This window comes from Panthera uncia, assembly GCF_023721935.1.
Source record: "Panthera uncia isolate 11264 chromosome C1 unlocalized genomic scaffold, Puncia_PCG_1.0 HiC_scaffold_4, whole genome shotgun sequence".
Lineage (NCBI taxonomy): Eukaryota > Metazoa > Chordata > Mammalia > Carnivora > Felidae > Panthera > Panthera uncia.
The window spans coordinates 10,131,726-10,203,814 of record NW_026057585.1 but is presented as its reverse complement, the minus strand read 5'-3'; the positions used below and the strand labels follow the sequence as shown (position 1 = coordinate 10,203,814).

Below are 72,089 nucleotides of genomic sequence, written 5' to 3'. Positions count from 1 at the left end.
AGAAGCTTAACCAATGGAGGGAGCAGTGATTTAAATCTGCCTAACAAGCTTTATCCTTGTTTACCCTGCTTTCCTTGCTAATCTCCCATACAGACCTCCCCCCTCTCACCTTTTTGTTCTTTTGTCTTTAGCTGAAGATGGTATTTAAGCTTCTGGTTTAGGCCACCTGCGAGGGTTAACTTGTTTTTCTCTTGTCCCAAATATACACGAGGTATACATGTGAATAAACTTGTTTTTCTCTGGCTAAACTGCCTTTTATTACAGGGGTCTCAGTCACGAACTCAGAAGTGTAGAGGAAAAATACTTTTTCCTCCCCTGCCTGGGAGACAGCTACCAGGGGCCTTAGAGGCTTCTCTGTCTCCCCCTGTCCGCCCCCCCCCACCCCATCCCCTTGGTCACTGGGCAGCTACCGCACATGAATAAGCTCTGCAGGCTGTACCCTGGCCTGGCGTCTCAGCCGGGGATTGGAGAGCATTAGGGTTGCTGGAATTAAACCCAGGGTGGGAGCCCCAGGCTAGTAGGCTGAGGCCCTGGACAGTGTCCCAGAGGAGGATGAGGAAGTCCTGAGGTTTCTCAGTGTCAGAGTAGAAGGACTGTTCCTAGGGTCCTGAAACAGGTTGGGGACAAAAGCAGGATGTTGCAGGGCCTAGGAGACCCCCTGCGGGGGAGGGGTGAATAAGGACAGAGCCTTCCAGGGCTCCCATCTATCAATCCCTGCTGTCCTGGTTCAGGCTTCTTCCCAGCAGACCTTCCCTTCCTTGGTTCTGTACACTTCGTCTCTTCCAGGAGCTTCCATTCCCAGGCCAAGCCAAACAACCATGAGAAAGATTTGAGAGAATAATCTCCTTCTGGGATATGACTACTCTAGGGAGCAGCAGGACCTAGCAGTGCACAGGAGGTCCAGGGAGCAAGGCTTAATTACCATGTAGTCATTTAGAAAAAGGCATTGGCATCAGGTTTGGGTTGGTTAAAATTCTAGTTCAGCCACCTAGTTAGCCATGTGACCCTAAATGAGCAAATTTCAGAACCTAACTGAAACTTAGTTTCATCATCTGCAAAATGGGAACAATAATCACCTTACAGAATTATGGAGATTGAGAAATTAGAAACGTAGTGTGTTCGTTCATTCCATCAATAGTAAACGCTGTTCCTGTCATGGTTTTCCAGTGCCCGGACCCCCAGAGGGTGGGTCCAGGCCTCTCACCTTTCTAAAAAGCAGGCCTCCCTTCTGGGCTCAGACAAAAGCAATCCTATAATTTGCCTGCACTACTGTGCTACTGCATTGGTAAGGAGTTAATACATTACCCAGGCAATAATGGGCTAATATCTTCCTGTTAACAGCCTCTGGGAAAATGCCTTGGTTCCAAGGAGTGAATCTATTGAATGGCAGACAGCAAGTCCTATCGGTGAATGTGCAGATGGATCTCTCCTTCCATCTGGGCCTCATGGCAGATGGAATGCAGAACTCTTTGAGGAGAAAGAGACCAGGGGTGGCTGCCTGTTCCAGTAGAGGTTGGGGCCCAAGGGCTTTGTCTAAGGCTCTGCTGATGCCCCTTGTACCCTTCTATCATAGGGGGTGAGAGGTCATGGGTCAAGACACCTCCTACACAAGGAGAGGAGGGAAGGCCTGAATGTGGGCTATGTATCCACAGCTTCTCCCTGCCCACATTCAACCTCCCATCCCTACTCCCGAGTCTCTTAGTCATCCAGTTTAAACCCCCTTAGGTGAGACAGGGAGAAGCCTCCCTGCTTCCTGGCACATAATAGCTGCTTAATAAATGTTGGTGGCATTGAATTGCATGTAGGCCATAAGGTTCACGGGAGGGAAGAGGCTTTCTGTGAACTCAGTTCAGTTCAGAGGCAGGGAGCCTGTAGGTGGGCACCACCCCAGGATCAAGTGCCAGGAGTTGGTGGGGGCCCACCCTTCTGGGTGTAGCTGGTGTTGAAACCTGGCAGCCACCCCAGGTTTCTCTCTGCTCCCACTCCCACCCCCTCCCGGTTGCTCCGCCTCCCTAAACTCCCAAAAACCTGCCTTGTCTTTTCCCTAGTCCTCCTCTCGGCAGCCATGATCTTCAGCCCAGACAGCTACAATATCATCGTTGAGATCTTTGCCCGCAGTCCTGCCCTCTCCAGCCTGCAGCACAAACTGCACTGAAGTGATATTTCAGAAACCAGAATGGTGATTCTCTCCCTGCTTAAATGCCTGCTATGGCTCCCCATTGCCCACAGGATAAACTCAAATTCTTCAAAATGATGTGGAAGCTCCTTGAGGTCTCCAGTTCCCTGCTTTCCTCTCCAATTTTGTTTCTTACCCACTGCCCTCACTCATCACTCTGTGCACTGGTCAGACTGAACTGTCCACTGGTGGAAAATGCCAAGCACCCCCCCGCATCTTCCAGGGGTTTGTAGATATACATATGCTCCCTTAAGATGGAAGTAGCATTGTGTCTCTCTCACACACACACACGCCCTTTGTTCCCTCCTGCTTAATTTGGATTTGGTTAATTTGTAGTTTTCCCTTTAAGCTTTGTATTAGACTCTGCTACTACTGGAAAGCTGGCTTTTACCATTCCGCTTCCCACCCCCAGACTGGCCCAGGTGGGCCCCCTGTGCTCTCAGCTCCGTGACCCCAGGCTTTTCGCACACACGGTTACACTGATCACTTTCCTTGATGATTCCAGTCTCTGCTGCCCCTGGAGGGCCATCGCATCTTCAGGGTCAGGCCCTGTCTTGTTTGCGGGTGTATCTCCTGGGGCCTAGCCCTGAGCTGCCACCCAGCAGCCATGTAGCCGCCTCCAGCCAGCAAGTGCTGTGTGCCTGGAGTGGTGAGCGCTCTCCAGGCTTAAAGGTGCTGGACCCTCATGGGGCTGAGGGACCTGTTCCCGCCTATTTCCTGTCCTTTGCAGGTAGAAAGCTAAATAAAGCTCCATTTCCCAAACTGCCTCCTTCCAGAGTGGTGGGTGCCTATCGTGAGCCAGCGCTGAGACCCTCATGTGGGACTTGAAGGTGGAAGGAGCCAGAGGCCGCCTTCCTGTGCCTTGGCCGCACCCTTCTGACAGGCAGTCTCGTGCAGACGCGCATCCTTTCCTGCACTGGTGTCCAGGGTGCGGTCACCCCTGGTGGGGGAGGCCCTGCCTGCTCTCCGGATCATGGCCATGTCAGCATGTCCCCTAACGCAGAGTGCCCGAGGCAAGCTCCGGACGCCCACCTGCCTTTGCTGCTCAGGCCAGGGGAGCAGATCCTCTCAAGCCTCAGCCTCCTCTCCTCTCTTCCCCCATCCAGCCACTCCAACCATCCCATGAGCACCCAACCCCCTGTATTAATCACTTTCTGCTCAAAATACCCATGGCCAGAGGGTGGGAGAGCCAGGCTCTGAACCCAGGTGTCTGAGTCTGGGGCCACCACACCCCCTTGCCTCAGTGGAAATGCTTTGAGGTGTGCCAGGTGCCCGACGTGATCAACGTGGTGCCCACACAGTTTGGCTCTCTCAGCAGCCTCCCTGCCCCACACATCCCATCTGAGTCAGCCCCAACCTCTGGGATGGTCCCCAGGAACTGGCCCCACTTGTGCTGCCTCCTCAGGACCCGCCATGGCAGTGAGCCCAGCCCATGCCTGTAAGCCCGCCCAGCCACCTCCCGTGGTTAACAGATCAGCAGTGTTGGGAGAAACACTTCAGTGATGGGTGCAACATCAAAAGAGGTGGATGGTACGGTGGAGGTGCCACCAGGCCCGTGGGTCAGGAGGCTAACATGGGTGGCACTGCCTTGGTGAACTTACAGTGCTTTGGTCTTGTCGGTATCCCAGGGTTGAATGGAGCCCGGAGCCTGATGGATGGTATATACCAGAATTCACAGGGAGAGTATGGCAGGCACTCAGATTGAATGTTCCTGCTGACGTGCTGAGTTTATCATCTCCTATCAGGTAACTAAACATATAGAGGAGGCCAAGCGAGGAGAAAAGTAAATCAAAGGAGTTGGTTGGTGCTTCGAGTATGTCAATGCTGCCGGTCTTTAGCTGACTACCTCTGAGGGCAGAGCAGGGCAGCCAGTCAGCCAGTTTCCTCTCCCTGGACAAATCCTCTGGAGTCCCCATTCATTCATTCTTTCTTTTTATATATTCAACAAATGAGTCCTATCAGATAATAAGCAAATTCAGATACTCCCTGCCTCACAGACCTTAAATTCCAGGAGAGAACACATTGTCCTGAGTTTCCTTGTTGATTAGCCCCCTTTCAACATACTGCCTTTCAGCTGGCAAGGACTATTTTCTTTTTTTTTCAACGTTTTTTTTTTTTTTTTTTTTTAATTTATTTTTGGGACAGAGAGAGACAGAGCATGAACGGGGGAGGGGCAGAGAGAGAGGGAGACACAGAATCAGAAACAGGCTCCAGGCTCCGAGCCATCAGCCCAGAGCCTGACGCGGGGCTCGAACTCACGGACTGCGAGATCGTGACCTGGCTGAAGTCGGACGCTTAACCGACTGCGCCACCCAGGCGCCCCGCAAGGACTATTTTCTATGCAATGGCTTTGTGCGCTAGTTCCCGAAGTAAGACTTTGGAAATGCTTCCGGGTTGCCCCTGCCCATAGTGAGGACTTCCATTCCCAGAGATTTGAGGGAACTCACCCTACTTCTACATTGCCACCCATCTGGCCAGAAAAGTCTGATGAAGAGCAAGAGCAGGTCTGACGATGAGTGTAGAACAGATATTTTTTCATTGATTTCTCGGAGGCTGCCCAGAGGCTCCCAGCAATCTCCTGTCTTTGGTCCTTCATCAAACCTGGGCCCAGCAATTTACTTGAGTTTCTAAAGTTTGGCTTGTGGGTTTTAGGGCCCTCCTCATACTGTGTTGTAAGCCTCGATCTCCTTTTATTGCCTGCAATGGAGTGCTTCTTGAAAACAGAGATCAGGCTTCATTCATCTGTCTTTCTAGCCTAGCCCAGGGCCTGGCATATGGTCTATGTTTAACACCTGCTTGCCAGTCATTTCTGCCATGGCCCCACACAGTGGACACTGTTCTCCAGGAGATATGTAGCCTTCCTGTCCTCTACCCAGCTCAAATGTCATCTCCAGCCCCTAAGATCAAAAAGGATCAAGGAGTTTGCATGTTGCTCCCTCTCATCTTAAGCAACTCATAGCTGGTGGGGTTTGGGTGTTTAGAAAGGCAAAAAATAGTGCAACTATTGTGGTAGGAAAAACTGTGAGGTTTTACAAATGGGCAAAGGATTCCTGGGTGTTCTCTTGATGGGATGCTGGGTGTTGTCTAGGGTTCCAGGCCACCTGGTTCTATAGGGATGTCTGCATCTGTCTTCTGCTGGGCTACATTTCAGCTCTGCAGAGATGGAAGCTAACCTGTGGAGGGCTGACAGTGGTGCAGGTGCTCCGTCTGATGTATGATGCAAATTGTTCCTGGTTCATGGCAATGCAAAAGCATTTTGTCCAGTAGAGAATAAATCTCCATAAATCCAATTCTCAGTTGAAACAGTTGTAAGACCTTACTGGTTCCCTCCTTAATGAGTTATATAAACATGTGCATTTTATAACTATGTGAGAGTTATTTTACCATTTTGAAAATTCTTCTTTGGCAGTAGGAAGATCTAGGACAGAGGTGGCAATAATTCTTACTGAGCATTTATTCTGTCAGGTGCTATGCTAAGGGTCTTATAGACATTGCCATATTTAATCCTCATGGCAACCCTATAAGGTAAGTTCTTTCAGCCCTTAGTCTATTAGTGCATATTTATGGATGTATAAAGTGTGGCCTAGAGGTTAAGTAACTTGCTTAAGGACTCAGAATTAGTAAGTGGCCTACCTGGAATTTGTACCCAGAGACCTGAGACTTGACACAGAATCATTCTTGGTGCTGTAGACCTAAGGGCAATTGAAAACAAATTGGGGAATCAGCATGGCCTCCTTTAAAAGACATGAACCAAATTGCAAAGGATGAACAGGAGTTGGTGCAGAGAGAGGAGGGAGGGGTTTCCAGGCACAAGTCAGCATGTAGGAAGGCAGGGAAGTGTGGAACTAGAGCCAGCATTACTAAGAAATTCAGCTGGCTCAAGAGCAGGGTGCGGCTGAGGACTGGCAGGAGATAAGACTGAAGCAGTCCACAGGTGCTGATAGCTGACAGAGAAGGGCTCTGGGCAGGGGTCAAACTGAGATTGGACTTTAACCTCAAACTACAGAATATTAGGCAGAGGAGTGACATGATTAGATGAGTTTTATTATTTTTATCTTTATTGCTTTTATGTGAAGTTATAAAAGCGGCTGAGAGACTGCCAAAAAATCATTTTGGCATCAGTGTTGAGGTTAGATGGGAGGTGGTGAGAACAGAGGTAGGGAGGCTGTTAAAAGACAAGCCTATGGCAGGGGAGAAAGAGGAAGGGATGAAAGGAGAAACGGGAAAGCTGTTCAGTCTACCCATTTGGGCAGCTGAGGAAGCATGTGGGGGTAGGAATGGGGAAGGGGAGGGAGGGGCTAGGGCACAGGCAGAAGTTTAGGAACCCTCTCCAAGTGCCTGGCTCACTTGACCCCCTACTGCAGGCCTGATCTTGCTCATTCTCAGCATTTGAGAAACAAGATGGTACCTGGAATTTAAAAGAAGGGTTGTTAATCAAAAGTAAAGCTCCCCTTTTGAGAAGAGTATATAAATAAACAGGGCCTGACATAAAAGCACCCAGGCCTATTTTTTTGGTCTTAAAAGGGATAAAAAATAAAGCAGTGAGAAAGGAAAGAAAGATGAATCACAACGACAAGAACCATTAGAAGCCTTCTCTTGATAATTATTGATGTACAGATTGTTAGCACACCAGGTGATTTGTAATCCCAGCCCAGTTCTCCTCCTGGCTTCTTAATGGCTGCTGGCCACTTCCTCTTGGGACCTGGCCAGGGTAAGCTCAGGAAGTGCAAACTTTTAATTCTGGAATTAGTAAAGCATATTAGGAAAGGAAATCCACAAGTGAAGAAATCACATTATGAATTCCAAAGCCAAGGAAAAGGACTCTAAATTATATTGTGAATACATTGGGGACAGGACCATTTTACTCCTTTTGGTGTAGGACCCAAGTGATTGGTTTGGTCACTGTTCCAGGATTACCCAGGATTCGGCCTCCTCCATTAGGTACCTTTGGCTCTAGCCACTGAGCTGTCTCCAGTCTTGCTTTGCACTCTTCTGACAGCAGGGGAGATGTCCTGCTGGGATGAAGACCCAACTAAAGGGTATTTTCCATTACACCCACCTCCCCAGGATTTTGTGTGACTCAGATGATAGAATATACTTGAAAGGCCTTTGAAAACTCTGATGAGCCATACATATATTAGCAGCTGTTTATTCCTTCTTGTTCTGGTTGGTGACTTGCCACTTGCCACTTAATTTTTAACACTATGAGCTCAATGTAATGCTACTATATACCCAGCAGCATGCCAAGTACTTCCACACTTAATCCTCACAATTTTACTGTGTTTATTTTACCAAAGAGGTTCAGAGAAGTTAACTTGCAAAGGAATATACTTTTTGTCCTTTTGAGGGCCCTTTTGAGGTTGGGTTAAAGAATTCCCCATGTTCTGCCCTACAACACTGACTACACAGTCCTACCCACTACACTAGAAGCTGTGAGTGCCAGGAATCAAATTTTGCTCACTGTTATTATCTCCTCTATCCAGCAAATAGGCACAAGATGGTTAAAAAAAAAAATACTGCTACTTTCCTTAGAACTTACTGTTCATGGTCCTTCTTCTGCCACTAGAATGTAAACACATGGGAAGACCTATCGTGTTTTGTTCATGGTTGGATTCTCAAAGCCTAGAACAGTGCCTGTGACATAGTAAGAGTCCAATAAATACTTGCTGGTAAATAAATGATAGCTGTGCAGACAAGCAAATTCTCCTTTGTGTGACATCAATGAATTTTTTTCGATGCTGATTTCAGTAAGATAACGCTTAAGACTGCAACATTGTGATGTGGGTAAGTGCCAAATGCTCTAGCTTTCTGAGTTAAACATTCACTTGCAGCTAAATGATGATCAGAGGGGGAACTACAGGAATGCTGTCCCCAAGAGCATTGTCTCCAGGAAGACAGCACTGGAGGCTGGCACAGGCAGCCCGTGGACTCTATGCTCCACAGCTCTGGTCCAGCACCAGCAAGATCATGCCTTGAGAGCACTGTGCTCTTGAGGTCCAGGTCTTACTCCCCTCCCTTTCACCAGATGCAACTATCGAAGAAACAGGAAAAAATAACCTGCTTGTAATAATCATCAGCTTCATTTTCTTAGGAGTCATGTGTTTCTTGTCAGAACACTTCTAGATCAAATGTACTATTTTTTTTCCCCTCTGTAAACCAGTAGTATCTCCTACATTAAATATTTTCTTTTAGTATAAAAGTTATCATCACATTAAGAAAATTTAGGATATGGAAAAAATATAGAAAAAGTAATCTCTAATTATGGTCACAAAGTGATTAGCCTATTTGTGTATGTTCTTTCCCCCAATGTGAGTGTGTATAGGCATTATGCATATATGTGTGTGTGTATATATACATACATACATATATATGTATGTATATGTATGTACGTAGTGTATATAGACGTATGTATATATGTATGTATGTATATATATGTATGTGTGTGTGTATATATATATATATATACATAGACAGACATGTATCATAGTAGTTTGTGTTCTGCTTGTTTAACATTGTGCCATGTTTATACCACAAGGACATCATAGCCATCCATTTAGTTACTGATATACACCTTAGGACTTTCCAAAGAAATTGACAATTTCAAAGACAGACATATTTTTCTTACATAAATTCTGTACCTGGAATGTGATGTGAACTCATGGCACTTGACACACATCATGAAATATGTCTCATATACTCTGTCAATATGTTACACCAATTTATTCAGCCACCAACTGATAATTTATAACTTAAATCATGTTATCTATATAGTAGGTAAAAACTAAAACCTCACCAATTTTTCAATTTGCATTTAAGAACATTGGTAGGGACAGACAATTTTAATCACGACTAGTTATGGCTTAGTTATATTTCTTCTTTTAGAATCATCACAAATATTGAGAGGAGAGCTTTATGTGCTGCTAGTCAGGCATCTCTTCCTTGGAGACAGTGTATTGTCAGAATATCAGGAGTGCAAGGGCTTTGAGATTTACAACCCTTTTGCTCACAGAGCTAGACATATATGTACCAACCGTGTAAATTGTTCATTTCACCCATTCATTTACCAAAGAAAGACCATTACATTTATAAGAATAAAAGGGGGATCTCATCAGAAAGGAGAATCTGATAATTTAGCTAATATTCTTATCTTTAAGAGTCTCTTCCAAACTATCCTCTCCAAGTAAGGATCCATTTTGGGAATTAGAAGAGCTCAATTTTTTCCCCAAGACTTTTTTTTTTTAATAGTCAGGTATTTACACTTATTAAGCCCTTACTTAACACCAGCTGTCAAATATCAACTAACCTTCCGGACAACTCTGCGGGGGGGTGTGGGGGGGTGCGCTACCAATTATTCTTAACCCCTTTACAGAAGAGAAAACCTGACCCTTATGGAGGCTAAGTAATTTGTTTGAAGTCACACAGCCTCAATTTGAACCCAGGTGGCCTATACTGTTAAGCAACCAGCAGTCTACAATTCCGTTGCTAGCTATCCCAGTCTCCTCTGGGCAAGTCAGGGTAAAGCTCAGCAAAATGGAGTAGATCAATGCTGTTCAGTTGAGGAGAAAAATAATCTACACATACACATGGTACTTTTTCCAACTACTCTCATTTGAAAGCTTTAGTCACTATGGCCCAGACTGAATGGGGGAAAAGGGGAGACAGAATCTAAAACGCTAAAGCTAAAACACATTTCAGAAATGATGTACCTGAAATCCCCTTAGATGCTTCTGAACTCTGAAGCAACCTGGCTTCATTGCTCACATCTGGGAAGCCAGGCAAGCTTGGGCTGTCGCTTCTTGTCAAGAACTGAAAGAATTTTCATATTGACACAAGTCTGTCATTAACCTCTTTCTTCATGTCTTCCAGGCAAATGCCTGATCTGATTATTAAAACAAGTCATGTTGCAAAGGTGGAAATCTGCTGTTCACCTTTCCTCGTCTTTCCAAGCAAAATGGTGGAGGGGCACATGGCTACCTGATTATTAAGTTTATTATACTATGAACCATTTGCTAGGGAAGGTAAAACCCAGACATTTAGGTTTTTCACACAAACCAATACCCAATTTATCAGTCTGAAATTCAACACAGTAAAACACTGGCTCATACAAAAATATTAAGTGGTTTTTGACAAAACTTTTTCCTTTTTAAAAATACAGGATTAATATTGACATACGTATCTATAATACACACATAAACTAAATTCAGATAACCCAAGAATTCAGGACTAGTCATCAGTGTGATTAAATCAGGGATAAAACACCTCTGAATTTCCCATAATTTGTTTTACCATCATGTTTTCCTGAATATTTTTTATAGAAATTATTCACTTATCATGACTAGTTCAGATAATTTAAATTCTCAACAAACTTGTGTAGAGCATGAGAATATGGTCTTGTCACCATGATAATCTGCAATTGTCCAACCTATCAGCTTAAGTAATTTCCCAGCTTTGGCCTGGGAGCCTGTTTCAGAGTATACTCTTGAACAGAGCCAAGCACTACGACTACCTAAGAGCTATATATGTCCTGTGACTTACAGAGGGTGTGGCACAGAGAAAAAGCAAATACAGGCAGGTACTTTTTGCATACATCTATTTTCCCAAAGCAGCCACTGAAACCATGTGAATTGGAATAAAACTTAGTCCTCACACGGAATAAAGGACAACAGACAGGATCAGAAAGCTCGGCTGCTTCCCAGTGTTGAACATAACCTACAACACAGAGAAAATTCACGGGGACTGTTAGCAAGGAAGACGGCACAGAGTAGGCCTGTATCAGGTTTTAATGTTGGCTGTTACCAAAATTGATGTTGAATAAATAGTTTAAATCCTCCCTCTTTAGGGGGAGAAAGTCAGGGTTGGACTGGCAATAAAATGTTTAATTCCAGCTTGGAGGCGGTTTTCAACCCTTTTTGCTAATGAGTAGTGGTCAGTCTGCACCCCAAATCCCTCACCTCACTAAAAAGATTCAGCTATTAAACAAAGACTAAGCAGGCTCTTAGGTACGGATGTAGCTCAACTGTGATGGGAGCCTCTTTAGCATGTGGATTATTTGAGCTGAAGGCCACCAATGCCTAACAGACTCAAGGAGAACTTTTTACCTCCCCTGGTACTGCCTGAAAGAATTGAGACAGGGAGTCTGTACCAGGGAAGAGAACTATTACCAAAGTTAACTTTTTTTTTTTCTTAACATAAGAGTTCTCCACATGGCATAGTTTACCAAACATTTATTCTTCCCATCTTTCTATAAATTGTTTTTATTCCTTTTGAAGCTGAAGACCCCTATCCCCCTTCTCCTTAGCTCAAGATGGCTTGTAAGCCTTGGTTGCCTAATTATTTATGATACTGTCATGAATATGTGAAGTTCCCACATGTATGAAATTAAATTTTTCTCCTGTTAATCTGTCTTAGGTCAGTATAATTATTAGGCCAGCCAAAGAACCTAGGAAGGAAGAAGGGAAAAGTTTTCCTCCCCTACTGGGGAAAATAATCCTGCACTCCTCCTCCTCCACCCTACCTCCCCTTCCCATTTCCTTTACTTATATTACCTCACTGACAGTGATCCTCGTTTTTATGGAAGGGGAAAGAAGCACATAGAGGTTATGGACTCGGGGCCATGGAAAATAGCAGAGTCCCAACTGGAGCCGAGCCTGCCAACAATCACAGCAGGGTTCTCCCCTACAATGCCTCCTCCATCTGCCATGACACTCAGGCACTGAAAGGGAGTTTTCATTGTGTCCTTAAGTCTAACTGCTTTGGATGCTTTCAGAGAGGTGATTTCAAAATTCCCCTCTTCTTTGCCTTAAAGAAAAGATGAAAGAAGAAAAATATAAATAAAATTAGCAATATACACAATTCCCACAGCACATAAGCTAAATGATTTAATATTAGCAAGGGCCAAAATGGATCTTGATACTGAAAATAAAGACACACTAATACTTTCTCAAGAAAATAAACATTTGGAGGGAGAAACATTTCTTAAAAAAAAGAAAAAAAAAGTTTATTTGGAAAAGCCAGCCTCTTACACAAAAGGTTTTGTACCTATACTTTCTTTCACTGTGTCAATTACAATGATATTTTTAAATTCACGGAATATAATTTATCGAGTGTCTATCATTATCTTCTTGTGCATTTTAGAAGATATTAGGTTAAAAAATATTTACAGTTTTCATTCTGGTCCATCCTCCCTATCCTTATATTAAACCCATTTCTCTACTTCTCAAGTAAGTAAAAAGGGTCACAATATCTTTAGGTTTGTGTGGAAAGTAAGAATGTATCCAATAATTATAAGCAAAACATAATTTTCTGTCAGGCCTGAGAAAAAGAAAAGGAGCAACTTTCCTCCAAATCTTATCCTTATTTGTTTGCCTGGGGCCAAATTGCTCTGGCTTTCTTTAATTAGCAAACATTAAAGAAAAAACCCCAAATATACAAAGATTGAATATCTCACACGCAGCTCTAAGACAGACACAGATATAAATGGAACCACTATGCATCAATGGGGGGAAATTCCAGGAAAATCATTAACAAAAAAAGATTCCAAGTCTCACAGTTTAACTGAGGTTTTGGTAAAACTGAAGCTGAATTCAGCTGCTGTTTGAAATATCTGTCTGCATTTAATTAGATGTGTTGTATTTACTAAGGAGGCACAAATACATAGTTTTGCATATTTTAAAATTAACTTTTACACTGAAAAATACTAAGTGACCTCAAAGGGGGCAATGGCCTATAACCACTCAAAATGCATCTTTGAAAAGGGAAAACAGTAATGTAATGAAATCAATTCTCAAACACTAATAATATTAGCATCCCAAGAAAAGATTCCAGAGAGGTGCTGATGAGTACAATGTGTCTAGAATGGCCAAGATGTTTCCAAAGCTTTATGCCTTAAATTTCCTAAATATATAGCTAGCAGGCACTATGCCAGGCAACTATTGATGCTAGGAAAATATTTTAGTCAGGATTTTATAAAATCCCAACTTGCAACGAATATTTCTACTTATAAATCTTCCAGTGATGATGTATGACACTATATTACAAGTAACAATGAAACAAAGATTAATTTTAAATTTTAGATTGGTCTCAAACAAGTTAGTTGTTACTCTTCCTTACAACGTAACACTTAAAATAGATGAATTCAGCAGAATGGTTTAAAAAGTTAAGGCTCCCTAAAGAGTTCTAAAGACTAAAACTTAAGGCACATATTATAATCTTCTGGACACTGGTAAAAGCTAAGATTTAAACAAACAAACAAACAAAAAAAACCCCATACTACTTCCTTCTGTCATTCGTTGCCAACCACTCCCTTCCCAAAGGTATGGCATTTTAAATTCAGGCTACTGGTAAGGAGTGAAACAAAAATTCCATCACTGAACACCTGGTATGATTTCCCACACAAATGTCCACTATTTGCATTGAGCACCACTGCTGGATTACAGGCCAGTAGAACATTTTCAGGTATCTTGGGTCACAAGCTGCTCCATTGACCCTTGGGCCCCACACGTTTAGACTGGACTCTCCTCCTCTTTGGGACTTCCTTCTGTGTCTTTCTGCTCTTCAGAATCTGCTGTGTATTCTTTTGGCTTCTCAGCAGCATCTACACTGGTCTCCTCCTCTTTATTTTCCTTTTTCTGCTGCTTCTCTGCTTTCTGTTCTTTCGCCACAAGCCGATAATTGATGCCCATGCCAATGAAGAGATAGATGCCTGCGATAATTAGGATCACACCACACGCCCAGTATGTGTATTTGTAGTCTCCATAGATGTCATTCAGACGACCTGAAGATATCCAAAACACAGTTATGTGGGCAAAAGTGAACAAGTATACCTTTCCCAAATGAAGCTGAAGGATCTACGCAGAAAGATGTCAACCAATCCTCAAAGAGCCCATAAATGACAAATTAGTCTAAAAAAAGAACTGCTAAAAATTATCTCATCTTTTATGATGTCACACTTGGGTTTTAGATGGCCTTGCATATTTTGTTATTTTTAGCAACTTGAAAATAACGAAATCTTTCCAAATTTGAGCCAGGAAAGACCTACAGATCATCTAGAATCAATTCTCTGGATTCACAGTGGAAAAATTTGTTGCTCAAGAGAGGTTTAGGAGTCTTGCCCCAGGCCACAGAGCTAACTGCAGTCTCCTGGCCAATGCTCTTTCGCTGACATCAGCATTTCCCAAAGAGCGGTCCCTGTGAACACTTGGCCTGTGCTATACAATTAACAGCAACACCTTTCCACCATTCGAAGTGCTTAATCCTCACAACAGGCAGATTCTGTCATCATTCCCGCTGTATGATGTACAAACTGAAGTACAGAGACCTTAAGTAACTCGCCCAAGGTCACAGAGCTCATAAGTGAAATAACATGGCTTTTAATCCAGGAAGTCTGACACTGAAGCTGCACCTGTAAGCTCCTGAGTGTTCCCAAAGTCAAACTTAGGGAATGGCATAACATATTCTTTTCTGGTAAAGATTCACCATGTGCATATTAAATAGGCTTTGCAAGGTCCTCTGGTAATCTATCAAACTTGGGGTTTCCAAAAATTTTTTGGCCATGAAATCCTTGTTATAGTAAAATTTATTAGCATCTCACCCAATTGGTTAGTTAAGGAATAAACACCCAAGAAGACTTAATACAACCAATTCAAATATGATTCCATATGCTTTTCTAACTCAGGACATCGTTCATTCAGCAATATTTATCGGGCTGACGCATACACTCAGCACCGGGCTGCTGGCCCTGAGGATAAGGGAGAGCAGAGGAGAGAACATCCACAGTTCAGTGGAGAAGAGAAATGTTAATCAAATAATTATACAAGCCGTGACAAGGAGTGTTTGAAAGCAGAAAATAGGGGGTTGGGAGCAGCAAGCAGGGTCAGGAAAGCTTCTCTTACAGTGTAAATGAAGCAGGGACCTAGAGGAAGATGGGACCCATCTAGGAGGAGGGGATGGGAGAAGGATGAGGCCAGAGCACAGCAAGTGCAAAGGCAGGTGGTAGGAAGCTGGGGTGTGAGAGGGGAAGGAGGAAGGGCGGGGCTGTTGGAGTAGAGAGAACAAAAGGTGAGTGACAGGAAATGAGGCTGGAGAGATTAGAAGCCAGGCTGGGGGGCGCCTTGTAGGCCACAAGGGAATTTGCTCTCCACCCCAAGAACAATGGGAAGCAACTGGAAAGATCTCATCAGCTGGAACATTGAGTTTGTATTTGCCTGCAGAGTAGAAAACAGATTGTAGGCTGGCTAGAGTGGATATGGGTAGACCAGCCTGGAGGCTGCTGGAGCAACCCAGATAGGGGACAGGAACTGTGGATGGGGTGGTGTTGTGACAGAAAAAGTGGGCCGACTAGAAACACTGGATATGGGGAGGAAGAGAGCAGTATCAGAAGGAGAGCTATAGGTCTTCTTTATGTATCCTTATTCCCCAAATCATACTTCTAAAAAGTATACATCTTCACTAATTTGTTATCTAGTGAGCTATTAACTGAAAAGATAACCTTAAGAAACAGTTCCCAAATTATATACTCACTTACTAGCCATGTGATGTAAGGCAAACTATTTAACCTTTCAAAGCTTCTATTTCTTATGAAGTAGGAACTATGACAGTCCTATTTCATAGGCTTATGAGCTGTAAGAGGATACAGAAAATGTTTAGGACAGTCCCTGGTAAACCAGGAGCTCACATGGTAGCTATTATCAGAGGTGTTGTATTTTACATGTTTTCTACAATAAGCACCTAAGTTTTATGAAGATAAAACACTTCAAAAAAGAATGCCATTTGTAAAAATATTGGACTCCCCTTTCAACTTGATGGTTCAATGCAATTTGATTCTGTAAGGATCTGAGCAATTATGCTGTGCCAAGCATTGTGTCAGCACTGAGGCTACAGAGATGAAAAATGCTCTCTGCCACCCAGAGGCTCACTAATCTCTGCTTTTTATCACCTTCCCAATTTTCTATGCCTGTTTTATGTTAAGAGGACCAAAGAGGTAGTAAGGCATACTATACCTAAAAGTGGCGGCCCCAAGAGGACAGGACAGCATTCCACAATGGTCACCAATCCCACAGCGCTGGAGAACCTCTGGGGTCCAACAAGGTCCATCAGTGTTTCGAATAATACGGAGCTGAGCCACCCAAATGCAAATCCAAAGAATCCTGCATAGACGCAGAACCCAATGTAGCTGGAGGATAAAGGTGCTAGCAGATGACACACTCCATTTGCAATAATAGAAGCAGCAAAAAAGTACTGAACTCGAGGTCTTATCCACTTCGTGTTGGCTACAAGTCCCATAGAAGGTCTGGCTACCATATCGACGAAAGCCAGAATGGAAAGAAGGAAGGCAGCCTTCTCACTAGAGTAATGTTTACTCTTGCCATAATTACTGAGAAAGACCAAAGGAGTAAATAGTCCAAAAAACATGAGCACATTTCCGGAGAGGTATAGCAAAAAGCCTCTGTGTGTGAACAGAGATAAGTCCAGGAATTTATTAATTGTTTGGAAGACTGATCGTTTCTCTTGTTTAGGGTTTCCTCCAATAAGATCTGTATTTGCATCACCTACTCCCTTTTTTCCTTCAGATTTTCCAGCATCCTGAAGGGATTCTTTAGACTTATCTTTCCCTGCGTTGGTTGGCGGGGGCCCTATCGGTCGCATCAGGGCACCAGCTACACAGCAATTTAGTAGGAGGCCCCCAAGAATTAGGAAGCTTCCTCTCCAGCCAAAGATACCAAAGAAAGCCTGATTGAGGGGGGCCAGAGTAGAGAGAAACACAGGGCTGCCTGCCATGGCCAGTCCATTTGCCAATGGTCGCCTCTTGTAGAAATACTTGCCAATCATGGTCAGAGCCGGATTCAAGTTGAAGGCAAGCCCAAGACCTGGGGAGGAGGGTTAAAAAGAATCACATACTATAATAAATGTCAGCAACGTATATGGAATTGGTTAACAAAACAAAGAAATTAAAATAAGAGTTATAAATAATGCAAACGAGACAAAAATCCTCACCATTACAGGATATACCGTATAATGGTTTAAAGTGTGGTATCTAAAAGCAGACATATGTGGGTTCAAATCTCAGCATTGCGACTTGCTGGTAATGTCGGACATGTGAGTGTCTCCTAATACGTAAAACAGGTGCACAGTGCTGTTGGTTAAAACAGTGCATGGCATTGGAGTCTGCACTCAATAAATGTTAGTTATTTTTATTATTGTTTATAGTATTTGAAGGTGAATAACTATTTGTCTAATCTCGCAAAACCACCTGAGGAATCACTGTAATGACAGAAAAATCATTAAGTGGATAATTATCAACTAGAGACAAGTTTTACAACAGAAAGTGCAACACAAAATTATTCCTTTTATAATAGCACCAAAGGGGCACCTGGATGGCTCAGGTGGACAAACATCCAACTTGAGCTCAGGTCATGATCTCATAGTTCATGAGTTGAAGCCCCACATCAGGTTCCTGTTGTCAGTACAGAGGCTGCTCCCTCTCTCTCTGCACCTCGCCTGCCCGTATTCTCAATCCCTCTCAAAAATAAAGAAACATTTTAAAAAATGACTTTACAATAGCACCAAAAGTAAAAAATGTGCAATTTTAATCACTGCAACTGTGTAACTTTCCTAAAGGGTCAGAGAATGAAAACACACACACAAGCGCACACACAGTTTTTGGACAATAAAACACAACATCATCAAGATGTCAATACTCCCCAAATGAATGTATTAATTTAATGTGATTCCAATGAAAATGTCAGTGCATTTCATTTTGGAATAGGGTAAAATGACTCTAAAACACACTTAAGAGAATGCATGGGAGTCAATCAGGAAGTCCTCCTGTGGTACAGGAGGAGTGGGACAAACAGTAACAGATATTTAAATGGACTTACAGAAGCTACAGTCATTACAACAGTGTGGCTCTGACTCAGGCATAAACACTGATCTGTGAAAGTGGACAGAGTCCATGAACATTTAATGTAAAAAAATATATTATATATATATATATATATATATGTATATAAAATAAATATTATGTATATATATATAACACATATATTTTAATGTAAACATTATATATGCATACACTTAATGTAAAAGTGAAGTTTTTAATTCCTGTATAAAGAATTGTTCAATAAACAGTGCTAGTAAAAGTGAATATTCAAATAACTTCTAGATGCTTTCCCTGGTCCCTGCTTGTTCCCTACCATTTATATTTAAGCCATTCACAGAGCATTAAACCAATACACCAGAGCAGATCACTCCAATGTTTCAAGCCTGATAGTGGCTTCCCAACCATAACCTTCCCTTAGGTTAACTCCCTTCCTCATCTCATACCAGACCATTCTCACCCGTGCCAAGAAGTACACTGTTGACCTGGGGCTTAGGTTCCCCTAGATTTTCACAAAGCTAGTTCCCTGTTTACTCAGATTTCTTGGTTAAGGACATGTCTCCAGAGCACCCTACCTTCATAGACCATCTAGTCTTTCTCTGTCAGAACACTTTGTTTTGAGGCTTTGTATAGCATTATTACTAGCTGATATTTTCCCTATTTATTCATATATTTGTGAGTAGTATTGTCTGCCCCCTCCCATTAAAGAGTATGATTTAGCCCAATTTTGTTGTTCTATTCCCAACAATATCTAGAACACTGCTTGATACACACATGGTTGTTAATAAATATTTGAGGAACGAATAAAAGAGAATAAGCTGAGTAACCATGTAGGAGCAAACAGACTTTTATGTTTCTTCTCATTTTATGTAAAATGTTTTCTTCTATTCAGAAGTTTTAAATGTAAAACATGGCAGGGGGAGGGCAGGGTACCAGATGTTTAAAAATAGGCAAATAGGGGTGCCTGGGGTGGCTCAGTTGGTTAGGCATCTGACTCTTGATTTTGGCTCAGGTCATGACCTCACGTGTTCGTGAGTTCAAGCCCTGTGCACATTAGGCTCCACCCTGGCAGTGGGGAGCCTGCTTAGGATTTTCTCTTTCCGCTGCTCCCCATTTGCCGGTGCATACAGGCTCACGTGCACGCTCTCCCTCTCCCCCTCACTAAATAAATACATAAATCTTATAAAAATAAAAAAAAAACTTAAAATTTTTAAACGTTTACTTATTTTTGAGAGAGAGACAGACCGTGAGTCAGGGAGGATCAGAGAGAGACGGAGACACAGAATCCGAAGCAGGCTCCAGGCTCTGAGCTGTCAGCACAGAGCCCGACATGGGGCTTGAACTCATGGACCACGAGATCATGACCTAAGCAAAGTCGCATGCTTAACAACTGAGCCACCTAGGCGCCACCCCTCTTTCTGGTTTTTTAATGTTTATTTTTGAGAGAGACAGAGTGCGACTGGGGGAGGGGCACATAGGGAGGGAGACACAGTATCCGAAGCAGGCTCCAAGCTCTGAACTGTCAGCGCAGAGCCCGATGCAGAGCTTGAACTAATGAACCATGAGATCATGACCTAAGCTGAAGTTGGACTCTCAACTGACTAAGCCACCCAGGCACTGCCCCCCACCCCAAATTTTTCTTCCAAAGAAAAGTCAACAGAAAAAAATTGGCAACAGATATTTGGAGGGATGGGGACTGGGAAGTTATTGTTTAATGGGGTCAGAGTTTCAGTTCTGCAAGATGAAAACAGTTCTGAAAATGGATGGTAGAAATGGTTGCAAAACAATGTGAATATAGTTAATACCACTAAACTGAACACTGAAAAGATGGTTAGGAAAGTAATTTTATGTTATGTGTATTTTCACAAACGTAAAAAAAATTTGGAAAAATAACTGTGTCTTATGCAAAGGGACAATAATTTAACATGTAAAGTTACTACACATTATTCTTAAACAAGTACACAAAAGCCATTAATAAGAATTTTGTACAAAGACAACAAAAAAACCCCAAATACACAGCCACAGACAAATTAAAAATATTTACTTTCCCAATAATCAAAAGAGATTTAAATTAAAACGAGGAGAAGACACCATTCACCTGATGAAATGATTTTTAAAAAAGATAATATCCTATTTTTGCCAAGGCTGTATCCCCTCTCACATGATGGTAGAGCTCTTAGTGAGCATGACCTTTCTGGAGGGCAATTTAGCTTATATGTATTTTTCAAAAAAATAGCAGTTCCACTTTTACAAAGTTATCCTAAGAAAATATTCATGTTTGGGGCGCCTGGGTGGCGCAGTCGGTTAAGCGTCCGACTTCAGCCAGGTCACGATCTCGCGGTCCGTGAGTTCGAGCCCCGCGTCAGGCTCTGGGCTGATGGCTCGGAGCCTGGAGCCTGTTTCTGATTCTGTGTCTCCCTCTCTCTCTGCCCCTCCCCCGTTCATGCTCTGTCTCTCTCTGTCCCAAAAATAAATAAAAAATGTTGAAAAAAAAAAAATTTTTTTTAAATAAAATAAAAAAAAAAAAAGAAAGAAAATATTCATGTTCATAAAGGACTATTAATGTAATACTGTTTACTAACAGTAAGAAAATGCAAAAAAACCCCAAAAAACAAAAATTAAACCCTAAATATTGAACAATTAACTAAGAGACTGGTCAAATAAAATTATGGTATATATTAGGGAGCCTGTTTGGCTCAGTCAGTAGAGCATATGACTCTTGATCTCAGGGTCATGAGATCTGTGCATACAGCTTAATAAAAAAAAATTTTAGTATATATCTATTCAATGGAATATTGTTATCAGAATATTTAATGACATGGAAAGATGTTCATGGTATCTTGGTAAGTGAAAAAAAAAAAGGTTACAAAACATAATCTTATCATTTTTTGTATTAAAAGGCTATATGTTTGTACACAGAAAAAAGTATGGAAAGACATACATTAAAATGTTAACAGTCACATCCTCTGGATTGTGAAGTTATAAGTAATCTTTATTATACTCATCAGCAGTTCATTATTTTAATCTGGCTATCAAAAAAGGAAGAAGGGAGTTATTAAGTGGATCTTTTATCCCTCAGAAATGTATCTGGACATTCTGTCAGATAATTCCAGCTTTATGTTTTATGCTCTCCTGCTCCAATAGAAGGCTATTCCCTGTGTGAGGAAGAGGTAATGAGAAAGAGTAATAACCAATGATCAACCTTGCAAGAAGTTGCCTGACACATTTTATCTACCACCATTGACTATTCTTAGGACAAGAGATGCTATCATCTCTTTGATTCATTCATTCAACAATGAACACATACTGTATGATAGCAATTTTCCTTGAAAGTTTGATTTTCTAGTACCCTTAAAAGTATTTATATAGCTCTTCAAAATGATAATCAAGTAATTTCCATAAGGAAGGAATTTCACTCAAAAGATCTGAAAGATGAATGTAAGTGAAAAGCAAATAGCCAGTAATAAACTAATGCTTGAAAATGAACCAACAGCAACTCACCTCCAATGACTCCAACACACAAGTAAAGTTCCTGAACGGTATTACAGAAAGAAGCTGCAATCAAACCACAGCCTGACAAACAGCCACCAGCAATCATGATTGGACGACTGCCATATTTATTCACCAGGATACTGCTGATAGGACCTGGGAGAGAACCAGAAATTTAGTAGCATAGAAGAAAGGAACCAACTCCTGCACATCTATACAAGGCATTAATGACACTAAATGACAAGTTCTCCAAAATAAACAGAAAACAACAAAAGACGATGGTAAGAATATTGCTTTCTATAATTATTTCATAGTCAAAGTGTATTAGAAATAAAGATGCTAAAAATCATCACTGTGTGCCTTCTACATCTATAAATGTTGGACAGAATTTTGCTAAAATATAAAAGGGCTCTTGTCTCTCCTCGGTCTTCTTCTTATAAGGCAGAACTGGCTGAAAACACCTTGGTAATGGATGTTTGTAGGCTTGTTGTCATATCTAGGATATGATCAACGTATTTAATAAGTTTGCTCCGTTTTCATTTTTTGGACAGGCACTCTGACATGATGAGATGATTTTAGAGTATTATTTATATATTATCATAAATGCAGTTTGTGTCATATTTTTAAAAAAGAAAAAAATGAAAATGACCAATATTTTTTCCAAGTTTAAGTAATTTTTCAATTAGGAAATTGAAAACTTTAAACTTTAAACTTTTTACCTGACACTGTACCTCGTCTGCCTGGAAAAGGTAGATGACTGCAAACAGAAAGGATCACTGCAATGCATCAGTAGGGAAGGGGACACAAGGAAATGATCTGCTGTTTGAACACTGCAAAGTCACAAAGCTACTGAAAACCAAGTTTCAAATCCAGCCCGTTTCTCCCTATTACATGCACTCTATGTGTGTGGAACTAAGCTACAAAGCAGAAGTCATATAAATCATGTTTTTCTTCTATTAGCACAGTAAATTCTGACCTTCTTCTGTTCATTCTATAATTAGCTCCCTAGAAGACAGTCTACTTTTTAAAACAAATATACAGTGTATGTATTCAGAATATACTACTGGTTATATGTTGACATATTCTATTTCCATAAACACTATGGAAAATTCTGCAGTTACTTATATTGTAGTACTATACTCAAAGTTGCAGGATGATACAATTAAAAGGTCAGGCTCTGACCCCAGGGAATCCAAATTCAAATTATGGTATGTATGCAAGAAGGAATCAAACCTTTTGACATCCTAGTGTTTCAGAGTACTCACTAAGTCTATCTCAGGGGCTGGTTCCAGAAATGGCTGCTAGGAGAGACTTCAGGCTCAGCTTGAATTTGTATAAAAATTTTTCATTGACCTTCTAAGTCACTTCATGAAAATATCAGACCACGGCTGGTTTGGAAATAATTTGAATTTATAGCTTATGTAAGATGAAATAATTAAAGGGGCGCCTGGGTGACTCAGTCAGTTAGCTAAATGTCCAACTCCTGATTTTGGCTCAGGTCATGGTCTCACAGTTCATGAAACTGAACGCTGCATCGGGCTATGCACTGACAGTACGGAGCCTTCCTTGGATACTCTCTCCCTCTTTCTCTGCCCCTCCCTGGCTTGCACTCTCTCTCTCTGTCAAAAAATAAACATAAAAAAAGATAAAATAATTAAATACTGGAAGAATATTCATGAAATATTTCCATATAAATTCCATATAAATTTCCATATACATTCTGTATAGTCAGAATTACAAAGATCAAAATAACTGCCACATCGTTGATTCTGTGAATTAGAAGTTAATACTGTAAAGCCCACAATATTAAAGTAGGGATGTCAAAATGACGTTAGTGTGAAACTGAAAATATGCAAATTTACACTTTCATGTTTAAAAAAAAAAAACTCAAGTAAATAAATCAGGAGTAGGCAACTAAGATTTCCTCCCTTAAAAATACACTTATGCTCTAACAAGCATCAGTATGTATCTCTGAACCAAAGCATTAAAAAAGCCCACTAAACCACTCATAGGTCAAAACATATTAGCGTTGAGGGTGTGGCCCAAATACAGAAGTTACAGAATTATGGCAGTTTAAAAACTGATGATAATTCTTAGGGGATATACCACTGAGGAGCCAATCAAAACAAAATAACCCATTTAGGAAAAATTCCACCACAGGCTCTCAATAGGCAATTTGTCTTTCAGAGTTATTTCAGGAAGGATGGCCCCAATTAGCTATCATTAAAAATAGAGAGGGGTACAGTTCATAGGCCTATTATAACACGAATTCAGAGAAAATGTGCTAGTTATCTCTGGGTGAGGACAAAGAAGGAACTGTTTTCCCAGAAGAAAGTGTCATGTGCAATTAGCACAACTGACATCACTTACTTTTGATGCAAAATACAAGTGGCTCTCAAGCTCTGTGACAGCTCCAAACTGCAACATGTGAACCTCTGGTTCATCCTCAGCTCAACACACATTGAACACACACCTGGAGTACTTCTGGATAATACTTATGCCAAAAATTTCTTCAAGCCATCATAGTCAAAACCTGATTTGAAAATCCAGGCACATGGAGTTCAAAGCCTCTAAAACTACTGGCTCTTACAATCTAAATAATGTCCAAAGTCCCTTTTGGTTTCTCTGAATTTATAAAAAGAAAATAACTACTACAATATAGCACTTAGGCTCTCTTAAAAGTACTTAAACAAAACAGGCATACCTTCAAAATTCAAAAGGCATAAAAAGATACGCAGTGAAAAAAGAAGCCTTCCCACTCCTGTTCCAAGTCACCCAATTCACCTCTCTGTAAGGCCACTAGGTTACCTGTTTTTTCTGTGCATGAAATTATATACTTAGTTAAATTAGGACTTCAACTATTTACTGTTTCAGAAGTTTATGTTATTGTCTCAGTTGGATTATGAACTCCCCAAAGGCAGGAATCAGGATCAAGTGTTCTCTGTCACTCACAAGACCTAGCCTAGAGGAGGTGGGGTGGAGAGAAAAAAACAAACAAACAAGACCCAGCCTAGGGTGAAATATGTGCCTAGTGCTTAATATTGGTTCAATCTGCCACCAGATTAGAAGCCCAAGGCTAAAGTTTTACAGTTGAAGTATAGAATCTTTATATTGGCTGGCTATTAAGGAGCTACATGTGAAAATAAGCTAAGGTACTCAACTGCCACCAAAAAATAGTATTAACAGAGGTGAAAGCTTGGCTAAATAAGCACCATGAGACACTGTCAATCTCAGTAAATAAATACACTTGGCTTTAGAATCTCTCACTAAGCAACTATACATTTTAAGTATTACGGAAGGTTTTGACTTCTACACGTTACATTGTGATTTGATGTTCCAAGGTGAAAACAAACTATTTTAAATGATGTTAAGTAAGCAACTTACTCTCTGTATCTCCTTTACAACATGTCAAGGAAAACAGAAAGGAAAAAGTGATGAAACTTAAGCTAAAACTTAAGTTTAAGGCAAAGCTGAAATGCTTTTTAAAAAATTCTTTTAACGTTTACTTATTTTTGAGAGAGAGACACACAGTGCGAGCGGGAAGGCAGCAGAGAGAGAGGGAGACACAGAATCTGAAGCAGGCTCCAGGCTCTGAGCTGTCAGCACAGAGCCCGATGCGGGGCTCAAACCCACAAACTGTGAGACCACGACCTGAGCCAAAGTCGGATGCTTAACCGACTGAGCCACTCAGGTGCCCCTGAAATGCTTTTAGGACAAATAACATCACAAGGAACAAGGGGAAGATTTTATTCAGTTCTTTAATGCTAATGCCATGAAAAGATTTTATCTGAGACTTTGAACCATGCTACTATTCAGGTGAGCCTGATTTATTTCAATTCTCCCAACATCAATTTAAGAAAAACCTTCATGTTTACATCTCAAGAATCTAGCAGAGAGCAAGAAGAAAAACCAGTTGTGCACATGTCATTTTTCTGAGCGCTTTTTAAAGCTCAATGATTAGGAGTTAGACCAAATCACAGCTCCTCACAGTTTCTCATTTCTGTTTCAGAATACTACAGGGGAACAAACAGAGCAAGAGTTGTCATGGTTAACAAGAATGAAAAATATGAATAAAACAGCAGGCCTTGGGGGTTCTTACCTCCACCATACATGACAGCCAACATGATTGAAGATATCCAGGACACTTCACTGGTGGTGGCATTGAAGATACCTTCAATTTCTTTGAAGAACACAGTAATGGATTTGGGAAACGCATAAGAGAAGCCGATGGAAATGAAGGCTCCAACTACTACCGCCCACCCCCAGCCTCCATCTGGGGGAGTATATCCAACTGGACCTCCAACTGCTGGTGGCATTTTATGTGTAGATGAATTCCAAAATGCAGTTCAAATCCAAATATCTGAAAAATATAAAATTAAAATACCATGTCAACAATAAAGCACTCCCACCAGCAAGGCACTTGCACACTTTATGGCCAGCTCTCAAGTAACTGAATTGTTTTTCAATATTACTTTTCCAATAGAGATTATCTTCTAAGGGCATTATCAGAAAAAGAGTCTTAGAGCCATGGTATTGCCCATAGTTTTTAGTAGGAAAACAGCTCCTTACCATTTAAGGAACCATAACGGAAATAAACCCTGTTCAATAAATATAGCCTTTGTATTTCAAGTAAGCCTACTTGTTTTAGAAGTTAATATAATTCCTCAAATTATTGTGAATAACTAAATGCCTCATTTGATTTATCTGCATGCAAAATCCACGTAACACATGCCACACACAAGTTTCAAGTTTTAAAACAGACTTTTATAAGTTTTCCCCTTTCCCAAAATGTATTCTTCAATACTACTTTTTTACTTTCTCTTATATGCTGACAGAATATTAGGAAGTGGGTACCCAAGTCACCACATACATAGCAATTTGCAAAATAGATCATTCTGAACACACAAGAATTTCATTTAATGGGCTGGAAAATTATCTCAGAAAAGTTTCTTTTTATTTATCTAATTGCTTTGACTCAAGATATTTTTTTTCCATTATATGACAAGAAAAGCCCCTAAACAATAGCTCAGTCAAGTATCGTTAAATCCACAAATTGAACTATGATGTCAAAAGATGATACTTCAAATTAAAAATTGTCCCCTTTTCTTGAAGTGACCTAGTACTAATGAATAGTATGGTTAGAAAATGCAACTTTTGGGGTGCCTGGGTGGCTCAGTTGGTTAAGCGTCTGACTTTTGGTTTCAGTTGAGATCATGATCTCATGGTTTGTGGGATCAAGCCCTGCACTAGGCTCCGTGCTGACAGCGTGGAGCCTGCTTGGGATTTCTCTCTCTCTCTCTCTCTCTCTCTCTCTCTCTCTCTCTTTCTCTCTCTCTTCTCCCTCTCTCCCCTCCCCACCTCCATCTGCCCCTCCCTTGCCCACATGCTCTCTCTCAAAATAAATAAATAAACTTAAAAAAAAAAAAAGAAAATGCAACTTCCTGTTAAATTATGAATAAGAAGATACTAGTGAAAGGAAACAATCAACAAAACTAAAAGGCAGCCTACGGAATGGGAGAAGACATTTGCAAATGACTTATCTGACTAAGGGTTAGTATCCAAAATCTATAAATAACTTATCAAATTCAACACTCCCCCCAAAAAAACTCAGTTAAGAAATGAAAAGACATGAATAAACACTTTTCCAAAGAAGTCATCCAGATGGCTAACAGACACATGAAAAGATGCTCAATATCACTCATCATCAGGGAGATACAAATCAAAACCATGATGAGATATCACCTCACACCAGTCAGAATGGCTAAAATTAACAACACAAGAAACAACAGGTGTTGGCGAGGATGTAGAGGAAAGGGAACCCTCTTGCACTGTAGGTGGGAATGCAAACTGGTGCAGCCACTGTGGAAAACAGTATGGACATTCCTCAAAAAACTGTTTCTTCCAATCCATCTGAACACTTCAAATAGGATTTAAGAAATGAATGTTGCAGGATAGGAAAAAAGTAGCCCGTAGTGGAAGCTTCCCTAAAAGCAAGGACATAGGTTGTCTTTATTCACAAAGGACATAATTGTCCATATAGGCAATGTTAAAGAATATTAAGAAAAAGGTACTAGAACTAAAAATAAATTTAGGTTTCAGGATACAAGATTAATAAACAGAAATCATCTTTTTATAAACCAGCAATCAGAATTTTCAAGTAAAAAAAATAACATTTACAACAGCATCAGAAAACTACTGAATAGGAATACATCTAATAATGTACAAGATGTATACACCGAAAACTATGAGATATTATTAAGAAATTAAAAATAAATAAATAAATAAAAATACAAAAGATAACCCATCCTCATGGTTTGAAAGACTCAATATTTAAATTAGGCAAATATTTCTAAAAGCATGTAACACATTTATTAAAAAGTATCTAAATTGGATTTCAAGCTACAGGTTGGGAGAAAATATATATAAAATATATCCAACAAAAGACATGTCCAAATCTTTTATAAAAAGATCTTGTATGGCTCCGTAGTAAAAGACAAGAAACTCAAATAAAAATGGACAAAAGATTTGGGTAATTTATCAATATACATGAATAACCAAAAAGTACATGAAAAAATGATCAAAATTATTAGTCACTTGTGAAATGCGAACTATAATAAAGAGATACTAATATAGGGGCACCTGGGTGGCTCAGTTGGTTTAAGCATCTGACTTTGGCTCAGGTCATGATCTTGCAGTTAGTTCACAGGTTCAAGCCCCACATTGGGCTCTGTGCTGACAGCTAAGAGCCTGGAGCCTGCTTCAGATTCTGTCTCCCTCTCTCTGCCCCTCCCCTGCTCGTGCTCTATCTCTGTTTCTCTCTCTCTCTCTCAAAAATAAACATTAAAAAAAAAGAGAGAGATACTAATATATATCTACTAGAATGACTAAAATTAAGACTGATAATACCAAGAGTTGGTGAGGATATGAAGCAAATGGAACCCTCTGTTGCGGGTGGTAAAGCAAAATGGTACAGCCAGGTTGGAAAACATTTTGGCAATTCCTTAAAAAGTTACACAAACATATGATCCAGCCATTACATCCCTAGGCATTATCCAAGAAATGAAAACATACATCTTCATAAAGACTTTTATGAGAATTCTCTAATAGCTTTATTCATAATAGCTCAAAACCGAAAACAATCCAAATATCCATCAACAAGTGAATGGAAAAACAAATCATGAGATAGCCATAAAATGGAATACTACTCTGCAATAAACAGAACTACTGATGCAAACAAGAACATGGGTGAATTGTAAAAATGTTCTGCTAAGTGAAAAAGGACTAGACCTAAAACTATATTCTATATGGTCACATTTATATCAAGTTCTAGAAAGGCCAAATTCTAATAATAGAAAACTTATCAGGGAGTGAAGAGAAGAGACTGACTGCAAAGGGGCATGTAAGAACTTTTCAGGGATATGTAAATACTCTTATGATTTGGCAGTAGTTACTCATCAAATTGTATATTTAAAACTGGCTAATTTTATTGTATGTACATAAAATTGATTTAAAAAAATAGTTCAAAGGCAGTGCCAAGGCAGATAAAATCTGTTTAGTGGCACATGGAGACAATACAAAAGCAAAAGATGATGGCAAGCAAATTTTCTCTCTTGGCCATCTGGTGGTTAAAAATAAGAGGAGGGGCGCCTGAGTGGCTCAGTCAGTTAAGTGTCCGACTTCAGCTCAGGTCATGATCTCATGGTTCATGGGTTTGAGCCCCGCATCCAGCTTTGTGCTGACAGCTCAGAGCCTGGAGCCTGTTTCAGATTCTGTGTCTCCCTCTCCCTCTGCCCCTCCCCTGCTCATGCTCTGTCTCTGAAAAATGAATAAACCTTAAAAAAAATTTTTTTTTTAACAAGTAAGAAGAGGAAAAGGAAGAAGACAAGGAAGAGGAGATAGTGCTCTCTTCTGAGAATTCACAACTACAGGCCTGGGTGAGCTTATGGTTGGCAGGGCAATGTCTGTGGGAAATTTCTGTTGTTCTTCCAGAGATATGTTTGACTTTGCCAGTAAGATTTCCCACAGACAAAGCCCTGCCAAACATAAGCTGATGATCTAAAATTTCAAAACACTCAAGAACCAATTAACCATGAGTGAAGTAAAGCCAACTCAATATAGCTGGATTAGACACAAGAACTAAAGACAATGGTATATTTGAAATGATTAAAAGCATGAAATAAGAAATTAAGAACACTAAATAAAAGCAACACATTAAAGACTATTAAAAGAGTAGCTGACTTGAAACAGAACTTCTAGAAATAAAAAGTGTACACAATGAAATTCATAACAGGTTAACCAGCAGACTGAACATAGCTAGAGAGACCATGAACCTGACGACAGGTTTGAAGAAAAGTCAATTAGGGGAGAGCTTTCTTCTCGATCTGTGAAAAATTTAGAAAAATAGACTTTAGAATGGGAGGATGTGCATACATCTAATGGAGATTTGGAAGAAGACAATGGAAAGAATGGGGAAGAAGCAATTTTCAAGAGTTAATGCCTATACCTATTCCAGCTTCGATGAATATGAACCTACAGTTTGAGGAAACTCAACCAGATAAAGAAAAAAAAAACAAAACAAAACAAAAAACCACCAAGAAAATATAGATTACATAATCTGGAGATAATCACACTGACAAAACAGAATTCTCACTGATTCTGAAAAACTCTCAGCCACCATGTCTTCAAATATTTGTTCTTCCCTTTTCCCCTCCTTCCACTCCCTGAGACTCCAACTGGATGTGGACTGAACCTTCTCAAGGTATCTACTCTCTTTTTCTTCTGTGTTTTCCACCCTTAGTACACTTCCATCCGTACTGAGAATTTGAGGCTTGGATATTATCTTCCTCCAGAGATGATTTTCATTTACCTAAGGCTATATAAACCCAGAATCTCTTTAAGAATGTTTCAAGGACCAAGATGTTTTGTTCATCCAGATGATCTGAAATCACGTTGCAGTTCCTTTGAGGACTGGTTTATCTCAAATACACCCTTACTCCTATGGCACAGCCCTTTAGGATCCCAACCAAAAAGAACAGGATTTACCAGAGCTCTTACTCTTGGTGAGCCCTAGACTCCAAAATTTGTTCCTTTGGATCTCTGAAGCTTTCCAAAGCACTACTCAGGCTCCCAAGAGAGTTGCTCCTCCTTCTATAACCAGAAAGCTGCTGACCCCATAATCATATCACTATTGCCATAATTAGGAAGCCAGCAAAATAAGAAGCTGCCAAAAATCACGTTATCATCAAAATCAGGAAGTCGGCACAAAGGCTGTTAATATCTGCAGTTAGCTCAAGAACAATATGTACCTCCTATGACATCATCAAGATGGATCTCATGTGCTCTGCTTCTCAAAATCTCAAAGCCAATGAGTAGACATAGAGACCTCTGTTCTAATTTTGCCTTACAAATGTCAGATGATCTATATGACTGGCAGAATTTAAATCAAATTCAGAAATATAGTTGCAAGGGAACCTGAGAAATGTAGTTTAGCTTTAAAGCCTATGAAATATATTAATGTACACTAGAAAAGAGGATGTAATGGATGCTAAACACCATTTCCAAAATATACCTTAGACATATGCAGTATGATTTATGTAAAATCTAAATTATGTAAAACTATATATGTATACACACACATATCTCCATACCAGTATCTTTATAAAAAGTGTACATTGATACTATTATATACAGACATACACGAAATGGGTATATAAAAAAATGAAAAACTGTTATAAAAATTTCTAAATGCTTACTGTCAGTATTTGTATTTATCTCATCATGGACTAGCAATATACAACAGACCAGCACTGATCTGTGGGCCATACTTAGTAGTGCTCCTTCAAAATTATCTGGGAGAAGTGATTTAAGAATGCTAGGCAAGGGCATCTCCTCCATATCCTCCTGGCATTGGAACTAGCCAAGATTGAGAGGATCAGATATAGACGGGAGGCCACCACAATTGTAAATTTGTTCTTATCAGGAGTTTCCCTTGGTTAATTCATCAGGATGGGTGAAATTATGCCACAATATAATTCCCAACCTATTCTTGTTCACTGGTGAAACAAACAGGGCTAATGAAAAGGTGAAGTGCCCAGGGAAATGAAGAACATACTGTCCCATTTCCCTTATAGAAGAGGTTTAGACGGTATGAGAGGACATCTCCAAGAGTTATTCACAACCTCACTAGAGTTGCAGATAGGTCCTAATCTGATGCATAATTCTCCCTTCTCTAAGAATATTGTTTGCACAGCAAGAATTGCTGGCTTCTCTGGATTTCAGGTACTTCGCCTATCCGAGGATCCATAGCTTGTTCTCTATGTGAGAACAGTGTCAACATTCTAAAGTAATATTCTTTTCCTTGGAACTGTAGTCTTCAGTTTTACTCACTGTGCACATCATTATATGACACATCATTACTTGACTCTATAGTTTGCCTTAAGGTTCACTCTTGGTGTTGTACATTCTATGTCTGGACAAATTTATAATGATATGTATCCATCATTATAGTACATAATAAGTACTTTCATGGCTCTAAAAATCTTTTGTGCTCCCTCTATTCATCCCTCTCTCCTCTTTAACCCCTGGAAACCACTGATCTTTTTATTGTCTCCATAGTTCTGTCTTTTCCAGAATTCCATATAGTTGGAATCATACAGTATGCAGACTTTTCAGACTGGCTTCTTTCACTTAGTAATAAACATTTAAGTTTCCTCTAGGTCTTTTCATAGCACATTTCTTTTTAGTGCTATATAATAATATTCCATTATCGGCAGGTACCAGTTTGTTCACTTACTGACAGAATCTTGGTTCCAAGTTTTGGCAGTTGTGAATAAAGCTGTGTAACCTCTATATGCAGGGTTTTGTGCATATAGAAAATAACCTACTGCCTTGTATATTAATTTTACATCTAAAGTTTATTATTAAGCTTAGGTTACATAGAATATAATTTCTGGCATATTATATGTTGTATTCTATGCACTTCAAATAGATTTCAAAATTTTGGCACTAAATATTCAGCCCAATTTATAGAAAATACCATATAATCTAACTGGCCAGTCCATTTTTAAACCAGTCAAGAAAACAGATTTCTGTCAAAGTCATACCTCATTTTAATTGAAATAAATGTATTGACTCACATCCTGTGGTAACTATTTCATTTTTAAAATCTAACTTAAAAAACAGAGAGGAAAGGAGTTTGTCGTCCAGAAGGAATAAAGTCCTGCCTCCTCCAATATTTCTCACCTAACCCCTCTTTGGATTTCTGTCATAAGACTCTCTGGGACAATGCATTCTGCAATTTTCTTTTGTTTGGGGATTCCAGAGACTTTGATAGTCTGGGGCAATGAGCCACAGTAAGAATTAGGATAAGTCAAAGATATACTTTTCTTTCATAGTGGGGTTAAGGGCTTTTAGATAAAACAAACTGAAAAAGGAAAGGAGAAAACTTCAGGCATCCATTTTCAGGAGACATGATTTTTAGTTTAGAGTACATCTGAATCTGAAAATCTGAAGAATAATTCCCTTAAAAATATAACCCAGTTTAAAGATTAAAGATCTTTGTCCTAGGGCATTTACCTATGATTCAGGTGGGATAAAAATATTTACAAATTGAAGCTTCCTAAAATTTCTATTGGAATAAATATAATAAAAAGTTATTTAACAGTTCAGTTCTGCTAAAGGAAACAGTCTTGATTCTAAAATTATATTAAACAGAACTGCTCCAAACATTAGTTTCATGAGTTTTTCCCTCACTTAAGTATGAAAAGAGAAAAGCACATGAAATTTTTCAAAGAACCACTAAAAAGATTAGTTCACCCCAGATTGTTTACACACATAGACATCCATGCAGATGGCAAAGCTATTTAATGCATCAAGCTCTGACTCGAAAAGCTAATACGTGCTGGACGTGATTAAACTTTTAGCTTAGCTGCCAGCTATGATTTGTCCCGGTTAGTTAAAGCAGTTACAATTTTTAGTCACTAAGACTTGCCTCATCAAGTTAAAAATACCTTATTCCACAGTGTCAAAAATTTAAAACTTCAAGAAACTTAAAAAAAAAAAAAAGATTCAGAAGTTAACAAGAAGTCTAAAAAATTAGAGTATACAAACTGTGAAAACACTTCAAAAAACCAGATACAGATTCAACATAATTCTGCTACTATCTAACAAATGGCTCTCCTTATTAACTTAAAAATTCTGATGGCACCTAGTAAAAAATTGTGTAATGTCATTATTTAAATATAGTACTTCCTTTAAAAATAAAAAAATTAAATATATTAATTCCTTTTAAACTGACCATATCTCAGCTATAAGCATAAGGGTTCATACAAAAAGTAAATTATGAGAACAGGGTCCCTTGCACAGTATTCAGAGCCCTGCTGAGAAAGAGTGCCCAAGTCTAGAGGCTAAAAGGGATTAAAGTTTAAGATTTTAATCCTTACAGTGTGCACAGTAGCCTTCCTATCAGCTAGCTATTATTTTATGACTCTCTAGCAGTTCCCTGAAAATGATGGAGAGATTTAAAAAAAGTGATATGGTGACGAGAAAGTTCTTCATCCCTTTGCCTTGTAAAGGACAATGAGAAACAACCTTAACTTCTTGGCAATGACTGTAGTGCAACAATCGCCTAATTTCTCTTCTAATTGTCTTCTGATTTATTTCCTTTTTTCATGACTCTCAGGAATTGTGCAAGTAAACTCATCTGGAAAGCTGAAAATTTTCTCCATACCCCCTGTGCTCTGCCCCCACTCCACAAGAGTTACAAAAGCCCTTGCAAATAGTACTACTCATTATGTTTCCTACACTTTTGAGATCAACGTTGAAAACAAAGCCATTTTTTTAAAATGACAATGGCCAGTTTGTGAACTTAAAAGAGGCAGAAAGTATCTAAAATCAATAATTTTAAAATAAATTGTTACTAAGTGTAGACTAGTTTAAGGTTTCGAATTTACATAGAAACATTCACATGGAAAATCCAGAAGGCTGATTTACTAAAGCTATTACTGCTAAAGTAGCTAAATTACTACTCATTACTACTGGCACTAGTCCAGTTTCATAGCTTACAGAACCACCCACCCCAAGGTAAATCCCAAGATTCAAGGTCTAGGAAGCCTCATCTTTTTACCCTCTTTTCCACTTGAAACTGAACAGAAAGAAACAAATGATTGTGAAGAAAGCAAAAACAGTAAAAAAACAAACATAAAGCACCAGTGAAAGCAGAACCATAACTATACTATTGTTGGCTAGCCAAATACTCAATAGTTATGAAATGCATGATTTTGATCAAACGGAATATAAAGAACCTAGAAAAATATAAACCTGGCTCTGCAAACTTCCAACTTATCACTTGAGGGTAAATCCAACTCGCATTGTAAGAAGTTAAATACACCACCTTTTTTTCCCCCTTAAGTTTATTATTTATTTTGAGAGAGGGATAGAAAGAACCCCGAGGAGGTTCAACAGTGTCCACACAGAGTCTGACGCAGCTCAGGATTTCACCAGTGTAAGATCATGACCTGAGCCAAGACAAGAGTCAAGACACTCAACCAACTGAGCCACTCAGGCACCGCTAAATACACTATTCTTGAAGAGAAATGAACAGTTGCTTAAAGATTTTGGGTCTGTCCTTCTTAATATATGAAAATTAACTCTAGATTATGCTTTTATTTAGCTCATATTAATAATCTCTAAAAATATCAATATTTTAATTACTAATAACTTCCAGATTTTTTATTATTTACATGCTCAGACTATCCTACCAATAAATATAAGATATATTTCTTTTTTAATACAACAGATCTCATAAGTTTTTGGTCTAAAGCCACCTTAAGCAGATACGTAATTGGACAAGGGAGTATTTTAGCAGCCTATTCAGATAATTGTGGATATTCTACATTGATCCTACACCAAAACTTGATAAATTATCATTTATCATTTCTTAGTGATTAGTTACAATGTGCAAACTCCAACCCTGAGTCTTGAGGGGGCCCTTGGGGGGGCCCATAAACCACACTTTGAGAGAATGGTAGGAGATGGTACAGAATGTACTATTTTTCTATTTTTCATTGTAAGTTGTAAATCTATTTAAACTATACACATGTATTTTATAATTTGATACAATTATAAGTATGTATATAACCTCTCGCTTAATAAGTAACTGGGAGCATGCCTGGGTGGCTCAGTCCGTTAAGCATCCAACTCTTGATTTTGGCTCAGGTCATGATCTTGAGGTTCATGAGATCAAGCCCCGCGCTGGGCTCTGCACTGACAGCTCAGAGCCTGCCTGGGATTCTCTCTCTGCCCCTGCCTTTAGAGCACTCTCACTCCCTCTCTCACTAAACAAACAAACAAATAATTTTAAAATAACTTTGAGTAAGTATGTCAAATCTTTGCTATTTTTTAGTCAGTCAAAAGAAAAAAATGTAATGCTTCCTTTAAGAGTTCTTTGTCTTACTAGGTATTCCCTGTCAATCCCTTAAAATATTTAGTCTCAAATACCATATGTAGTCTTGGAGAGTATTTTCTACCCAAACTGGGGAATTTTTTCTAAGTTTTTCCCAACAGAAAGCTCACACAATACATACTTGTCAGGAGGCTGAGCACCATGAAACAGATGAAACCTAACATTTGTAACTGTCCTCATTTCTACTGTGATCTAGAAAAGGGCTGCTGTTTTAAGTAAATGTATATCATGTGCCAAAGGACATGTGATGAAATGGAGAGTGTATGTAGGATCTAAGGGCCCTTTCACCACCTAAATAAGACTGAAAGGGGGGGGGGGTCAGAAGTCAAGGGGCAAGAGTTTCTCCAACATAAACAACCAATACCCTTAATTTCCAGCTTTTCTGCCACCTCTTTGTCCACTGTGGTCTTATGTACAGATTGTTCAAGCATAACACTTTTCTATCTTTCCATGAAGGATCTTCTTTAAATACTAGTCAGCTACCATATGCTCAGCTGAGCAAAGCCACAAGGCTAAAATTTTTTGAAAAGGCAGAAATAAATATTTGTCAATAACATAGAGACATGGAGACATAAAGACTCACCACTGAGGAAGGTTACCAGAGAATGGAATTTAGTGCCACCACTGAATGACAGGCATCGTAAATATTCCTGGCTTGTTTTGTGAAATGGGCTTAAGTTTTCCTACAGGGCTTCCTGGCACTCAGTATATCACCTTTTATATCAATATATCTATATAGCAACAGTTAGAACTACTTTTGCTGTACCATGAACAAAGCCAGGTAAGCAACTCAATGAATAACAAACATGGTATATTTTGGCTATTTCCAACTTCAACTAAATTCCATAAGAAACTACAAAATGCCCAAGACTTTAATATTAATAGTGAGTGAAAATCAATTTTTGCTTATATCTGCTTGAATGGGCCTACACTGATGCACTTCAAATTAATTTATCTTGACTTTGTTTAATGCTCTACAATAGCCCTATGAAGTTGCTATAGCAACCCAAATTTTTAAATGTCAATCCTAATTTCTTGTAGCTGTTTTAAAAGAGAGGATTAAAGTTTTGTAAGTACCACAGAGAACGGGTGAAACTGATCATATCTGCAAATGAACAAATATGCAAACTTAAAGGTAGTGAATATACATATATGAACATCTGTGTGTGTACGTGTGTATGTATACATATTTACTTATTTAATCTGCTTTTGTTAATCTCAGTTAATGTCATACGCAATCTGAATTATACCACTCTCAATTCTCCTTGTAAGAAAATGATTTCTGGCATCTATTCACCCAAATAAGCATAATTTTATGCAAGTGGATGGGGGAGGAAGTATGGTCCCTGTAATGTGTAGAAACTCTGAATCTGGGTTCTGGTTTCCCTGTTGAGGGTTAATTTTAGTATTTTATTTCTCTCTTCTCTCCATACCAGTGCAATTTCTTTCAAAAGTAATCTACTTGTAGACCCACAGAATAGATGGGTTTATTTATTTTGAGAGAGACTAAGAGACTGTGAGACAGGGAAGGGCAGAAAGAAAGGAAGAATCTCAAGCAGGTTCCTTACTGTCAGAACAGAGCCTAACAGTGGGCTCAGACTCACAAAACTGTGAGATCATGACCTGAGCTGAAATCAAGAGTCAGACACTCAACTGACTGAGCCACCCAGATGCCCCAATTAATATGCAGTTTATACTGAGAACAAGAGTTTTCAAAATAAAAAAGAGAACCCTCCACTTACTTTTAAAGTCTCATTTGCCAACTATTAGCATAATCAAACTAATGCCAATAAAAATATTTCTCCCTTTAATAATTAAAAAAAAATTATTTTGTGAGAGACAGAGAGAGAGAGTGTGCACACGCACAAGTGGGGGAGGGGCAGAGAGCAGGAGAGACAGAATCCCATGCAAGCTCCATGCCATCAGCGAGAGCCTGATGTGGGGCTCGAACTCACCAACTGTGAGGTAATGACTTGAACCAAGATCAAGAGTCGATGCTTCACTGACAAGCGCCACCCAGGTGCCTTTCTCCCTTTAATAATTTAATGTGAAACTCAAAACTTCCATGAAAAATTGTGAAATTTTTAAAATGTTTATTATAAAAAGGTATCAAGAAACTAGCAACTATTTCTACTCCAGCTGACAAATAGCAAAATATGACAACAGAATAAAACAGTAAGACCCAACTTAGCATCTTGTACTACTAGGGTTATGGCTCCCAATTCTAAAACTAAGAGGACTTCATCTAAGGGGCCACAGCATGAAAAACATAAATCTCCAGTTTAACATTGCTCCTAGTGAATTAGTATTTCAAAAAGAAAAAAAAAGTGAAGCCCATTAGCTATTGAATACTATCTGGGATGAAAAGTAATAGTCTTACAACACAAAGAAATGGAAAGATGGGTGCTGTCAGTGAGCAGCCTGCTTGGGATTCTCTCTCTCCCCCTCTTTCTCTGCTCCTCCTCCTACACGCATACGTGTGCACTCTCTCTCTCTCTCTCTCTCTCAAACTAAACTTAAAAAAAAAAAAAAGAAATGGAAAGATATTCACGGATTGAAAGAATATTGTTAAAAAGTCTATACTACCCAAAGCAATCTATACATTTAATGCAATCCCTATCAAAATACCAATAGCATTTTTCACAGAAGTAGAACAATCTGAAAATTTGTATGAAACCACAAATAGCCAAAGCAATTTTGAATTTTTTTTTCAACATTTTTTTTTTTTTTTTTTTTTATTTTTGGGACAGAGAGAGACAGAGCATGAACGGGGGAGGGGCAGAGAGAGAGGGAGACACAGAATCGGAAACAGGCTCCAGGCTCCGAGCCATCAGCCCAGAGCCTGACGCGGGGCTCGAACTCACGGACCGCGAGATCGTGACCTGGCTGAAGTCGGACGCTTAACCGACTGCGCCACCCAGGCGCCCCAAGCCAAAGCAATTTTGAAAAAGAAAAGCAAAGCTGAAGGCATCAGAATTCCAGATTTCAAGTTATATCACAAAGCTGCAGTAATCAAAACAGTATGGTATTGGCACAAATATAGACATGTAAGATCAATGAAAGAGAATGAAAACCCAGAAACAAACCCATAATTACATGGTCAAATAATCTTCAACAAAGCAGGAAAGAATATCCAATGGCAAAAACATAGTCTCTCCAACAAATGGTGTTGGGAAAACTGGACAGCTACATGCAGAAGAATGAAACTGGACCACTTTCTTACATTATACACAAAAATAAATTCAAAATGGATTAAAGACCTAAATGTGAGACCTGAAACCATAAAACCTAGAAAATAGGCAATAACTTCTTTGACATTAGCCATAACAACTTCTTTCTAGATAGGTCTCTGATGTAAGGGAAACAAAGCCAAAATAAATTACTGCTACTATCAAAAAAAAGTTTCTGCATAATGAAAGAAACCATCAACAAAACTAAAAGGCAATCTACAGAATGGGAGAAGACATTAAAAAATGATATAACCAATAAAGGGTTAGTATCCAAAATATACAAAAAACTTATAAACTTATGAACTCAAAAACTTATAAAACTCAAAACACCCAAAAAACAATCCAATTAAAAATGGGCAGAAGACATGAACAGACATTTCTCCAAAGAAGATATCCAGACACATGCAAAGATGTTCAACATCACTCATCATCAGGAAAATGCTCATACCTGTCAGAATGGCTAAAATCAGCAACACTAGAAACAACAGGTGTTGGTGAGAATGTGGAGAAAAAAGAACCCTCTGGCACTGTTGGTAGGAATGGAAACTGGTGCAGCCACTGTGGAAAACAGTATGGAGGTCCCTTAAAAAGTTAAAAATAGGACTGTCTTTTGATCCAGCAATTACACTACTGGGTATTTACCTAAAAAATATAAGAACACTAATTCAAAGGGATACATACACCCCCTTCGTTCACTATGGCATTACTTACAACAGCTAAGACACGGAACCAAGTGTCCCATCAGTCAATGAACGGATTAAGAAGAGGTGGCATATATATACAATGGAATATTATTCAGCCATAAAAAAGAATGAAAATTTCCCATTTGCAATGGAGTTAGAGAGTATAATGCTTAGTGAAAGAAGTCAGAGAAAAACAAATAGCATATGATTTCACTCATAGGTTTGTTTAACAAACAAAACAAACAAGGGTTAAAAAGTAAGAGAGAGAGACAAAGAAACAGAGAACAAACTGATGGTTACCAGAGGGGAGATGGGTGGGAGAATGGGTTAAATAGGTGATGGGGACCGAGGAATGCACTTGTGGTGATGAGCATAGGGTGATGTATGAAAGTGTTGGAATTTCTATACTGCACACTTAAAACTAATATAACACTGTATGTTAACGACTAGAATTAAAATAGGGGCTCCTGGGTGGCTCAGCTGGTTAAGCATCCAACTGTTTATTTCAGCTCTAGTCATGATCTCACAGTTTGAGTTCAAGCCCTACTTCCAGCTCTGCACTGACAGTGAGGAGCTTGTCTGGGATTCTCTCTCTCTCCCTCTCTGTCTCCCTCTCTCTCTCTCGCTCACCCCTACTCATACACTCTCTCTCTCAAAAATAAATAAACTTAAAAAAAAAAACTTAAAAAAATTAAGTCTTATAGTAGCAGATTCTTTTATTCTTCTATGTAACAACTTCCTAAGTGACACACTGCATTTCTTGGCCATTTCACCTTTCCTTTCTACTACCCAAACACAAACTGTGGTGTAACTTTCTTTATGAACACTATGATCCCAAAAACAAGTGTTAGTTTTCATTAGTGCAATAAAGAAAGGGGCATACCTTGTTAACAATAAAGGCAGGATGTTCATACAAAGGCAGGATTTTACAGTCATGAGACCCAAAGACGATCAGCTATCAATGTCCTAAATTTCATGAATGTTTTTGTAACTCAGATTTTTAAAAAAATTTTTAAGTTTACTTATTTTGAAAGAGGGGGAGAGAGAGAAAGAGTGCATAGGCGAGGAACAGAGAGAGAGGGAGAGAGAGAGAATCCCAAGCAGGCTCCACACTGTCAGCGCAAAGCCTGAAGCCAGGCTCAATTCCATCAACTGTGAGATCAGGACCTGAGCCAAAATCAAGAGTCATATGCTCAACCAACTGAGCCACGCAGGTGCCCCTGCAATTCAGATTTTTAAAGCTACACATAATAGAACTGTATAATCATTTTAAAATTGTATCAGGATATACATCAAACTTTTTTGCCATTCATTTAATAAAATTTGAGTGCTTGCAGCAAAAGCTGTGAACTAAACAGACATGGTCCCTGCCTCATGGAGTTTAGATTACAGGGAAGAAAGGGGGAAAAAAGGTAAATTAAGTGAATTCAATAAATATGTTCAAATAAATGCATCTGAAACTTTATATTGGTTGGAGGTTGTGAGGAGTAGATAATAATCCTCCTACGATAACTGTGTTGTTTGACTTGTTCCAATGAACATATATTACTTTATAATAAAAAACACAAAGTAGCAAAGTTTTAAAAGATGACAAGTTATACATACTCATTATAGAAAAATTAGAGGATATACACACGTACAGTTTTTAATGTTTATTTTTCAGAGACAGAGCATGAGTGGGGGAGGGGCAGAGAGAGAGGAAGACACAGAACCCGAAGCAGGCTCCAGGCTCTGGGTTGTTAGCACAGAGCCTGATGTGGGGCTTGAACTCAAGAGCCGTGAGATCATGACCTGAGCTGAAGTCGGACGCTTAACCAAATGAGCCACCCTGGCGCCCCTAGGGTATACATATATTAATTGAAAATAAAATATCTCTGCCATTCTATCATCCTTGTATCAGTTATTCTACATTTTGATGAGAATTTTCTTAAATTTCTTTCTAGGATAGCATGCATAACCATATATGTGATATAAACATGGGATTGTGTTTTATGCTGCTTTATACGCTTTCTCCATTCAATACCAGAAACATCTCTGAATATGTATCCAGATCAATGGTATTATTTCTTCTACTTTATGGTAAGGTTTGTTTTAAGACAATAACCAACATCTTCATTTTTTTCTGTATTTAAAGTTCATGGATTGTTTAACATCAGATGAATTAAAAAATAGGTAACTCTTCAATATAACAGGCCTGGGGTGGTTACTTAGGGCTCAGCATTAAGGTTCCTGAACGAAAGTTGGGGACACCTAGTCAAACAAAGTGGCAAACTCATTTTTACTTTTCACTGCAAATCCCTAACTTTAGAGAACTTTCCCACTTCGCTGTGGTTAGCCACCTAGGCTACCCCTCAAAGTCATACCATAGAGAAAGTCACATTCAGAGAAGCTGAAGTTATGTAGGTCTGTAATACAGATTAGAAAACAACAGTATAATTAACTAAGACAAAACCCATGAGATCAAGTTAGTTTAGTTCTCTTTAATACTGGGACTCACTTGTGGGGATAAGGAAGCAGATAAGGGTGTCCAGAAATTAGTAATAACTTCTATGGATATTTCAAAGCTTTAAGAGAAGTTAGTAGAACCAATTCTTTATTACATCAGTCATGATTAAAATGTATACTTACAAGTTTCCCTTTTCCTTGACACTGTTATATCATTAGCACTTCTCACACTTATTAACAAAGATTGAGGCTTTTTTGTCTCATAAACCAGAGAGGAAAGAAGGAAAGGGAAAAGGAAGAGATATTCTGGTAATGCTACTGTGTAAGAGTTGGAAGTAGAGGAAGGAAAAGTGAGGGACTCTGAAAGTATGTATTTATAATTCATGATGAAATCATGCTTCAGGCAATCTCAGTTGTGGAAGAGCAAAGAAGGAAAGAGAATGTGAGCTGGGGGCACCTGGGTGGCTCTGCTGGATGAGCGTCCAACTTGAGCTCAGGTCATGATCTCACGGTTCGGTTCATGAGTTCAAGCCTCACATCAGGCTTGCTGCTGTCAGCCTGTCAGTGCAGAGCCTGTTTCAGATCCTCTGTCCTTCTCTCTGCCCCTCCCCCATTTGCGCTCTCTCAAAAATAAACAAACATTAAAAAGAAGAAAGAGGGGCGCCTGGGTGGCGCAGTCGGTTAAGCGTCCGACTTCAGCCAGGTCACGATCTCGCGGTCCCTGAGTTCGAGCCCCGCGTCAGGCTCTGGGCTGATGGCTCGGAGCCTGGAGCCTGTTTCCGATTCTGTGTCTCCCTCTCTCTCTGCCCCTCCCCCGTTCATGCTCTGTCTCTCTCTGTCCCAAAAATAAATAAAAAATGTTGGAAAAAAAAAAAAAAAAGAAGAAAGAAAATCAACTGTATGACTCCCCAGGGAGAAAAGGACAACAGGCCATCAAGAGGCACCATGGTTTTAGGACACCTTAGTCTTAAAGGCCAAATCAGAAACAAAGGCAAAAAGATAGTATCATTTTGTTCCATATTCACATATTGAGGTGATAAAAGCATTTAGTAACTTGTAAAAATGAAATTAATTTTCACTGACGATTTCTATAATTCTAATTTCATCTAATACTAAAAATCTACTCTAGCCCACCAATATCCTTACTGCTTTTCTGAATACACCATGTCACATAAGTGAATTTCCTCCATGATATCTTAGTGCTTCTTGGGTAGCATTCTGAAAACTCTAAGATACTAAACTATATGTCTCTTTCTTTCTTTGTAAGTAATTATTTCCCTAATTAGTTTAGGTGTGTGCTTTTAGATCATGAATTAAGGACAGAGGCTATTCTTCCCACTTTTAAAAATTTAACCTCCTCCTGCCCCCAAAAGTTAGCATTAGGTGAACTTCAAAGACTCTGATTTCCCCAGTTTTTGAGAAGCAGAGAAAAATATGAAACAAGGAAAAACTCCCCAGTGATGTCATGTTATGCTTTCTGGACCTAGTGTCCTCTACAAAGAGGCAGAAAAGGTTTTTTGTTTGTTTTTACATAAAGAAAAAAAATTACTGAATACAACTTTTGGCACATAGAACTTAGCTGATCAGGGGTGCTAAGGGGCTCAGTTGGTTAAGCGTCTGACTCTTGATTTCAGCCCTGGTCATGATCTCACAGTTTGGGGTTCAAGCCCCATGTCGGGCTCCACACTGACCAGTGCACGGCCTGCTTGGGATTCTCTTTCCCTCTCTCTAACCCTCCCCTATCCATGCTCTCTCTTTCAAAATAAATAAATAAACTTAATAACACCAACAACAAAAAGATCTAATCAGTCTCACTTTCTGAGTTATTACTACACCAGCAGATCTTGGCCTTCTTTAATGCTTCATTTTTGCCTGTTTCTCACACTGAAAAATTGGCTATATTCTATGCTGAGGCCAAGTCCTGTTCCCTTTCACATGCTAATTTGTTTCTTGCTTGGGCAAGAGTTTCCAAATACAGACCCATTTCACATTATATAAAACAAAGAGTGTGAATAGTAGCAAAGAAGGGGAAGTTGGAGACTATATCCTTCAACAGCATGTTCTGTTTGGCAGAATTCCAGATTATACTCTGGAATACCTGAATATGTTGTTTTTCTTCAGCAATCCAAAAATATATTCACCCAATCAGTATCTAAGGTGAGCCATTTCAATTTATTAGTGTAAGACCTACCTTGTTTCAGAATTTGAAAAAAAATGTACTAGACTAAAATTACAAATAGATATGTTGTCGGTGTTGTGTCATTTATATTACTTTGAATATAAATGAGTATTTGAATACAATAGGTGATATTTCTGCTAGAATCTATTTCACTCCCAGTATTCTGAAGCCTAATGGGGAATATAAGTGGATTACAATTCATTAAAAGATAAACAAAGAAACCTTTTCCTTTTCTTGCAAAAAGCAGATTTGAACTATTCACTGGCAGAAATAATTAACACTATACTTACTTTCACATAAAAATATCTTAAGTTTCGAGGACTAAAAACAACAGAGTAACACAGTAACATTTCATTTCAAAGCTTTATTTTCATTCTGAATGTTCTCAAACCACATTTTATTTTTTTAAAGTTTATCCATTTATTTTTGAGAGAGCATGAGTGGAGGAGGGGCAGAGAGAGAGGGAGAGAGAGAGGATCCCAAGCAGGTTCTGAGCCAACAGCACAGATTCCAGAGGGGGCCTGAACTCACGAAACTGTGAGATCATGACGTGAGCTGAAATGAAGAGTCGGATGCTCAACTGACTGAGCCACAACTGAGCCACAGTTTGAGGTACTCCTCAAAGCACACTTTAAACTATATATTCTTTCATCCCTTTCTAGTAATTTCTTGTATACATAGTCACTATTTAATAAACATGCCCTGAGTTTGAACTTCATTAAGTTCAAACTTTGACCCTCATTATCTCAAAAAACTAAGTTGTTTTGTTTTGTTTGTTTCATCAATAACAAACCACACGAAAGTATTAAATTTGAGTATTGTTTGGAATTAAATCATTACCCACCATTCTCAAATGTGTATTTGCAAAGCTTTTTTAGAAGATATTCATAGACAGTAAAGATGTAGCAAACAGCACACTACAATTAAACTGAAATAGTCTTTTTAATTGCTGACATTATAAATCTTCGATTATATTGTCTTTAAGATAATTATCAGTTCCGGGGCACCTCAGTGGCTCAGTCAGATTGGGCGTCTGACTCCTGATTTGGGCTCAGGTTGTGATCTCACAGTTTGTGAGATCAAGCCCAGTGTCAGGATCTGTGCTGAGAGTGCAGAGCCTGCTTGGGAATTTCTCTCCCTCTCTCTATGCCCCTCCCCCGTCTGTGCGCGCTCTCTCTCTCTCTCTCTCTCTCTCTCTCTCAAAATAAATTATAAAAAGATAATTATTAAGTTCCTTTACTAAAAATATACAACTTTCAAATTAATGTTTTATTTTCCTAGAAACCACAGTAATTGTTAAACCATTCTTTTTCCCTCTACTAACTCCATCAGGTAGTTTTCCAAGTAACAAAGTAAATACATACAACATCATTACACAACCACAACAGACTGAAGTAAGGACGTGTATTTCTAATCTACAGAGCAGGTATTTCAAACCTGACTTCCACTGACCTCTTTAGGGGTTCACTTAGTTGAGCAAAATAAAAAACCCTACATCTAATAGAGCGAGCTTGTGAAGTTAAGATCTGAAGCAATTTGAAGCACCTTTGCTGATATATCCAAAAGAGGGCAAGAAAACTCCAAGTCAATGAAGACACTCCCTATTCCATTTACCTTATGGTGTATTTTTTAAGTAAGCTCCAAGCCCAATGCAGAGCCCATCGCGGGCTGATAACAAGACCTGAGCTTAGATCAAGAGTCAGGACACTTAACCAACTGAGCCACCCAGGTGCCCCTAACTACGGCATTTAAAACAGAATTTTGGGTGTACCTGCCTGGCTCAGTCCATGGAGTGTGTGATTCTTGGTCTCAGGGTCATGAGTTCAAGCCCCATATTGGGCCTAGAGTTTACTTAAAAACTTTTTTTTTTAATTTAAAAACAAAAAAAACCATTTCAGATGTATTAATTTTAAGTTATATAAACATATACTTCCTGAATACAAAGGAAAATTATTCTGCCCATATTTGTGGAAATCATCTTACTAGCCCTTAGCAAACACAAGTATTTTGTTCCCTACCATTTATGAGGTCAAAATTTATGATGATTTAGTACACAGAAGTCAATGGCCAAATAATTTACATAAACCTGTGACATCATGATTTGTATTGTATATTCCATCACAGGTTCTGGCTAACTACTCTTCTATCAGAATACACATACAAGAATATAAACAGGAGTCCTTAGGCTCTTTGGTGCCTTTGACAGATTCCTTTGACAGTTTGGTAAAAACTGTCATTATTCTTGTTAGAATGAGGTTTTTAAATGCATAAAATACAAACGTATAATTGTCAAATGTATAATTGTCAAAATATTTTTAATTGATATATACTTTTTAATTGATATGTCTTTTCAAAATTAACAAATTAGATAAAATCTAGTAGGTCTAATAACCACAGTAATTTTGAAGTAATTATAAGTTTAAACAATTTTAAGATGGCTACAATCACATTATGATATGAAAATATGTGATTTCTATTGGTGACTGTCACCAGGCACTACTAAAACTACTATAGCTTAGTTGTAGCTATAGTTGCCTACACTCATAGTTGAAATAAATCTAAATTTTACTTAGAAGTTAATGAAAAGGTGTAATTTTTTTCTTTAGCCAAGTTCACAGACTCTCTGAATTCCATCCATCAGGGAGGACCAATCTGCAGATTCTAGGGTACAAACCCCTGATACGGGAACAGAAGAGAAAGTTAATACAGTAAAAGTTTTGAGTCTCAAAACTATTCAAGGCAACTTAAAAAGCCCTGTTACAAGTATGCTTATCATGATGAGCACTGAGTAACATATAGAATTGTTGAATCACCATTTTGTACGCCTGAAGCTAACATAGCACTGTATATTAACTATATTAGAATTTAAAAATTTAATAAAAAAGAAGTTCCATTACTATCCAAAATAGTAACACACTAGAGCAGTATTATCAGACTTTCATTTACTTAATAGTCTTTGGTGATTTACATAGGAAGAGCAAAATCAAAGAGAAAAAATATTTTTCTTTTTTTTAAAAAAATTTTTTTGTCTTTTATTTTTGAGAGAGAGGGAGGGGCAGAGAGAGGGAGACACAGAATCCAAAGCAGGCTCCAGGGTCATCATTGTTAGCATAGAGCCTGATGTAGGGCTTGAATTTATTAACTGCGAGATCAGGACCTGAGTCAAAGTCAGACGCTTAACCAACTGAACCACCCAAATGCCCCTTTCTTTTCTTTTTAAGTGTTTATTCAGAGAAAGAGCACAGGGGAGGGGCAGGGAAAGAGAGAATCCCAAGCAGGCTCTGCGCTGTCAGCATAGAGCCCGACACAGGGTCCAATCGCACAATCTGTGAGATCATGACCTGAACTGAAATCAAGAATTGGATGTCTAACCAACTGACCCACTTAGGAGCCCCAAGAAAAAATACTTTTCAACCAATGATCAAATATGCAGCTTACAATGCTTGTATGTTTTGAGGAATTTCTCCTTCACAGGAGGACTAAGTCATTGTAATCAAATCAGATTAGATTCAACAACATTATGAGATGTGATTAGCAACAGACTAGTGTGGACAAACAACACAGCTGGATCCCACTACTTCTGCATAAATGGTCAGTGGTACTCCTAAACGGCTCAGCCCTTTTGCAGCCAGTCTCGCTGTTGGTAGATGTGAACTCATGCTGTCATTGTGTGTGCTGTGACCTCAGAAGAGAAATCACCATTTCCTTAAGATTGTTATTGCTGTTTTATCACTTCTTTATAGAACACAAGGGTTCAAATATGTCACCTATACTAATCTTGGCATAAAGATCCATTATAAAATGGATCCCATGACCAGGAAAAGAGAAAACAAAATTACAGGGGAAAAAAGCATGGAGAAAAATTTCAGTTTGTCAGTGCAAGTTAAAGGAAGAATAGCATACAACTTAGAAGGATAATTTGGAGTTATATATTGTAGAAGACAAATCTATACAGGCAAATACTAAATTTGGTAGGCACTAGAAAGCTATGAGAAGGTTTTAATTAGAGAGATGACATGATCAGAACTGGCAGCACACTATAGAGCAGATTAGAGAAGGGGGATGGCAATGAGAGAAGGTATAAGGCCACGCCACAAATCATGGCAGCAGCCTAAACTAGGGAGTAGTAATAAAAATGAAAAGTAGAGTGGGGGAAGCAAATGGATACAACAAAGGAAAGGTTTGGCACTTAATTGCACTTGGTAGGGCAGGGGACCTACTAGAGAAGTATTAAGATGACTCAGAGGTTTTTAACCCTGACTACCTGAAAGAATGGTAATCAGAAGAAAAGAGTAGGTTGGGGGTGGGGGGTGTGAGGAATGAAGGGAAGTTGGGAACAGGCAGAGATAATGAACTTTAAGCAACATTTTAATTTTGAAATGCCCAAGAATTAGAAAAGCAGATCATTGATAAGAGTAATCAATCTCTGTCCTCAAGGAATTTAAAATCTGTAATGTGGTTACAGCTAGAGATTTAGATTTGGTAGTGATTCTACCAGAAACTCCCCAAAAGCTATGGGAACAGATAAGTTCTTCAAAGAAATAGCAGAGAAGACCAAAAGAAACCCTATCAATTTAAGAACAGAAATTCTAAATATCCCAAATAGTAAAAACCATTTGAAATATTAACATCAGGTGCTAAAAACATTTTAACAAAATACTGGCTTTTAAAGAAAATGAACCTTGATACACTTAAATACACCTCTCCAAAAAGACAGTGTCTCAATCACATAGGATATTGTATTAAAACACAAACTTTAACTTACCCTTACATTCAAAAACCACTTGGGGAAGGTGGTCAAAAGGTACAAACTTCCAATTATAAGAATAAGGGATAGGAGGTACAACATGGCAACTATAATTAACACTAATATGATACATATGAATGTTAAGAGAATAAATCCTGAACTCTCTTTGGGACAAAAAAAAATTTTTTTTGCTTTCTTTTTATTGTATCTAATGAGCTGATGGATGCTAACTGAACTTACTGTGGTAATCACTTCACAATATATGTTACTCAAGCCATCATACTGTACACCTTAAACTTATACAATGATGTATGTCAATTATATCCCACTAAAACTGGGGGTGGGGGGGAAAGCCCTACTTCTCTTTATAGAGGTATTCCAGTTGATCAACTGAGAAGGAATGTTAGAATTAGAGGGCATTTGCAAACCACTAATGAAAAAAATGGAACCATGCCATTAATATAGCAGAGTCAGTAGCAACCAAACATAGGCCTCCTGATGGAAATATATATCATCATCTACGGATTATATTTGCCCTCTCCCCCACACTGTCCCTACCCTCAGAAATCAAACCTAAACAGATCTAAGCATGCTCAAAGTCTTAAATCTAGCCACCAATTTACAGGAAATACAGGGAATCAAGAGACATGTTTAACTAGAACATATTAAAACTATTCCAGAGGGACAGATTCAACTAAATCCAGAATGAGGGAAACTTTAAGAAAAATAACCTGGTTCCTTCAGCAAATAAATTATGAGGAAAATGAGAAGGGGGGGGTGGGAACTGCATGTTAAAATACATACCTACCAAATGTAATGTGTGATTGTGTTTGGATCCCAAACCAAGCAACCTAGTTATTTCAAACAATTTAGGGGGACACCTGGCTGGCTCAGTCCATAGAGCATGGGACTCTTGATCTCGAGGTTATGAGTTCAAGCCCCATGTTGGGTATAGAGCTTACTTTAAAAAAGGGAAGAAAAAAAAACTTAGGAAAATTTGAATTTTCTGCTTATTTGATGATGTTCATTTTTACAGGTAAGATAATGGTATGTGGTTATGATATTTTGGAGTCATGTCTTTTAGAGACATACTGAAATATTTACAAATGAAATAATTGTATATCTAGGATCTGCTTCACATTAACCCAGTAGCAGCTGTAGGGGAACGGGAAAGGGTATAGATGAAACAGTACTGGCTCTCAATTGTGTATGAAATTTTCAATAATAAATTGTTTAGAAGGGAATAAGTAAGTGGGGCGCCTGGGTGGCTCAGATGGTTGGGCGTCCGACTTTGGCTCAGGTCATGATCTCGCGGTTTGTGAGTTCGAGCCTCACATCGGGCTCTGTGTTGACGGCTTGGAGCCTGGAGCCTGGAGCCTGTTTCGGATTGTGTGTCTCCCTCTCTCTCTCTGCCCCTCCCTGGCTTGCACTGTCTCTCTCTCAAAAATAAATTTAAAAAAATTACTAAAAAAAAAAAAAAAAAAAATTTAGAAGGGATTAAGAAAAAAATCACTATCAATAACACCAATGGAACTAAAAAGACAGGAATGGATTTGTTTTGTTTCCAACACTCAAACCTGAGCAGCCCTGGACTAGTCACATGTCTTAAATGTCCCCATTGATTAAAGGGAGATAAATACCATCTAATAAATCTGTAAAATCATATTTGGTCAAGCTAGAAACCTATGAGATATTGTTAACTCTTCTGGATGTCCCAGTCTCTCCCATCTGGTCTGCCACAGAATCCTGTGTGTTCCCTCTCTCTTCCATCCTCCCACTACTGCCTATCACTGTGGTCTCGCACATTCCAACAGCCTCCCCATCAGCCTATTCCCCACATTGTATACAGAACGATGCTTGTATACAGAATGATGCTCCTAAAATGAAAAATGTGATCAGGTCATTCCCAGTCCCACTTAAAACCCTTAAACTGCTTTAGACTGCCTTCAAGGCAAGAGTGCTTCCTTAAATTTTTGACGTAGTCCCTTCCCTAATTCCTTAAAATAACTTATAAGGCCATTATCTGAGATTATCTACCTCTCCAACTTTCATCTCTCCTTAATCTCCCTTCTCCCTCTATGCTTTAGCTTTGATTAAATTCTTGCAGTTTTTCCAATGTACCCTGTACTCTGACTGCAGTTTCAGTATTCATGTCTGGAATGCTCTTTCCACCATCACTTCCTGGCTCAGTTAGCTCCTAACCTTCAAGTCTAAAAAGCTAAGTACCATTTCTTCAGAGAGGCCTACCCAGATCGCTTCTATACTAAGTTGAGTGTCTTCTCATATCTCCAGAATACACTATTTGGTTCTTTGGGAACCTGCACTTCCTCTACCAGGACACTCAATACTTGTGGTAATCACCTTTGCCTATCTATCTGCTCTTCAGTTAAACTACAAACTCCAGAAGGGATAGGGCTGGAACTTGTTCACTGCTGAATCCTAAGCCTTTCCTAGTGCCTAGTAGCTAGTACCAAATTGCTGAATACATAAATATTTATAACTTTCTGGTCTATTTTTCTTATAACTAAGTTCCATCTTCCAAGTCTTCATCTGCAATAAAAAAAAGACTGGCCATGTAGGCATTTACAGGACCTAAATCCTACAAAGGAATGTACTATAAAGTAGACTGAAAACACAATGGGAATGAAGAACATAAATTGGGAAAAAAATACTCAAAATAATTTTAGTATAATTTATACCCACATTAACAATTTTACAGAAAGCTCAAGAGTGCCAATCTGATTAAATGAGAGTCAAAAGACACATTAATTCCCACCCAAGTATTAACAAGTTTTCAGACCTAGAATGTTAAGTCACTTAACTTCTCCAACCTCAGTTTCCTGATGTGTAAAATAAGAGAATCTCACTAGGTAGTGATTAAGATCTTTTCCAGGGCTAATATTATATGCATTAATATTTAAAAGATGAAAACACATGTAAACTATTGAAACATTATCAACTGGTTTCATCCTATGACCTTTTACCTCTTTTTTTATCTGCTTAGGGATGTTATAGCCTGTTAGGTTACCTTTAAACCTACTCGGCTATAAAAATCTCACAAAAAGCTCTCCACACCATTAACTTACATGTTTAACAAGAGTCACTGTAGTATGATTAAAGAACAGCATTTATCTAAACCCTGAATTACTCAAGTATGTTAAACTTTTAAATAATACTTACCCATTACCTATATTAAATGCTAGATGTCTTGAATTCCTGATATTTTCCATGGCAGTTTGAAGGCAAAGTTGTACTTGAGGGCATAAGACTTGGATTTATGGGCACAATTTAATGCCAAACTAAAAAGCTGAAGATTCATAGTTTAATTCACTCATAGGTCTGGTAACTGACATTGAAGTTGTTTATTAATGCCTAATTCCTGGTCATACTCTTCCAAACTCTCACACAATTCAGAGTTCACCCTATCACGACATTCCAGTAGTTACTAAATCCACATTTGTTTCATTAGGGCACTGACGTGTACGCATTTTATTTCGAAACCGGAATAACTTTTGAAAAAAAAAAAAAACTAGCTATGGTAAGCTCTGTAAACATTCTACTGTTATCAGTAGACGCCTAGGTTGTAAGCAAACGATGGAAACTCCAGTCAAGTAGAAATCCGTTTGTTTCTTGGTTGAAAATAATTTCAAAGTAGTTTTGGCAACTGCGTGTCACACCAAATAAGTCATGGCAAGGAAATGAAATGTTAAAATGCACGTGGGGAAAAAAGGATGTACTTGGAACAAACCGAGTGCATCTGACCAAGTGTAACGCTATCCTTTAGACTGCTCTCAAACAGGGCCACCTTCAAGCCCAGGAGCGCGAGGGCGCTACAGCTGACGTTCCGCAGCCACAGGTTGAATGACAAAGAGCCTCCGTCAGCACCAGTCCCGGGGCCGGCCAGCTGCACTGTTCCCTCCGCAAAGTCCACGCGCACCCTGCAGTCACGCCTTAGCTGCAGGGACTGCGGCTCCCCAAACCACCCTCGCAAGTCACCAGGTGGGGCAAGGATTGGCTGGCCCAGAAGGTTGGGGCGGGCATGCCACGAGTCCAAAATAACTCCCGCCCCGAGTCCCTTCCCTCGGATCAGAACGCGGCCAGGAGAGCCGGGAGGCACCACGTGAATCAGCCCCACGTCGTCCCTTTTCCAAATCAAAAGCATCTCTTGAGAAGACTCCTGAAGGCTGGGGAAGAGCGACTTTCCCAAGGTCACCGGCACCAAGACCCAACTCCTCGGCCAGGCCGGTAGCCGGCACCTGACCACGGGGGCCGCAGCTCAGTGGGGCGAGGCGCTGTCCCCACCGCCTCAAGGTCTCCTTCACCAACGCCGCGCTCCGGGGCCACGCGGCGGCCCGCGGCCACGATGCCCCTGCCGGGCCGCCTCCCTCCCCCGAGACTCAAGTCTGCATGCCTCCCACCCCATGGCTCCCGAGGCTCCCTCCCATCCGCGAGGGCAGCAGGGGCACCGCAGGGTCCGCGCCGAGCGCCGCCGCCGGCCGTTACTCAACTAACCGTTATGCGCGGCTCGCGGCGCCGAGCGTGTGCGTGACGCGGCTGGAGTTCCGCAGGGCCCAGGGTCCAGGTCGCGTCCTTCACCAGCTGCCTCGTTCGCTCGTTCGGGAACCCACGCGGCCGGTTGGTCACGTCGCAGCTCGCCAGCACTTTGTGGGGCCGGGCCCGTGGCGGGGCTGCCTTATAACCCGCCGGGACCGGAGCATGCGCACAGGGGGCGGAGTCGGCCCTCCCGGCCGCCGCCCCCTCCCCCCTATACATACGCCCGAACCGCGACTCGCGCCTCCACACGCTCGCAGGCGCGCGCGCCCGCCCGCCCGCGCGCGCCGGCGCCCCCTCCCCGCCACGTGACCGGCGGCTCAGCACGACCCGCGATTTGCACCCCCGCTACGCGGCGCGGACGGAGCCGCAGCGCTCCTCTGCGGAGCTTGCCCCTCAGGTCCTCAGTCCAAGGAGCTCGCGGTGACTTACACGCGTGCGGGACGCCGGCGCCGGCCTACCCTTCAGTCTCTGGCAGAGAAAAGGGAAAAGCCGCGAAGGACGGATGGGGCGTACCCCCGGGGGCCTGACTCAGGTGTGGGGGGCGACGGGCGGGCGCGCGGGGGAGCCGGGAAGCTGCTGGAAGAGGAGGGGCTGGGCGGGGTGTGAATGGATGCGGGTGCACCTCGGGCCCGGGAAGAGGCAGAGGGGCGGGCGGTGCGAGCGCGGGCTGTGGCCTCCGCAGAGTTGGGTGAACTCGGGGAAGTCACCCAAACCCTCAGGGCCTGTTTCCTGTTCTCTAAAATGGCAACGGTAGTAGATCCGACCTCATAGGCGCTTTTGGTGGTTTTGACGAATTTATGGAACTTTCTTAATACAAAGCCTGTCCTGTGGTATTTGGTGGATGGTGGTGGTTAAACACAGAAACCGGGAAAGAAGAGCGGCTCAGAGGGTGGCGACCCCTGTCTCTAGGGGGAAGGTGTGTATGCCAGAAACGGGGAGACAAGGGAATGCAAAAGCCAAATTTCTATGGACACCGAATGTTCGGGACAGGACATAATCAGAGCTAGCAGTTTTGAGGGACCGATTATATACTTAGCAGTTCACCTGAATTATCCTCAATCTTATGAGGTCGGTAACTATTAACATTTTACAAATAAGGGACCTAAGGCTCAAGAGAGGTTAAGTAACCTTCCAGAGGTCACAGAGTAAGTGGCCAACACCTACAGTCAGACTCCAGAGCCAGATTTTGTCCTAAGAGCCATTGTAGTTTCTTGAGCAAGTCTTGACAGGGGAAGTGGTTCTGTTTAAGTGATCAGATTGAATAATTATGAGGTGTCTCTGAAGTTGGCCTTCAGGAAATACCAAAAATGTATGAAGGCCCCTGCCTTCAGAGAGTTTACAGATTTTAGGGGCAATCTCCCATTCAGGCAGAAGAAATCAGCCAGCATTTGATGACCATTTGCTCTTTCCCCCAACCGAGTCCTTCCTTCCTCCTCCTACCCTTGATTCTCACAAAAACCCTGTGAGATTGGCTCTAAGGTTTTGTTTTACAAGTGAAGAACTGAGATTGAAGAGTGGGGATTGAAGGGTCCGGTTCTGAGAGGTGATTGTGCTTTCCCCTTACCCACTCTGCTTCTGTTTCACACAACGAAAAGTTTTCAGTAATAGTTCAACACCTTAGAAGACGGTATGGAATCTATGGCCAAGTACTGCGTATGAGCAGCAATTAATTGCTTCTCACCTTTGATAAATGCTGAGAAGGAAGGCACTTTAGGCCATGGGGGTGTCTAGGACTTAGAACAGTAGTGCTTTAGGATTATTAGGGTGGTAGCAGCATTCATGGTAGACGGTAGGAGAATTGAGTTAAGGAGACAGCATGGGACTGGTTCGGACATGAGCTTATCAGGGCCCGAACTATAGAATGGAGTGGGAAACAGTAGATTAAGATGATTCTAGGAAACCCGAAAAGAAGACTTATATAGGGTGGGATGGGTTTATATTATCAACCCAGGAGCCAGATCTCCACAGTTTCAATTTTGATACTTGGCACTTATAAGCTCTATATCCTTAGGCAAATTATTTTACTCTCTAAGCCTCATTGTCTGCTTTGTAAAACAAGGATAGTACCTACCTCCTAGGGTTGTTATAATAAAAATACTATTTACTTAAGTGTTTGGCAGAAAGTAAGCACTAAATAATTGTATAACTGTGGAAACCCGTGAAACCGAGCCCTAAAGATTAATCCTAAAGGCACTTCACTTGAATAGACCCCTTCCAGGACCTGACAGGGGCCCTAACAATGTGTTCACAGGATTATATTAGTGTTTTATTGTAATTTTGTATTCCTTTTCTTGAAAATGTCCACCAAAATTGTGTATGCTGCATGCTCCACAAAATCTGGATCTGTCCCTAGTAGAAACTGTAGTGTTGTGAAGAGTACATACTTTGGGATCAGAAGGTTTGTTCCCATAATTTACTATTGGTGTTACTCTGGACAGTTAATTCATTGAACCATTGAACTCTTCTGGGCCAGGTAAATTGGAGATAATATCTATCAGCCCAAGCTATTGTGATAATTAAGTAAGAGTATATGCAGAAGGGGTTGGTAAAACTTGGAAAGCACTCCACAAGTGTTTATGATTAACATTATAGTTTGTTCATAAAGTGCATAAGAGGGAAAGATCAAAAGCAAGGAAAAGGTTCTTAGCTGAAAAAGTAGAAACAGGGTGGGTGAGCTGGCAAAACTGATGAAATAATACAGGTAAAATGTTTTTCTGCCAAGTTTCTTCCTGATTAATCCATGAGACATTGAAGAAATAAAATTGTAGTAGTTGCAGGATCAGAAATTTAGCGCCGAGAGGAGGTTGAAGATCATCTGACCCAACCCACCACATTTTACGGAAATGGAAATTAAGGTCCAGAGAGCTAAAAGATTTTTCTAAGGTCACTCATCTAATAAATGGCATGTACCAAGTAATCTTTAAGGTAAAAAGCATTTCACGGTGGGGTCTTTCAGAATCATTACATCAAAACCAGAGAAGGCATGATATTCTCTAGTGGCTTTTGGTTTTATCATGAAATTCTTCAGATTCACCTTCCTGTTTTAGAGGCTGATAGACTGGATGATGCATGGGTAATCTGCTGTTGGCAAGCTTGTTAAATGAGCAAAACTTCTGAAGATTTTAAGGTAAGAGTTATAACCAGAAATTTGTAATGGGATGAGAAATGCAAAAAATTTGAAAATGTGTAACAGTTACTATTTAAGCTGAGTAAGTTATCCAGTTGCTTTATCTAAAAAGGAAAATAATAAAATTATAATTTATTTTTTTCTGGAATTAAAATACTACACTTACATTCCCCTTAATTATTCCATCATTTGTCTGTGTTAGGAAATAGGAAGATGCTGTTATTCACATTTCACTAGCACCAAACAAAGCAGGAAAGGGTTTTTTATTATAAACACAACAATACTTAATTGATTAAGAAAAATTCCCCATTTATAATTTATGATAACTCAAAACAGAATATAGAAAATGAAATTTGAAATTTGCTTTCAACCAAACTGCCTGAGGCTCTGTTTGTATGTGGCAGTCCAGTTCCTATACCCTTACTCCATTCATGGTTTGATACAGCTTGTCTCCTGCTGCTTCTCTCTGCCAGCACAGAGACAGTTTTGGTCTATGCTCTTTCTAATCTATATCATTGTTTAGGATCTTTCCTAGTAAGCATTCCTTCTAGGCGTGGCCCTCCATATTTGCCAGACCTGTCTACCTCCTTGATCCTGGCTAACCCTGGGCTTCTTCCTTCCTTTTACCTTTTCTCCCTCCTCCCTTCCCTCCCTTTCTTCCTGTCTTTAGTATTCTAGGCAGATGGGGTAGGGATTGGAAATATAATAATAATAATAATAATAATAATGATAAATTGGTGTTATAATTAGGGAGTGCTTATTATATGCCAGGCATTGATCTTAGCACTTCATATAGTAATTCATTTACTATTCATAAAAATACTATGAACTAGGTACTGTTATAATCCCCATTTTACAGACAGATACAGATACAAGAAGTTAACTTGCTTAAGGGCATATAATATTTTCTGGAATCATCAGGAAGTATTCATTTAGTTTTCACCAAAAATACAGGAGCAGAAGTGGTTATAAATAACTATTAATACCATAGGAAACTAATCCCTAGAGTTTGAAGACCTCTTGATTTAGGAAGATCCTGTTCTAGTTTCCTTCTACCCATCACAGGGCTAAACAATCCTTATAAAAGCTGTTGGCCACAAAATCTGCCTTTGAAACCAGAAAGTGCACTGCAGGAAACTACTCCCTGATTATCTGAATTTGGGATAGTTGTGAGCCTCTAGGCAGTAAGTTGGGGTGGAGACATTGGGACATATTTTTTAAAGCTTAATTTTAAGATTACCTGTATTCCAGGAAGTTCTGGGTGTCCTGGCGCCTATATTCCATGCTGTAAGATCTTTCATTGTGAGAACTTGGATCTTATGGCTCTTACCCAACAGCAGCAGCAGGCAGTTGGAAATTCTGAACAGCTGCACCTCAAGCTTGATGTGAGTTAGAAGAGGGGTGCATGCAATGAAGGAGACCTCTTAGATCATAATGATTAGCTTTATGTATCCACCTGCCTGGGTAGCCAGACCTGGGTGTTCTAACTGGACCTTGATGCTGCTGTACTGGTGAATGAGATGAGGCTTAAATAAAGCATGAGCTTAATCTGTGGTGACCTCTGAGAACTGTGAATCTGCCACAGTGCCCCGTGCCACACAATATCTATGACACCTGTGCCCAAGTGAGGTCCAGGGGCTACCAACCTCACTTCTGAACTGTGTATTAATAGAGTGAAGCCTCCTCCCTCCCCCCACCACCTTACATTTTGCACAAACCATGAGTTCAGATGTTATGCCTGCTGTGCTTTGGTAGGATTATTTTTACGGCCATAGAGTGAAGTTATACCTGTTTGGTAGGTATATCTACCTTTGGGTAGGGTGCAGAGTTTCCTTAAATAAGACATTCTTATTATCAGTCATTCAAAGAAGAAGAAGGTCCTCATACAGGAAAAACTTGGAACATAGAACAGATAGAAGGTGGCACTGGTGGATTTACCTTTTCAGGGTTTGAACTTAGAGGAGTTAGAAAATGTTGAGGGCCCTCCCCACTTACATAAGGGAAATGGCCTGTGCCACAGAGCTGCCTAGTAGGAGCCAGGCTGACAGGCTTCTGTGGATACCCAAAAGGGAAGGTAAGTACTCATGTTTTATAAGTCTGTTGATTAATGCATCACTCTACCTTATCCCTGAATTTTAGCCAAGTTTAATCTAAATCACCGATTGAAAATTGAAAAGCCTTCAAGGACTAGGAAGAGGTAACCAAATCCAGTATAAGGAGTGGTGAGCAGCATGGTGAAAGTGACCATACCTATCTAGGCCTCAAAGTTCACATGTTTCAAATGTGCTTCATGAAGCCCTTCCCTAAATACTAATCACAGTACAAGTTTACTGGACATTTTTATATAATACATTGTTCAATAATGCAGAAGAAAATAGAGTTTTTTAAACTCCTAATACTTTATTTTTAATCAGTATGAAGGGGAAAACAATAGTGATAGGAAATTGTGTGGAGGGTTGAAAATGAGGAATGGGCAGGCAGTAGGGAGGAGGCCAAACACATATTACGGCAGCTAGTCTGTTCCAGCTTGAGCTCTGCTGAGCTATTTAAGAAGCAGGTAAGGAGTGCCTGGGTGGTTCTCTCGGTTGAGCACTTGACTTCAGCTTGGGTCATGATCCTAGGAGTTGTGGGATTGAGGCTCAGCATGGAGCCTGCTTGGGATTCTCTCTCTGTGTCCCCCCTGCCCCTCTCCCTGCTCACACTCTATGTCTTAAAAAAAAAAAAAAAAAAAAGAAAGAAAGAAAGAAAAGGGAATGCTCCCAACCCCCAGTCTTCCTCGTGGTGTCAGTGATAATTTATGAAAGTTTCCCCAAGGAAAAGTTTAAGTCAGAACAAGAGTCTTAGTAACAAGATTTGGCAGTCTCCTCCCTATGTGGAGATTCTCCTTTCGTTGTCACCTTTGGCAGATCAAGATTCAAGTTTAAGAGACCCAGTGGATTTCCTGACAACTTCTTCCACAATTTTCTCTCATCTCAGGCCATGGTTCCATTTGGTCATGGCTACAGTGACTGAAATGGCCCACTATACTCTTGGCGGTGGACAGCCTTCAGCCTCAGGTGCCAAGCTAACTGCTTATAGACAATTCTCTCTAGTGTCTTCAAACTCATAGTCTCACACTGAGGGCTTTAATTTTATCCTGTTTTGGTAGAGCCCTCTTTAAGTCTTCTAGGTGTGCATATATACCTCTGACTATTTATCACCTCTAATCTAGTAGCAAGAAAGAAACTGGAAAATCTTGTAGTAGAGGAATACCCTTTGTACTATGCTACCAACTTCGAGGACTGCTGGCCTGCTCAGTACCTCAGGGCCAGAAGTATAGTAACTCTCATCAAGCTCAGAATACACCATTCTGGGGCCACCTGGGTGGCTCAGTCAGTTAAGCATCTTGACTTTCGGCTCAGGTCATGATCTCACAGTTCGTGGGCCCAAGCCCTGTGTCGGGCTCTATGCTGACAGCTCAGAGCCTGGAGCCTGCTTTGGATTCTGTGTCTCCCTCTCTCTTTGCCCCTCCCCTGCTCATGCTTTCTCTCTCTGTCTCTCTGAAAAATAAATAAACATTAAAAAAAAAAAAAAGAATACACCATTTCTGCTTCAGCCATTGTTTTCACCAGTCTCTCGTCCCCACCATGCACACACACCTTATTGTTTGTATACTCACCATAGCCACATCAGTGGGAACTAGAATCTAGAAAAGTTAAATGCTGCAGGAAGTTAACAAGAGGCACAAAGACATAAATTGCAACAGGTAAGACTCATCAGGTGTAGACGTCTAAGTAGAAGACTGCATACGGCCTTCGTCACATATTCCATTAGGCCCAGACAGGCTGGTAATAGGGTTTTGCTTCTGTTTGCAATGAAAAGATGAAGTTAATCTGGGAGCCCCCTAACTCCCATCTTGTATATCTCCTATGGTTCACTAGTCATTCTTTTGACCAATGCAGGTGTGACCACATCATGCATGAAACAGCCCAGACGTGCTTCAACCATAACATGGGAGTACATGATTCAGACTATGTCGGCAACATAGCTCGCTTACGGAATCCAGTGGAATGAGAGACAGATGGACTCCAAGAGTCATTGGGGAGAACTCTTCATCACTGCAGCCATGCACCTAAACCTAAACAGGTTTTTCTGCCAAGAATCTAGGGAAATCCCATCCCATCTCCCAAATTTATAGATAACATCACTAAGGTTTTTTTTACCTGACAAGTACTATAAAGCTGAGATTGTGCTCACTTTGGTAGCACATATACTAAAGAAAAGCTGAGATTTTTTTTTTAATGTTTATTTATTTTGAGAGAGTGGGGAAGGTCCAGAGAAAGAGAGAGAGAGAATCCCAAGCAGGATCTGCCATCAGTGCAGAGCCTGACATGGGGCTCAGTCCCATGAACCGTGAAGTCACGACCTGAGCCTGAAAACAAGAGTTGGACACTTAACCAACTGAGCCACCTAGGCGCCCCTATTAAGCTGAGATTTAAACCTAGGTCTATTTTACTTAGCCTGTGTTAAATACTAGGCTATTTTCATTTTATTTTGTTCAAAATCCTGAGGTCATAGAGAAGAATAGAAGGGTAGTGATGAGGTGGATAATAGGAGGCAGAAAACGCTGGGTTGTTTTAAAGTCTCAACCCTGAGCCTTCTATCTTTTGTACACTGTTTCTTCATAGAAGACACTTTCTCCTACCTGGTAAGTTGTGTACAGGACAACATGGAAATAAAGGAGAGGCAGATAGACCAACAAGGGAGTAATTTTAGTAATTCTATTATATCATTCAAACCTCCTTGTAATGCAATTTAGCTTCCCCACTGGTTGTGAATTAATCAGGTTTCATAATTATATTTATAATCAGGTTCTTTCTACGTAATTATTGTTTGTACTTGAGCAAATTGCTTAGGAAGGCCACCTCCAAATCCAAATTAAATGTTTCATTTCCTATTTCCTTTATGGGGGCACATGATTATTTTGGGAAAAGCATTGGCTTGACAATTAAATTCCATGTCTTGCTGTATCTCCTAGGGAAGACCTAGATCTCTTTTAATTATTTTTTAACATTACATATTCACAAGTCTTACCAACCCATGGATGGGAAGGAAGGGCTCTTAGTGGATCCCTGAAGTATTACAGACCTCAGGCAAACTTGTATGCAGTCTTTGTATTTTAAAAATTCAGGTATTCCAGGAAGCCTGGGTGGCTTAGTCAGTTGAGCATCAGACTCTTGATTTTGGCTCAGGTCTTGATCCCAGGATCGTGGGAGCAAGTCCCACATCAGGCTCCATGCTGAATGTAGAGCCTGCTTGGGATTCTCGGTCTCCCTCTGCCCCTACCCTGCTCATGTTCTCTCTTCTCTCTCTCTTTAAAATGAATAAATAAAAAGGGAGTAAAATTCATGTATTCTAAATCCCTAATGAGTTGTCCACTATTAAAAATGCAAAAGCTTCAGAATTCAGAAATTACCTTAACAATATCAGATAGCCATATAAACATGTTGTGATCTAAATTAAACATTCTCCATGTAGAAAACTTTTCTTTGCGTTAGCAAAGCAAATAAAATTTCTCCTTAATTTTCACCTGAAGAGGGAAAGCTAGGGTGAGTGAAGAACAGGGTGTATTTTAAGCTAGGTATGAAAGGCCTAATAGAAAAATCAAGGATAGATTTTTCTCTTGTATGTTGAAGAGAAATTTAAATTATGTGTTAGTGTTTGGTATGCTTTCCTGTCAGTTTGGAAAGTTAACCTTTCCAGGACAATCTCTACCAGAAATTAAGGCGCTTTTTTTCCCCCTAAAGTTTATTTATTTATTTTGAGAGAGAGAGAGAGCATACCCGTGGGAGGGGCAAAGGGTGAGGGAGAGAGAGAATCCTTGCCGTCATTGCAGAGCCTGACACGAGACTCAATCTCACAAATCAGGTGAGATCTTGACCTGAGCCGAAATCGGGAGTTGGACACTTGGGGCTCTGTGCTGACAGTGTGGACCCTGCTTGGGATTCTGTCTCCCTCCTTCTCTCTCTGCCCCTCCCCCACCTCAAAATAAATTAAAAAAAAAAAAGAGTGGGATGTTTAACTGACTAAGCCACTGAGCCACCCCAAGCTTTCTTTTCAAAAAGATTTTTGCCTACTCCTTTTCAGAGAGATAGCAAGACATGTTTGACTGAAGAACATTTGCCACCTTTTGGTTATCCAGTGTAGTGTAGTACAGTTCCTTTTATCCCACTTCCCTTTATTTTCATAGACTGGAAGATATCCAAAAATAAACGTGTTCAGAAATGGAGGTATACATACATGAAAGCTAAGGACAGTCCCGTGTATCTAGGTCTCTAGGCAATCTTTTCCTGGTCTTTTCGTCTTGGTATTCTACCCTTACCAGAAAAAAAAAAAAAAAAAAAGAAAGAAAGAAAAAGGACTGTGCTGTAGACTCACTATATGAAAGTGCCTCACTTTCCTGAGAATTTTGATCCTTGTATTCAAGATATATGTGGAGTTTGGTTCAGTTAGATTTATGACACCAGAATTGTTGAAAAGCAATAAATTACTACTATAATTTCTGTTTTATTTTAAATAATAATGATCTCTGTTTTTAACTTGTTTGGGAAAGAACAAGCTATGAACTTTTCTCAGCCTTTGATGCAGGACTCCAGCTAAACTAGCAAAAGACACTGCCTCAAAGAAACTAAATATTTTTTTTCTTTAACAATTTAACTTTCTATCTTTTCTCCTTCAAGATGTATCATTATAAACTTCTTACAAACAAGGACTGTTTCTTCTCATGGTATCCTGCAGATTGCCTTATACAGACCTACATATGGCTAATAAAAACTTGAGTATTTTAAAACGGCGAGTCTCAATGTAATGATGATGATGGTAAATGGCAACTAACATTTATATAAAAAGTCTGTGCTAGACGCCGTTGTAAACGTTTCACACAGAATTGCTCAATGTAAAACCACTTTTATCCAGTCATCCTTAATTTTTTGGCAAACCTCTTTCAGAATCTGTGTTACAGTGAATTCCACAATTCAGCCTTCATCTCCCCAACAAGAATAGCTAGAATTCCACTCTCATCCTTTATTATTTTGACTCCAGGAAACTGTCACTTTTTCCATCCATGCTTGTCCCTAAGGCTTGACCTGAATACACACAGCAGGTTGCTGCTTTGCTTATCTTAGGACATAAAGAAGTAAACAAAGCCTAAAGTAATTTTGCAGTTGGTATAAATCCTTGCTCACCTTCACCGAAGTGAGAGATACAATAAACATGTTGATTTGAAGTCTGTCTGCCCTACCTTTTACTATTTTTCAGAAAAATATTAGGACCAGCTTCCTCAGCAAATGTAGGGAGATAACAGATCTTCCTGGATATTATGATGGAGTTATATCCTAATAAATCCATTGTAAATTGAAAATATCCTAAGTTGAAAATGCATTTTTTAATATACCTAACCTACTGAACATCATAGCTTAGCCTAACCTACCTTAAACCTACTCAGAATACTTATGTTAGCCTACAGTTGGGCAACATCATCTAACACAAGACTATTTTATACTAAAGTGTTGCATATCTCATGTAATTTATTGAATACTGAAAGTGAGAAGCAGAACGGATGTGTGGGTACAAAGTGGCTGTAAGCACAGGGTTGTTTACCCTCACGATCACAGGGCTGACAGAGCTGCAGCTCACTGCCCCTGCCCTGCTTCATGGGAGAGGATCATACTGCATGCATATCACTAGCCAGGAAAAAGATCACAATTTGGAAGTAAGGTTTCTACTGAACGTATCACTTTCACACCATGGGTAAGTCAAAAAAATCGTTAAGTCCAATCATCCTAAGTCAGGGACCATCTACATTATGAAACTTCTTTGTAATATAATAAAGAGTAATGGGTTGTTTCCATTTAGAAATCTAACAAAGTGATAATAGTTTTTCTCCCCATTCGGTCTTGATTTCTGTTTTAAAAAGCCATTCAGTCTCATGCAATTAGGAAATTGCACTGCTTAGCAGTGAGATGAAGGTTGATAAAACTGCCATTAGACAAGCTTGGGACCTGACTCTTTAATAATAGAGTTAGTACACTTTCTTCCAGACCACAAGAGGTGTTTCTGCCAGAGTGGTGGTTCACAGACCTGGAGGGTGGAGGATAATCTGGCTTTGTTTACTGAGGAATTTTTAAGGCACTAGCCTAGAACACACTTACAAAAATGCTGTTCTGCCAACCAAAGCTCCTTTCTTGGTGATATCACAATTCTGCCATTTCTGAAGATTTACAGATATTGACCATTTACAGCCTTAAGACTTTGCTGTGGTTTTGGCACATAACGCCACTGCTATACATTATGGATTACACAAGGCTTTTGTGCAAGTTTTAAGTGCAAGGGCAAGTGTAAGGCACTGATTCATTTTACTTAATTCATCCATTTATTCGTTTAGTCTTTCACTCCGTGTTTACTGAGTGCCTACTATGTGTAATAAAATTTTTATTAAATTCTATTTTTAAGTTGTTAATTCCTGTACGTGGAATAAAAATTATAAGGTACAAGAAGTATACAGTGAAAAGGAAACCCTGCACCCCTGATACCCAGCCATTCACCTCACCTGGTAGAAAACCAATATTAATACTAACATTTTGGTACTTTGTATCCTGTGTATATTCTATGTATATAAATACACATTTTTTATGTTATGGTGGCATACTGCATATAATATTCTGTCCCTCTTTTTTTTTTAAGTTTATTTTGAGAGAGAAAGAGAGAAAACCAGCAGGGGAGGGGCAGAGAGAGAGGGGACAGAGGATCTGAAGCAGGCTCTGTGCTGAAAGCAATTAGCCCTATGCGGGGCTTGAACTCACGAACCATGAGATCGTGACCTGAGCCAAAGTCAGACATTTAACCAACTGAGCCACCCAGGCACCCCATGTTTCTCTCTGTTTTTCACTTAACTGGTTCTAAGATTTATTGCTCTTTTGGTACATTGGATTAATTTCAACATCACAACCAACACATTTCAATATTAAAGTGTTAGTTAAAAAACAGGATGTCCCAGAAAAGACCTTGAAGTGATTTCCTTAATGTCAGTAAGGACAGTGTTTGTTACAGAATCAAAAAGTAACACAAACTTTTGTCTTTTCTAAAAAACAAATTCTAAAAATAGTTATACACATGAAACAACCCAAAATACAAGAGAAATTAAAAGATATATTCCAAAAAAGAATAGACACAGGCTCAGAAAAAGGTAAAGGGACAGTAAGTTATGTGAAGATGTGCTTTGTTATTCCGTACATGGCCAGTGAGTTACAACTTGTTCTTTTGAATGATCAACAATCAACAATAACCTGCTGAGCCAGTAAGTCAGAGCCCAGCAAGGGGGTTCTGTGGGTTTCCAGTGCTTCTAGCTTAATATCCTAAAGGCTCTAAAGAGCACCACATTTGTTAGGCCACAGAAGACTTATTTATTTATTATTATTATTTTTTTTTTATTTTTATTTATTTATTTTTAAGTTCTGGTGAAGGTAGCCACTTCAAGGTGTTTGCCTATTTATTTACCTAGCTAGTCCATACACACAATGTGCTGAATCAAATTGTAGGTACGTACCTGAATGTAAATCTTTTCTTTTGCTGCCATAATTTTGATACATACACTGTAATAAGTTGTACATTTAAAATTGAATACCCACAATGTGCTAATGTCCTGCCAATTTATCTGGTATTGGCCTACCAATGTTTAAGATTTATTAATGTTTCAATGCACAAAATTAATGAAGTTCTCAGTATTTTAATTCAAGATACTTCATTTTTAAAATGTTGCTGGGAATGGTGCTCCAGAAAAGAGTCCTCAAAGGATTTATTGGTAAGTTTGTGATTTACATTGCAAAACAAAACAGGGACGCCTGGGTGGCTCAGTTGGTTAAGCGCCCAACTTCAGCTCAGGTCATGATTTCATGGTCTGTGAGTTCGAGCCCCACATCAGGCTCTGTGCTGACAGCTCAGAGCCTGGAGACTGCTTTGGATTCTGTGTCTCCCTCTCTGGCCCTCTCCCACTCATGCTCGCTCGCTCTCTCTCTCAAAAATGAATAAACGTTAAAATAAAATTAAAAAATAAATAAAATGCAAAACAAAATCATAAAGTGGTTCATGGATAGTCCAGAGGAAAACTAAAAAAAGGGGGGGACATTAGTTGAAGTTTGGTCTGGGACCATAATTATGATGATTATGATCTCCAAAAACAACTTTGAATCTCCCTGAATCTGCAGGGTACCTTATAAAATTTATCCCATCAAAAATAATGAGGCATTTTGAGGTGTCTCAAAAAGGAAAGTGGTGAGCAAGTGGAGAAATGAACAAAGTAATGGAGTAGACACTTAACCAAAAAAAGAAGTGCAAATGACCAAAACCAAATAGAAAAATATTCAGTAATAATCAGATATGTATATTGACAAGGGCTCCTCTAAATTACAAAGCCTAGAACCTCAAGGTTTTTTTCACAAGGCATATTAGCAAGGATTTCTTTAAATTATAAAACCTGTTTCATGGGGCAGCTGAGTGGCTGAGTCAGTTGAGCGTCTGGCTCTTGATTTTGACTCAGGTCATACCAGAGTTGTGGGATCAAGCCCCACATCCGACTCTGCATTGAGCGTGGAGTCTGCCTAGGATTCTCTCCCTCTACCCCTCTCCCTTGCTCTCCCTCTAGCTCTAAAATAAAAACAAATACAGAAAAGAAATATAAATTAAAACTATAAAACCTGTTTTATAACCCCCAGGGTGTCTGGAAACCAGCACTCAAAAATTGCTCGTGGGAGTAACTCTAGTTATGAAATTTATTCTTAAGAACTAATCATTTATTCTTGTACAAATTTGTTCACTACAGTGTTATTTATAACACAGATTATAAATAACCTAGATGTCTAACAATAATAGATGAGTTAAATTGTAGTATTTAATAGTGGATTACAAATACAGCATGAGAGGGGCGCCCAGGTGACTTAGTTAAGCATCCGACTCTTGATCTCCAATCAGGTCATGATTTAACAGTTTGTGAGTTCAAGCCCTGTGTCAGGTTCTTCACTGACAGCATGGAGCCTGCTTGGAATACTCTCTCTTCCCCTCTCTCTGCCCCTCCCCTGCTCACACATGTGAGCATGCTCTCTCTCTCTTAAGGCAACAACAACAAAATGTAGGTTTCAAATAAGTACAAAGTGATCACAATTTTATTTTTTAAACAAATACGCATAAAAAACTAAAGTAATATTAGAAGATTATAACTCAGATTATAGAGGTATTTTCTTTTTTATTTGGATATATTTTATAATTTCAAGTAGTGCCATGATTACCTGGGGTAAAAAAAAAAAAAGGCATTCTATATAGAGAAAGCTATTTTATTCTGAGCATCTGTGGTGATTAAAAAATAAGTTGGAAAAAATTGAGGATTCCACAAACGACAAGAATGACAAAGGGGAGAGTTTGCTTGTCAGATGAAATCACAGAAAATTCAAACTGGAGGACAGGTTAGAAATAACCCAACTCCCTCTATTTTATGGATGAAAAAATTAAGTCCAAACTTAACCAAGGCCACAGAGTGTTTAGAATTCAAACAATACTTGGATTGATCTTTATCTCATCTTTCTTCCTTTCTACTTATGTGTTATAATGCCATAGTTGGCAACTATGTTTTTTAAGTCTGAAAAATGGAAATGGAAAAAGTTTAGGATAAAGAGGAAAAGGTTTAAGATACAGGATATCTCAAATAAACGTAGTAACATAACTGTTCTTCCTATTTTTGAATCTGCATTTGCCAAGAAAAAAAAATACATACATACTTTGTACTTATCTTCAGGATAGCCCATTGGAAATAAAACCTTGAAATACAACTTCAGGATGGTGAGTTAAATATCCCTTTTTCTTATACTCTCTCTTTTCCCCCAGCCAGTGCTATTAACCTTCCTCAAGGCCACAGACTGATTACAAGAAGTAAAAATGAAAACTATTTCCATGGGCCCTACTAAAATCTGAGTTATTGATGGATGATGTTGAAATGTTTATGAGATTTTAATCAACAATGTGGTTGTCAAAGAATGTAATACACACATATTAAAAAAGTAGCATCATATACATATCTGTTCATACATATACACATTCAACCAATATTTACTGAGCACCTACCATGAGACAGACACTGCTATACTTTGATATAAAGTGGTAATTGCAACAGACCCAAAACCTGACCTTGGAGTTTACAGTCTAGTGTATAAATAGCTTCCACTAAATTGCATATTAAAAGGCAGGAATCATGTCTTATTCAGTACAATGAATATAGTAGATTTTCTTTGAATATCTGTAGACTAAATGAATGAATTTACCAGGAGTTACTTTGCCCTAAACTGAGAAGTTGTTAGTACTACTTCAGACATGGACTTGTGGCAGTTGAGGAATAATGTGGACTAAGAAACCGTGATAAAACCTCACTACTAACTTTAGCATACTTTTTCCAAAGCCAACCCGTCTTTCAAATCATCTAAAATTGGGTCTAATGTCTGGTTATGAAAAGATTTCTGACAAAAAAACCCCAACCCTATATAAATGTGGCCACCCAGTGATAAAACAAGCAGCCTTGATGCTCAGAGATTGTAGTCATTTGGATTAGAACAAATTATTGTTATTATTGTAATTTTGCTCTTTAAAAAGAAAACTCTCTGACATTTATTTTACAGTGGTTTTTTTTTAAAGATTTTTTTTAAATGTTTTATTTATTTTTGAGATAGAGACAGAGCATGAGCAGGGGAGGGGCAGAGAGAAAGGGAGACACAGAATCTGAAGCAGGCTCCAGGCTCTGAGCTGTCAGCACAGAGCCCAACGCGGGGCTCGAACTCACGGACTGTGAGATCATGACCTGAGCTAAAGTCGGACGCTTAACGGACTGAGCCACCCAGGCGCCCCGTTTACAGTGGTTTTTATAGTTGCATGACATATTTGGAAAAGTAATATGAGATTATATGACCCAGCATTTTTAGAACAAGTAACAGATTTCAACCACCAAAACTTAACAGAAATCTCTAAAGTAATACATTTTCAAATGATCAGAACATCATGAACACTTTTAAGTTTTGGTGTGCAAACATACCATTTACTGACATCTCAGTGTGCTCTTGAATCAAAGAAGCAAAGGCCTATAAGGGCTTTCCTGTTATCTCCCCTGAAAATAATAGATTTTTCTACCTTAATTTACCTGGGGAGGTAAACACAATACAAAAAGGCAAAGACTTAGCTTTCCTTAGGTCTAGTCTACCTAACAGATAAAGTGGCACTTACCTGGGACCTCCAAGAGTTTGCCTCTACTGTGTCCTCCAAGGGAAAGAGAATGGATTGTCCTCCAGGCTGATATAAACGGGGGAAGACAGCAGCTGTATGTGACCTTGTGTTCTGATACGGTTCTGGCATCTGGACAGAATCTTTTTGGTGGCCTGTGCTTTGTCACTTTCTAGCAAGTACAGAGGCTGGACGTGTCGGCCTGCCTCAACCAAGACTCCAGACCTCCTTAAGGGTAGGAGAAAGGGACCCCAATATTCTCAGCATTTGGTTATCACTCTCAGATGAGCTTTTTAGTCCAGTTAATGAGCAGGCACCATGCCAGGAAGAGATACATGAGCTTAGACCTCGAAGGGTATGTACTCTGAAGCTGAAATCATAAACCAGAACATCTGATGTGTGTCTCATACACAATGAGGGAGGGAGTGCTGTTGATGGAAATGTCACACGCAGCTGCTTTTAGCGCTTGGCTCTCACCAATGAAGCTTCCCCCTCTGCTACCACACCCCTCCCTTCCTGCATGAAAGCCTTTAGGGCTCTTTAGTTCTCATCCTGCACGCTGTGAAACAGGCTGAAAATTTATATCTGTTACATCAGTCTGGTTCATGGCTGACTGATGCACCTGATGGACTACAGGAGTGACTGGCTTAGCTACGTTTGAGTCAGGAAAGAGCCTACTTTCTACAATTGTGTGCCCTGCTCTGTAAAGTAACGAATATGGCTTATGGTCCTAATTAAGCTACTTATTAAACAGCATCCTTTGAAGAAGTCATTTCTGCCATCTCTCCAGCTATATGATTGAGCACGTAATCCTGTTGAGATTTCACAGTGGGGTTGAGAAGACAAGCTATTCCCTCCATCTGGAATTCTCTTTCCCTGACTTTTCATGCCAAATCCTCCCTATCTTCTGGATTTAAACTGAAACACCTGTTCTTGAGATCTTCCCTGACTGACCCTACTTTCTTATTGCTGAAGACCAATAGTTTCCCAGTTCACTCAATAGCACCTGTTACTTCCCCTTTTGTAACCTATGTCATGCTTATTATAATAGTTGTTCAGTGTCTCTCTTCTCTATTAGATCATAAGTTCCATTGGGGTAGGACTCATATCTGTCTTTTGCACTGGAATCTCCTGTACCAAGCATTCTGCATGCACGTATTTGGTGCTTAATAAACATTAGTTGAATAAATGATGAATTACATCTTTTTCTAAAATGTTTCTTTTTGAGAGAGCATGAATCCCAATTGTTTTTGAGAGAGAGAATCCCAAGCAGGCTCCTTGCTCTCAGTGCAAAGCCTGACGTGGGGCTTGAACCCACAAACCATGAGACATGACCTGAATTAAAGTCAGACACTCAGCCGACTGAACTACCCAGGTGCTCTGAATAAATGATGAATTACATCTTATAATCGTTTTGAGATTCCTTTGTGAAAACCAAATATTGAACCTTCTGTGCCTTCCTAATCATGTGGGTAATGTTAAGAACAGGTGTTGAATTAGAGCCAAAAGGACAGCTACTTATTGTGCCTTCCCCATGCCTGACTGCTGCTTGCCTTCTCGTATCACCACAATCTAAATTCTTATCCTGGCAAATTGTTCCCAACTCCCTAAGCAATCATTTTTGGGAAGATTGCAGTCTGTGTTCATTTGTTAAATGAAACCAACAACCCAAACTGGCTTTTAGAGTTCAGTATTGTATTTCCTCATATTTTTGTCAATTTAAAGAATCATTAAGCTCCCATAGAAAAGATCTCATGTAATTTGTAATTACATTTAAGAATGAGTGTGCCAACTTCAAATAACTTCTTATCAAACTGGCTTCTTCTTTTTAACA

The 72,089-nt window shown here is 39.7% G+C and overlaps 1 protein-coding gene and 2 long non-coding RNA genes across 4 annotated transcripts in view; 2 read left to right on the top strand and 1 right to left on the bottom strand.

Moving 5' to 3' along the window:
* LOC125912247 (uncharacterized) overlaps nt 1-242 on the top strand; it is a 1,839-nt gene extending 1,597 nt beyond the window's left edge. The window contains exon 2 of the long non-coding RNA XR_007454647.1: nt 1-242. This exon is cut by the window's left edge and continues 154 nt beyond it. This is a non-coding gene — a long non-coding RNA (uncharacterized LOC125912247).
* An 11,242-nt stretch (nt 243-11,484) lies between these two features.
* On the bottom strand, nt 11,485-53,972 carry SLC16A1 (solute carrier family 16 member 1). The gene is made up of 5 exons (XM_049616552.1): nt 53,797-53,972; nt 25,639-25,899; nt 21,552-21,695; nt 16,174-17,040; nt 11,485-13,949 (listed from the first exon to the last, which is right to left on the bottom strand). The coding sequence occupies exons 2-5, from the start codon at nt 25,853-25,855 to the stop codon at nt 13,678-13,680; spliced, it is 1,500 nt and encodes a 499-aa protein (XP_049472509.1). The 5' UTR covers nt 25,856-25,899; nt 53,797-53,972; the 3' UTR covers nt 11,485-13,677.
* Nucleotides 53,973-54,075: 103 nt separating this feature from the next.
* On the top strand, nt 54,076-63,362 carry LOC125912245 (uncharacterized). Of its 2 annotated transcripts, XR_007454645.1 has the most exons (4): nt 54,076-54,372; nt 54,658-54,754; nt 56,886-56,965; nt 60,907-63,362. It is a non-coding gene; the product is annotated as an uncharacterized LOC125912245 (long non-coding RNA). The 2 variants fall into 2 exon arrangements; XR_007454644.1 differs by having other exon boundaries at nt 54,658-56,965.
* Nucleotides 63,363-72,089: the final 8,727 nt, after the last annotated feature.

Coding starts and splice junctions, on each gene's coding strand:
- SLC16A1 (XM_049616552.1), bottom strand. CDS start 25,855: ATGCCACCAGCAGTTGGAGGTCCAGTTGGATATACTCCCCCAGATGGA. Junction 21,696..25,638: donor GGCTGTCATGTATGGTGGAG/GTAAGAACCCCC, acceptor GTTCTCTCCCAG/GTCCTATCAGCAGTATCCTG. Junction 13,950..16,173: donor CTTGGGGCCGCCACTTTTAG/GTATAGTATGCC, acceptor GGATATCTTCAG/GTCGTCTGAATGACATCTAT.